The sequence below is a fragment of the Ornithodoros turicata genome, chromosome 2, assembly GCF_037126465.1.
Source record: "Ornithodoros turicata isolate Travis chromosome 2, ASM3712646v1, whole genome shotgun sequence".
NCBI classification, from domain to species: Eukaryota; Metazoa; Arthropoda; class Arachnida; order Ixodida; family Argasidae; genus Ornithodoros; species Ornithodoros turicata.
Genome location: NC_088202.1, coordinates 27,157,756 through 27,219,702, shown reverse-complemented (window position 1 = coordinate 27,219,702; position 61,947 = coordinate 27,157,756). Strand labels below are relative to the sequence as shown.

Genomic DNA, 61,947 nt, shown 5'->3' with positions numbered 1-61,947 from the left:
AGTCAGCAGCAGCAGTGCCGGATTTAGGGGAGGGCAGACGTGGCACTTGCCCCGGGGCCCCCACCAGTAAAGGTCTTGTCCAAGGGAAATCTGTTTTGCATGCCTGAAACGCATCCATGAAACGGAAACTTGGTAAAAATCTGTCCTCCGTCCACGCATATCGACCCCGAATAACACATTGGATAGGTATGAATAGAATATTAATTTCACTTGTCTACGAAATGTTCAAAATATGACAAAACCTGACTACTGAAAAATCTCGGACTAGTGTGCCACACGGCCGCCGTCCTTTAAAAACAAAACGATGTCATTTATAGACATATAATACACGAATACATAGAATACATAGAATAACACATAGAATGCTCGAGGGAGCCCCCACAGCACAGTGCCCCGGGGCCCTCATCACTGTAAATCCAGCACTGAGGAGCAGTCAACACGGCGTGGATGAATCCGTCCGCCGCAGCACAGCAGTACGCGACCAACGTGACGTAACGAACAGTAGTGACGCAAGCGCCACCTTCCGCAGAATTCTGGAGTTGATCACAAGGTAGTTACATGCTCCGCCACGATGTGGACACCGGAAATCTTGTATAGTTTCGGTTTGGTCTGAATATTTTGGAATGGCTTCGGAACGTAATAACCTGCGCTGTGCTCTTCCCATCATGCTGAAATTTTCAGCAATTGTTTTGCGCGTAATTGTCCATCCACTGCCACTTTTAGGCTTGTGTATTGACATTAGAACACCTCGAAACAGGAGGCCAAAGAAATGCATTTTTTCATGTTTTTCTGAAGGCGCTTTCGGATTATCGGCGTCATATACCAATAAGAGCGAGACGGTCCACCCTCGACGTATCATAGAACAACACAACGCAACAAATTGTGCGCCGCTATCTGCTCTCCCTTTTGCGCCAGATTCGTACAAAGACCACCCATAATCGGAGGTGTTGCGTGTTCAGGGCCTTATGGCGCCGCAACCGCATGCCTGGCCGAAAATCGGAAGACGGTCCCCCCAAGTCAAGAATCATAGCTTCCGAATGGCACCAGTTTCACTGGATAGAGAAGTGAGATGAGTTTATTAGCTTCATATGGAACCTTGGTCAGAACCGGGTTCTAGGTTAGTTTTCAGAGGTTTGGTTAGTTTAGGCTTGTTTTTGACAGTCCACCGTCCACAGTCCATCGCATCGTCCTCATCACATTATAACTGGATATTCCGAAATCCTAAGCTGTTAGTTGAAGAAAAGTAATTGATAACAGTACAAACGTGAGTAAGAAACATCATAACAGTATGTTCCGTACCACCAGTACAAAAGGTTGCTTCGATGCTCGTAAAGGGATTATCCCTTGAGTCTGTATAGTCGTGCCTGTATGATGTAAAGAGAAATTATATGGAGACCAACAACCTTCTTCTTTTCTCTCTCTCTCTCTCTGCGCACGGTGCGCGGTGAGACGAGTTTATTAGCTCCATGTGAGACTCCAATTTGCCTGATATTGCCGGTTCGAGTTTGTGCGGACTCAGTCAACTGTTTGAACTGTCTCATAACAACAACAATAAACGAAGAAGTGATGATGACATGGGATGTTTCCCCGTGGTAGCCACAGGACCCTACCCCACTTCAAAGTGGTTAGTATGAGAGGATGAATTATGGTGAAAGTGAAGCGACGACAGGTCGGAGTTCTGTTTAGGGCTCTTCGAGCTGTCTCATAATGCTAACAAGAATCTCTCGCATTTCCGGTTAGTACAAGCCGGGCTTTACAGTCATTCTTTGCAGTAACTTTCAACAGGACTCTGCTGTAATGTTCGTAATGCTGAAGAAATGCTAGAAATTCTACCGTCGCCTCCCATAATAATAATTCGACGTTTCCTTTTCATTTCGCTAAGAGTGCACGCCTCAGTCAGTTCCAAACTTCTGAAGTTTTCGGGAGGATTGCGGATCCCGGTTGCGAGATCCACGATTTAAAAAAAAGTCCCTGGTTGTGTGGACGGAAAAAGTGGTCCCACAGGCACCTGCGCTGCCAAAAATACAGGGGCGTAGTTGCAGATAGCCGATGGAGCACATAACAGCCGACCAAGTGTTACCATTCACTCTCCTGATTTGCAGGTGGCCGTAGAGACTCACCAATTTACACATAATTATCAGCACACGCACAAAGCCACAAGTTTTTTCACGTAAAGTCACTCATTTATTATTAGGAGCCCGAGTTGGTTGAGGATGAGGCCATGAACGAGGCTGAAGAAAGGGCTTCATAACCTGATCCATTCAGAGATGACGTGACATCCTACCGAGAGTAGGGCAGGGATGGCAATTACGGACTTCCACCAGAAATGATGACCCCCGAACAATGCTCCTTCGGCAGAGGAACATCATAGAACAGCTCATAGGAAGAGAAGAGTAACTTTAACCTTGGGCCTTCAGTACATGACTTGCGTTTGGGAAAAGCCTTCATGTGTTGTGACATACACTAGAGCATAGAGGCAACAGCAAACATGTTTGCAGACTCCGAGACCACCCGCACTACACTTACAGGCCCCCGAGCGGATTAGCGAGCGGATGTGACACTTATGCTGCTCATAATTGTCACAAAAAGGCGTACGCCTCCCGTTTTCAACAAATCAGGACTGATAACGATATCATTCGAGATGATGGTTCGCTAGTAGCGCGCTATGCGGTGAAGTTCATTTTTAAGAGTGTGGAACAAGCGTACAATGTAAATCATGTGCAAATTATGAACAAACCCACCGCATGCGAAAGCGAGTCAAGACAGATGCGAGTCGGTGCACCTCTATGTTTACGTTGGAGCAGCGCGGAAAGAACTACAAATATGGCGTCGATCAAATTCCCCCGTGTTGCGCGGGCATGGGCACAGAGGCTGGTGAAATCGGCTTGTTGATCACGGTTCACCCAGAAGGCCACAGACTCGCAGGAACTGAACAAGTGCCTTTGTCACTTCACTATGTTGTGTAGGATCTTGCAACGTAGCTGCTGTTTCAACTTTCAACGCAACGTTGAAACAGTGAGCAAGCGCATTACACACTGATAAATGTTCCTTAGGATAACGGTATTTAGAACTGCAGCTTGCTTTGTTCTTCTGTTTCTTTCTTTTATTGATAGATTTTTCTTCTTTTTTTTTTCGTCAACGCTCCACGAGAACCAATAAGAAAAACCTATCAAGCGACCGCTGCAGAATTATTTCCGCCCACGCAATGAGCAACTGTCTTTTCCGGAACCCAAATTAATGTCTGTGAAACAAGGAAAACAAACGACAATGCTCGATTGCTTCGTACGATGATATGACGTGGTTAAAAGTCCGACATCACTATTTACCACACAAACTCAACAAATATCGATGTCTGTCCAAGTCATTTTAGCGAACGAAATCCACATTTTTGTAGGCTTAGGCTTAGCGAGCGGACGCGAGGGAACAGCACGTTAGTTAGCTGATTATTGCGTTAGTAAAAGTTCGGTGTTTGCATTTTCATGTTCAGGTTATTCCAAGTGGGCTTTGGCAGTTTCCGCGCACAAATAGCCAGATAACATTTACTTATAGTAGTCTATTTTTCAGCGGGGACGTCGATCACTTTATTTTGAGATACGCCCAATGTTTCGATGCCGGTTCCCTGGATTTTCCATCTTTCGACACTTCTTGCCGGCTGCGCGTTGGATGACCCAAAACCTGTACCCGTCTATCTTTGAACCGCGAACAAAGGGAGGCCTTCTGACGAAGATAAGGAAAAGCTCTGGGTAACTGGGGATTCTCCGCTGAACTAGTGACTCTACGCTGAACGAAAGGTCTGGTGTAATGTGATGTACCCTGTGAAAACCAAGGAGTATTTAAAAATATAGTACTGAAGTTTCCGGGTAATAATCAGCGCATTATGAGACGGAATTTGTGCTCCGAGACCTCCTCGCGCGTCAAGTTCCTTTCATTTTATTTTGTTCATTTATACATAAAGACGGAGTTCAAGGTCTTTTAGGAGCTTCCTTCTTCTCCTTTTTTTTTCTTTTTTTCTTCGAATAGCTATTGCTAAATGCAATGCACTTATTTAGGCTGATTGAGTGTAAGTATTGAGCCTATCAAAAGGCCGAAAATCATAACACCGAACTATCAGAAGGCCGAAAGCCAAAAGACCGAAAAATCATAACGCCGAACTGTCAGAAGGCCGAAAATAAGAAGGCTGAAAATGGAAACGCCAAAGAGACACAGGGCGAGCATTCCAACAACAACAACAATAAATGAAAAAGTGATGATGACATGGGATGTTTCCCCGTGGTAGCCACAGGACACTACCCCACTTCACAGTGGTTAATATGAGAGGATGAATTATGGTGATATTGAAGCGACGACAGGTCCGAGTTCTGTTTAGAGCTCTTCGAGGAGTCCAGTGGCTTGCATGAAAGCAAAAAGGGAGCGAAGAGCCCGGCACTGATGCGCAGGGGAGCTCCATGGGCCAAGTACTTTGGACAGGCTGAATGGTCCATGGTCGAGGAGTTCAAGTTGGCGTCGAAGTACCCAGCGTTCACACGTGTACCGCTCACAGTCCTCGATGATATGGAGGATCGTAGCTGGGGTGCGGCAAGTTGCCCCATGACCGCCTTCTTAGATAAGTTTGAAGATGCGCTTTTAAAGTTAAATTTTGGGACAACTCCTATATTGATCATGGGTGATTTTAATATTGACTTATTGAAGTCCCCGCAATCAGAGTATGTGTCACTACTGCACTCTTTCGGACTTGTAAACAGGATAGAGACACCAACGAGGGTCACCGAGAGGACCAAAACGTTAATCGATCATGTTCTGACGCAGGCCTCCGGTACGTCTTCATATGGTGTCTTGGATGTCCCTATTAGTGATCATAGCCCTGTGTTTTGCCATCGTTGTGATGACTGTGTGGACTCAAATGTCCAGACTTATAGTCATGTAACTAGCACCCGAATTAACTACGCAAAGCTTCGTACATTTTTATATTCTTATGATTGGAGAGAAATTCGGGATGATGACGTTAACGTTGAATACAACAATTTTGTTTGTGTTCTAGAGTTTTTTGTGAAATGTGCCACTTTTTCTGTCACACGTCGTCGTTATGACGTACCTGTTTGCCCTTGGATGACTCATGAACTTTTAGGTGTTTTGAAGCAGAAATACTTTTGGTACAAGAAGTATAAGCGCAACCCCTCTATCGTATCTAATCAAACAAGATTTAAGTATTTTCGTAATTTAGCAACAAAGTTGTCCCGACATCTAAAAATGAAATATTATTCTGCTGCGATATCCCAGTGTAAACAAGATACGCGGAAGATATGGGCTGTTATCAACTCAGTCCTTGGCCGGGCGAAACCGAAAATTGTTCTTCCTGATACCCCGTCAGCAGAAGACCTCTGTGATAGCTTCACTCACTACTTTGCTTCTGTCGCGCAGTCACTTTCGTGTAGTTTGGTAAGTGGCTCCCTGCGTTCCCCAGAAAGTTATGTAAACATGAATGTTTCCAATTCATTCTTTATTTCACCAATAACCGCCCAGGACATTGTTACCGTAGTACGTGGTTTGAGGAACAACATAGCAGTTGGGCCTGACGGCTTCTCTGTAAGCGTCTTGAAGTCCTGTATAGATATTCTAGCCGTACCGCTTCATCGTGTCTATAATCACGCTTGTTCAGCAGGAGTGTATCCTGATAAGCTGAAAGTTGCTCGCATAGTTCCTATATATAAGGCGGGAGACAAGCAAAAAGTCGAAAACTACAGGCCGATTTCGGTGCTCAGTGTAATTAATACTGTGTTTGAAAAGTTGATATGCCGTCAGCTATCTTGCTTTTTAAAAAAATTTGGTGTCTTAAGTGAAGCGCAGCATGGTTTCCGGAGCGAAAAGTCCACTGCCACCGCCGTCCTTGCTGTGATGGAAAAAATCAACGAGTCCTTGGATAACTCCCTTTATTGTGTTGGGCTTTTCGTTGATGTGCGTAAAGCTTTTGATTCAGTTGATCACGCCATTTTGTTGAGGAAATTGTATTGCTATGGTATCCGCGGGATTACGTTAAAGTTTTTTGAAAGCTATCTTACTTGTCGAGTCATGTACACGCAGATTAATGGGGTCTGTTCTTCGTCTCTGCCTGTAACCATTGGTGTTCCACAAGGTTCAGTGCTGGGACCTATGCTCTTTGCTCTTTATGTCAATGATCTTCCCTGTGTTTCATCAAAATTGTCAACTTACATGTATGCTGACGACACGTGTTTCTTTTACAGTGCTAGAATGGCAGGTGATGTGGAGCGTACTTTGTGCTGTGAGGCTGAGGGGATAGCCCAGTGGTTTCGTGTAAATCGACTGTCGGTTAATATGACAAAAACTAAATTCGTCGTGTTTTGTAAACCTTCTTTGACGGCTAATGTTATCAGTTTGAGTATCTCTGGTCAGAAGATCGAGCAATCTGACCACATAAGTTATCTCGGTGTAATCCTGGATTGTACTTTGTCTTGGAGGTTACAAATCGACAGTGTGGCTCGAAAATTGAGAAAGTCCTGCCATGCGCTGTTTTTGGCAAGACAGTGCTTTCCCTTGTATATTCTGAGACAGTTATATTTTGCCCTTTTCCAGTCCCATTTACTATACTGTATTACGTCCTGGAGCAACACCTGGGTGACCTACCTTGATTGTTTATTCAAGTTACAGAAGCGGGTCTTGAGAATAATAACTTATTCTCACCTTCGGACACACTCTGCTGGGCTCTTCTCTCAGCTTAACATTGTGCCACTTCCGGACCTTGTGCGTGAACGACGCGCTCTTTTAATCCATTCAGTTATAACTAGGGCAACACCATTCCAAAATGATATGTTCCGTGTTTGCACTAGAAACAATAGAAGTGTGGCATTGCATCAATACACGCTATTTCGTCCAAATAATGTATACGGTACGAGATTAATTGCGTCTTTTGGTCCTAGGATTTGGAACCAACTGCCAACTGAGCTTAAAAATAGTAGTTTTTTTGTTAAAGACTTGAGACGTTATGTTGTTTCTACATCGTTGTATCTCGGTTGATATCAGGGCACCTGAATCCTCTGTTTTGTTCCTTAATTGCCGTTTCTTAGTACACCACTTATAATGGGTGTTCTTAACTAGCTATGCTATGGAACCCCTATTGTGGTGTCTGTTTTTTACTTCCATTTGTATTTTGAATTTGAATTTGAATAAACAACAACAACAACAACAACAAGCTAGGCACAGCGCCGTGTTACTGTAACCCAGCTTAACACGGAACACAGGGGTGAAGGCGACGTTGAGTCGTAGACGCCGCAGGAGTGTCGTAATGCTGCGAGGGAAGCCACCTGGCATCCTAAATGATAATGACGGGTCCACTGCATGGAGGAGCTACCATTGAGTGATGTCATGGAGCCATTGCTGGCGGGCCAAGGGTGACACCAACGCAGACAAGTAGGAGCGCCTATCTCCGTTGGAGAGGATAATGGGCACGGCTCTGGAGATACGGTGGGCCGCAGCAGCCGCCAAATCTGCCTCTTCGTTGCCCTGAATGCCGGTGTGGCCGGGGACCCACTGTAGGGTCACCCGGTGTCCCTGTTCGCCGAGAACCTTGAGCGCCGTCAGGATACTGACTATCATGGGGGCCAACGAGCCGCGGATGCCCATGGTTCCTACACATTGCAGGGCTGATTTTGAGTCAGTGTATATCACCCAGGAGCGGGGAGGGTATTTGGAGACAGACTTTAGAGATAACAAGATGGCATACAGCTCCGCAGAGGTCGACGAAGTGCGATGTGACAGGCGGAACCCACATGATAGTGACTCCTCCGGTATGACAAAGGCAGCGGAGGAGCCATCCGACGTAGACGAACCATCTGTGAACACAGCCGTGCGGCCTCTGTACTTTGTATCCATCGTTTCCAAAGTAGACTGCTTGAGAACCGAAACGGGGATCTGGCTCTTCGGCCCCAGGAGGCCAGGGAAGTGTGTCGAAAGGGATGGGCTCGACAGTGTCCATGGTGCCACTGAAGGGGCGGTCGGGGCAACAGTGAAGCCAGGGATGTTTCCAGATGTTGCTGTAACACATAGCGAGAGTTTACTGTTCTTCCGCCTACGTAGCTTTTGAACCAGGGGATGGCGCCGGTGGTGAGCGAGCAACCGTAGGTAGAGTCGGATGGTTTCTCTTCGGCGGAGGACATCGATGGGTGTTTCCCCTGCGTCGGCGATCACCATCCGTGTCTCAGCGCCGCGCGGGACACCAAGGCACGTCCGCAGGCTGCGTGCCAGTGTACACCAAAGCTTGTGTTCAGACGTGGCTGATATACCGTGCAATACGGGCAAGCTGTATAGCAGGGAGCCGCGAACCAGAGTTTTGTGGAGCACAAAAAGATCCCGCTCAGTGCAGCCCCAGCGCACGCCGGCAAAGTGGCGAATCACATTCCCCCAGCGCTGAGCCTTTGAGATGATGAAGTCAATGTGCCTTCTCCACGACACGTTGCGGTCCAGGATGACACACACAGGAACCTGTGAAACTGGACTTGTATGGGGGGCAATCACCAATCCGCAGTTGGAACCTCCGCATCTCTCTTCGAGTAAAAGGAAGGACAGCGCTTGTTTCGGTGGAGATATCCATCCCCGCGTTCAAGAAGAAGTTGTTGACGGCATCCAGTGCTCTTTGCAACCGATGTTGAATTGCCGGCCGGGACTTTCCGACAGTCCAGATACACATATCGTCCGCATATATGGAGAGATTTACTCTCCTCGGTAGACATTCCTTGAGGTCAACCATGAATATATTAAATAGTAACGGGCTTAGGACACTTCCTTGCGGGACACCCTGCGGAACAGCAGTCTTCTCTGTGTCACCCTCGCCTGTTCTGACAAAAATTTTCCTTTGGCTCAGGAAGTCGGAAAGCCATGCAAGCGCTTTCCCAGGCACTTGCGACCGGAGTAACGCATGAAGAACACCGGGGTGACTTACGGTGTCATACGCCCGCTTGACGTCCAGGAAGACAGCCATCACGATTTGCCTCCGGGCTTTCGGTTCCTCAACAGCAGCGACCAAATCCATCACCGAATCCATTGAACTACGATGCCTACGGAAGCCTGACATTTCCTGGGGGAAAACACATCTCCTCTCAAGCCACCACTCGAGCCTGTGCAGCACCATGCGCTCCAGGACTTTGCCTAGGCAGCTGGTAAGGCTGACAGGCCGAAAAGACGCCAGGTCCAAGGGGTGTTTTCCAGGTTTCAGTATCGGAACCACTAGGGCCTCCTTCCACTGAGCAGGGACGTGTCCATCCCTCCATGATTTATTGTGGATCTCTAAGAGGACAAGAAGGCAGGTGTCATTCAGGTTACGGAGCGCAGCATAGGTGACCAAGTCCGGACCAGGTGACGACTTTTTCCGAGAAAACGCCAGGGCCGCCTTGAGTTCTGCAATCGTGAAGTCTGCATCCATGTCGGGGTCCGATGATGGAGGAGGTTTGCTAATAGCGCGCTGCAGCTGCACAACATGTTCCTGAAAGCCTGAACATTTCGCTGCCTCGGGGCTCGCTGCTATGGTCTTGCAAAATTCGTATGCAACTTCCTTCTCGGGCTTGGAAATCGAGAGAGACAGAGATCGCAGGGGGTTCTTCGCCGGAGGAGCTTCCCGGAGACTTCGAGCAACGCGCATTACCTTCGCAGTACTGGTAAAAGGGGTCAGAGACGCATAGAACTGCCGCCATCTACGTACATCCACGGCCTTCAGGGCCTTTTGTACCATTACGTTCGCACGACGTGCATCCTGAACATCCGTGAGTTGGCCAGATCGCCGAGCCTTTCACTCCGCCCGTCTCCTATAAGCACGCAAACGCTCCACTACTGGATCCGTACCTGCATCACCAGCAGCGACCTTAGTAGCCGTGGTGGACGACGTTAGGCACCGCAAAATGAGATCAGTAATTTCCTCTGCTGTCATTCCCGCCTGCACATCTTTCTTGCTCAGGTTGCGAAAGGACTGCCAATTGGTCAACCGAGCGATCCTGTGGCCTACTCCTGGCGCGTACTTGGAATACGAGAGGAATATGGGGAGATGATCGCTGCCTCTGCCGTCGATATCCGTACTCCAAGTGACATGTGGAAAAAGATCCCTGGAACAGAGCGAAACGCCTAGTGCGTCCGTCGAGAAGTCTCGACGCAAGAATGTTGGAGACCCATCATTCAAGACACAGAGGTCAAGATCTTCAATGACGTCGCACCACAGAGACCCCTTGCCATCGCGCTTACGGCTTCCCCACATAGGATGGTGCGCATTTATGTCACCAACTACAAGCGAGGCAGCACCCAATCCACCAAGAGCCGACCGCAAGTCATGCATTGTCACCGGGACGGACGGCGGAGCATACATACTTAGAACAGACAATGTAGTTCTTCCAAGGTGAACTCTGCAATGCACAAGGTCGAGCGGCAGTGGCCCCGCCGGGTGTATCTGCGTTGCAGTCAAGTCATGCCGCACACAGAGCACTGTTCTCCACACTGACACGCCGGGTTGACCAAAAACATTGTAGCCACTAAGACGAAAGTTCGACTTCACATATGCTTCACTGATGGCCAGTAGGGGAGTCTGATATTTCGACAGAAACAACTTGAGGTCCGGTAGCTTCGTGCGCAGACCACTCGCATTCCATTGTAGAAGGGTAGCCCGCCTATACAGATGTTCCATGCCTCGCTGTTAGCAGCCTTTCGGTCGCAAGCAAGGCCTGCACCTCTGGTAGACCCACAGCACCCGGAAAAGCCGCCAAAAGTGCCTTTAGAACCGCTATGACCAAGGGAAGTAGCACCGCTACCGAGTCATCACGACTCGTTGCCATTCGACTTGGTTGCTGTCGCTGGGCCGGCGTCACTCGACTCCTATGTGTACTCATCTGGGGGACCGCGGCCAGCTCTGCGACAGCAGCATAGGACTCACGCAAAGGAGACGACGACGGGAGAGGAGTCCGGGCATCCAGCTCCAGCATGGGCTCTTGTTTGCGGTGTAGAGACCGCTGAGTACGACCTGGGCGAGGCTTTCTCTTACGGGGCTTTGCCGCAACAGTCGTTTGGTGTTTGCATGGCGCTGTTTCCACCGGGGCATCGTTGCTACTGCTGACCACAGGTCGGCCTACGCTGGGGAGTACATCCGTCTGGAAGCGCTGGATCGCCGATCTCTTCCGAGGCCACAGAGAATGTGAGGCCGCATGTGGTCCACCACAGTTTGAGCACTTTGGCTCACGCCGCGCAGTACAATCCTGAAGGGTGTGCGAGCCTGAGCAGATCTTGCATCGTGTGGGCCAGCGGCAGTTGCGCGCGAGATGGCCGAAACGCTGACAGTTATAACATTGGACTGGGCCATCCACGTACTCATAAACGTCATGTGTGCCAAATCCCAAGTGTACCTTGTCGGGAAGCTTCAGGGTGGGCTTAAACGTAAGGATAACGCTCCGAAGGGGAATGTAGCTGTCGGTACCGTCCTCGTGGTAAACATGACGGACTTGCCGGCGTGCAGAGATGACGCCTTCTCTCTCCAGGTATAAGGCAAGGTCTCCGTTGTCATAGTCCAGAGGGACATCATAGATCTTACCCATATTGGACACGTAGGAAGACGGTATTGAGACGGATACCGCAATCCCTGCTACAAACTGAAGCGCCAAGAGGTTGGATATAGCTCCCTCATGTAAGAAGCTTGTAATCTTAAGATAGTAGCAGTCTGTACTATCACGTATCACAAGCTAGCTCGTTATCAGCGTGTTACCCTCGCCACTTGTTTACCGGCTCCGCACAGGCGACTTCTTAAGCGCATGTCAGATTGGGCGACATTCATTCTTGTCAGTCGTTGTACTTCACTCCGGAATAAAGGCTGTTCTGGATTCACCTCGACTTGTTACATGGTGGCAGCGGTGCAAACTTCGACGAAACAGCAAAAGACCACAGAGAACGGAACCAAAGACTCCACTCCTGTGAGGGATATCAAGTAAGATGATGCCAAATGACGTCCACGGATAAGCAAGAATCAGGGGCACCGACTGCGCTCGAACAAGAGTCACAAGAACCGATGGCACGGCACAGCATGTCAAGCCTGCTACCGCCACCAAAAGCACTAGACACAACACAAGACCTCTGGAACTCGTGGAAGTTATGGCGAAGGGAGTTTGAACTTTTTTCTGTGGCTACGGGGTTGAAAGCTCAACCAAAGGAGGTACAGGCAGCAACTTTCTTGGTCATCATCGGTGAAGATGGAAGGAAGATCTATACTACGCTGCACTTTGATAGTGAAGAGGAACGTACAGATGTCGCAAAGCTGATAGAAAAATTCGAAGCACATTGCAAGCCCACAGTAAACCTCACCTATCAAGAATTCCTTTTCGGTTCGAGAAACCAGAAGGAAGGGGAGCGCTTCGACGAGTGGATAACAGAGCTTTGGGTGTTAGCAGCCACCTGTGAATTTGGCAGCCTTGAAACTCGCATGCTAAGAAGCCGCATTATTTTGGGCACACAAGACAAAGCCCTTCAGCAAAAACTTATCAATGAAAACCCACCTTACGAGAAGGTCGTTGAAATCTGCAGGCAGCGGGAACGCAGTCATCAACAACTACAAGAAATTCAAAGCGACAAGAAAGTAAAAGAAGAAAAGTCAGAAGTGAACGCCGTCCAGGACAATAGGAGTGGAAGGATACCGTGCTCCAAGTGTGGCTACAGTATGCACAGAGGGGGCCAATGTCCAGCGGTAGGGAAAGTCTGCAAGAAGTGCGGAAAGAAAAATCATTTTTCGTCAGTCTGAAGAACGAAGAATCCTGGGCGACCGCCGAGACAAAGAAGGCAACATCAGAAAGAATTAAGACATCTGGAATATGAAGATAAAGCCGACTATTTCCTTCAGTCGCTATCATCGAAAAGAATTGATGAGACCGAGATATGGTCCGCCAAGGTCACCATCGAGGGAACAAACGTGTCCTGCAGGTTGGATACCGGAGCGAACTGTTCTGTGATATCGTCAGCCCTGCTCAAGAAAATAACAGACAAGAAGGCATCCAAATGCAGCGTGCCGCTGAGCACGTTCTTCGGACACAGTGAAAAAGCTGAAGGCAGAATACAACTGCATATCTCATTTCAAGGAAAAGACCTTAGCACGGAGTTCTTCGTTGTGGATCGCCAGGTTCCTACAACATTGAGTGGAACGGTATCTGAACATCTGGGACTGGTGAGTAGAATGGTGCACTCCACCCGCGTTCATGAGGACAACCAGTTTGGATTGTACGAAGCTGCACGGCCTTATGAGGACGTTTTTAAGGGCCTAGGCAAGCTCAAAGGAATAGTCTACCACATGAGACTGAAACCAAACGTCAAAGGCGTTGTGAAGCCCGCGCGAAGAATACCCGTTGCATTAAAAGACAAAGTAAAAGACACGCTTGACCGTATGGAAGCAGACGGCGTGATATGCAAGGTCACTGAGCCTACAGAATGGACCAGTAACATGGTCGTCGTAGCAAAGAAGGAAAAGGTTCGAATTTGCCTGGATCCTGCGTACCTCAACCAAGCTCTGCTCAGGGAGCACTTTCCAATGGCAACGTTAGAAGACGTTGTCCCACGTTTGAGTGGGGCAAAGTATTTTTCGACGGTTGACGCCTCCTCTGGATTCTGGCAAATCCCTCTAGACAAGGACAGCTGATTTTTGTGCACCATGAGCACTCCATTCGGAAGATACAGATTTCTGCGGATGCCATTCGGAATTTGTACAGCGCCAGAGATCTTCCAGCGAGCCATGAGCAAGATACTCCAGGATCTAGAGGGCGTCGAGGTCGTCATGGACGATGTTCTGGTTTGGGGCAGAACAAGAGCTGAACACGACGAACGCTTGCGGAAACTTTTAGAACGTTGTCGAGATGTGAATCTGAAATTAAATTTGAAGAAGTGCCACTTCTGTCAGCAACAAGTCAAATACCTGGGACAAATTCTGACACCGGACGGACTATCATTGGATCCCCGGCGCGTGGAAGACATCCGGGCTGTGCCGCAGCCGAGCAACTTGAAAGAATTGCGAACCTTTCTTGGGATGATTAATTTCGTATCCAGGTTTATTCCAGACGCAGCGCACAGGACCGCACCTTTACGTGAGCTACTGAAGGCTAACGTAGCATGGGAATGGACCAACAGACAGGAAGAAAGCTTCCAATCACTGCGAGACGCACTGACAAAGGCCCCGGTATTAGCTTATTTTAAATCCGGCGAGCCACTGATCCTTTTGGTTGATGCCAGCCAGTACGGTGTTGGAGCGGTACTCCTCCAGAAGTAACGTCCTATTGCGCACTCGTCTCGTTCCCTAACCGAAGCGCAACAAAAGTACGCACACATCGAAAAGGAGATGTTGGCGATCGTGCATGGTTGTTCAAGATTCCACGATTACCTATTCGGGCAAGTGACCGTAACAGTCGAATCTGACCACAAACCACTAGAAGCCATATTTAGAAAGTCGCTGCATGAGTGTCCACTTCGTCTCCAGAGAATGAGATTGACGCTACAAAAATATCCAATTGAAGTCATCTACAAGCCTGGAGCACAGCTTTTTATAGCGGACGCGCTTTCCCGTTTCCCAGCACAAGAAGAGCTACAAGAGGAAGCACAAGATTTCCACGTCAATGTTTTGGAAAACATGTCCATATCGGAAGAGAAATTAACAAATATTCTTCGTGCTACAGAGCAAGATTCCCAACTGCAACAGCTACGGCGTTGCGCAGAATCGTCCTGGCCAGAGGAAAGAAAAGAAGTCGCCGAGGAACTACGAGAATACTGGCAGTACAAAGAAGAAATTCATGGTCAAGACGGCTTCCTGTTCAAGTCGAACAGGATAATCATTCCTCGATCCATGCGTCGCGAAGTTCTTCGCTTGCTACACGCAGCACATTGCGGAGAAGATAAGATAAAAGAACGCGCTCGTGACGTCATGTTTTGGCCGGGCATGTCAGCAGCTATCAGACAAGCCCAGAACTGTGGCAGCTGGAAAGAGCATAAGCCGCGCAACGCAAGACTTCCCATGATGAGTCACGAGATTCCTACCCTGCCTTGGGAAACGCTGGGAGCTGATCTTTTCTACCACGCCGGAAGTGAGTACATTGTCGTCGTTGATTATTACTCGTTCTACTTCGAGATACAGCAACTAAAGACAACGACAGCGAAATAAATTATCTCGTTTTTGACAGAAACCTTCAGCACGCACGGCATTCCTAGCAAGCTTATCACCGATAATGGGCCACCTTTCAGCAGCAACACGTTCAAGGATGGGATGAAGACGCTTCAAGTGACTCATGTAACGTCGAGCCCGCATTATCCCCGTGCCAACGGAATGGCTGAACGTGCCGTTGGGGAAGCAAAGAAGCTACTTAGAAACTACGCTTATAACAGTGTTGAGTTCAGATGCGCACTCCTGGAATGGAGAAACACGCCCAGGGACAGAATCCTTAAGTCTCCAGTGCAGAGACTGATGGGACGTCGGACAAGAAGCCTGCTGCCAGTTCACTCGGAACATCTGAAGCCCAACATTGTGCCACCACAAGAGGTTGTCAGTCGCCTCCGCGACATCCGGCGTCGCCAACGATGTTTCTACAACCATGGCACCAGGCAGCTACCAGACCTTCATCCAGATGACCCTGTATCGGTCTTCAACTATCAAAGTCGCACATGGGCACCAGCGATAGTCCTGGGAACTGCAGGTACACCAAGATCCTACCACGTGAGGACAGACGATGGTCGGGAGTACCGTCGTACTCGAGAACATCTTCGTGAGCAACCGCAGACAAGCAGAAGCGAACAAAGGCAAGAGCCGCAGCCCGTTCTAGCAGCACCCAGGAGAAGCTCCCGGAAGCGCCGGAGCCCGCAACGATACCCAAGACCTGAGAACTGAATTTAAGATTGCTTTATTGTTCATGGCTTGATTGACAAAGAAATTGTTTTCTGTAGTAGAAGGGGAGATGTAAGAAGCTTGTAATCTTAAGATAGTAGCAGTCTGTACTATCACGTATCACAAGCTAGCTCGTTATCAGCGTGTTACCCTCGCCACTTGTTTACCGGCTCCGCACAGGCGACTTCTTAAGCGCATGTCAGATTGGGCGACATTCATTCTTGTCAGTCGTTGTACTTCACTCCGGAATAAAGGCTGTTCTGGATTCACCTCGACTTGTTACAAAAACACACAAGCCACAATCCTTGTTTATGCGATGGTGGGGGATTGCCTCTTGCGCAGCAGTCCAGACGTCTCTAGCCACATCGTTTGGGTTTACTTTCCAGAAGGAACGGCTGACGTCGACGGGTTTGAACAGCACAGGTATTCCTTTTGGACGATTCTTTCTATATGTCACCAACATAAAGCGGTCCCCCGTCTCATCATTTTCAGCGTCCCCCCGGGGTTGTATGGGATCGTGGTGTCCGACCAGTCACAGTGCGAAAGCTCAGGATTATGAGAACCACTTGCCTCTGCCATCTGACAATCAGCACAACTTGCGCCGATCGAACTTGCAGCAGGTGGATTTTCAGCTGGTGAACTTGCAGCAGGTGAATTTGCAGCGGGTGGATTTGCAGCGGGTGGACTTGCAGCAGGTGGATTTGCACCAGTTGGATTTGCAGGGGGGTGACGCCCAACAGGCGATCGACTTCTGGATCTCCGTAAGACCCTTGCCTGCCTTGCCGTAGCTCGCGGAGTCTCTCGCCCGCCCTCCATAGGCAGGCTGGAGACCCCACAGGCCCAAGGGTGGAATGAAGGAAGACCTTAACGGTGCAGTAGAAGTATTTCAGAACTAAGCCTAGTTTACAGCTTGAGCGATAGAAAGCGATGTCCGTGCTTAGCGCGAGCTTCACGGACGAGCATTCCAGTGAATGACCACTGAATGGGATGGTGTAGATTACGAAAAAGTTTTGTGGCTATTGTATTAGAAATCAAATAACTGGAATGCATAGCATTTTGTGCTCGCGAATAGACTAGCCAGCGAAAATGAAAAAACGATAATCTAGAACATGTTCACTACGAAAAGAAAGTGTGTTGTGGGTAAAGTGCGGATAATTGTGCACTAAAAGCCCCTGAAATATAGGTGAAAGTAAGAACTGAAATCTAGATAGCCGATGAAGCACATTACAGCCGACCGAGTGTTATCGTTCGCTTTGCGGATTTGTTAAAATTGGGACACACAGGTGTAGTGTTCCTTTAACACCGATTACTGGGATCATTAATGATCCTCGTCGAGACCCCCAAGAAGTCTCCTTCATACCCGCCATATCATCGTGAAAGAATAAGTTTATTTTCCAAACACACAGAGGGCGCACTCACGCCTAAACAGTTACAATAACCACAACTAGGTGTCGCCACAGACACTACACTCTTCCCCCCTTTTTTTTTTAATCGCCTTACCCAACTAACACAAACTCAGCATGTCCAACTCCACCACCAAACTTCACACACTTGTGTGCAGTCCATGCATTCTCCAGGACTGTCTGATAGCTGTAGAATACACGATATAGTCTTGAAACCGTCGCGGTGGACAAACTTGTCGTCTCGGCCTACTCTCCTGACTTCCTCTTCTATCTTGCCTCTCCTCGATCCGTACTGGTTGCTCTACTGTGCGTGATGTATTCGCATTCCCATTAGCGTCATACGGTGCAAATAAATCCGTATCTTGGTCAGGATCGGAGACTATTCCACCTTCCTTGCTAACAAATTTCTTCACGTGAGTCACGTTTCTTTTCCGCACTGCACCTTCAGCATTTTGGACGATTACCAACGTTCCTCGTCTTTCAATCACTTTCCACTTTTTCGGTTCATACTCTGTGCTCAGCTTGTGTGGCTTTGACATCCGTCTAAGAAGCACCTCATCTCCAACTTCCACAACTTTCTCTCTAGCCCTTCTCCTCACGTCAGCGTACCTTTTCTCATATTGCTTCCTTTTGTTGTCGGATTCTCTGACATTCCTGCATCTCACCATTTTTCTAACATCTGGCAGCTTCGTTCGCATTGGTATCCCCAACATGATTTCGGCTGGCGCCACTCCTGTCACACAATGCGGCGTACTGCGGTATGCTTGAAGAAAATTTCCGAGCGCATCGTGAAGGCTCTGCTGTGCGACATGTCCAATCTTCATTGCCTTTAAAAAAGATTTATTTAACCTTTCCACTTCTCCATTGGCCTGTGGCCAAAATGGGGCAGTTCTTTTATGTTTGATGTTGCATTCGTTGAGATATTCACTGAATTCCCCTGAAACGAACTGCGGCCCATTGTCCGTCTTCAGAGACCGTGGGTAGCCAAACCTCGCAAAAATGTCTTTCAACCACTTGATGATTAAACTCGTAGTTGTCCCTCTTACCATGACCGCTTCAGGCCACCTCGAATAGTAATCCACCAAAACCATGACGTAGTCACCGGATGGCAAAGGGCCACAAATGTCTAATGCCAGTTCTTCCCATGGTCCTGTGGGTAACGGAGTTGGTATTAGGGGTGGTGGTCGATATTCTACAGTCACCAGCTGACAAGACAGGTAGTTCCGGATCATCTCTTCGACATCCTTACTCATGGTGGGCCACCACACTTTGGTTCTCATCATCTCCTTTGTTTTCACTATTCCTTGATGTGTTTCATGGGCGATGTCCAAAACTTTTCGATGCAATTGACTAGGGATAACAATCCTTGTTCCACGCAGCAACACACCATCTTTCTCGGTAAGTTCATACGCCACTCTCTTATACGTGTCGTCACCTTCAATTTTCTCCCAGTGGCCACGCTTTAAGTTTTCAATGACATGTTGTAGGTCTGCATCCTCTTTCGTTGCTTCCCGAATTTCTTCCACTGTCAACGCTTTTGGTGTGGCTTGTTTTAGAACAAAATTGACGTACTTTTCTGTCACACCTTTGTCCTTTTGTTGCTTTTCCTGCACCAGTCTCGACAAAGAATCTGCAATGTTCGTCCTACCTGGTTGGTAAACCACTTTGAAGGTAAATGGCATTAGTCTCAGAAGCCATCTTTCTATCCTTGCCGACGATATGGACTTTGGCCCGTAGATAATTTCCAGAGCCTTATGGTCAGTCACCAACTCGAAATCCACACCATACAGGTACAGCCTGCACCTTTCTATTGCCCATACCACTGCCAAGGCCTCTTTTTCTGTTTGGGAATACTTCTTTTCAGTTTCACTCAAAGCACGGCTCAAGTATATTACTGGCCTGAACTCTCCGGTTCGATTTGCCTGCAGGAGTACTGCTCCTAATCCTGTACCACTGGCGTCAACGACAAGCCTCGTCTTCACTTCTTTGTCATAAAAAACCAGTACTGTATCACTCGTTAGACAGTTCTTCAACTGCTCAAATTCTTTGTCATGGTCCCTCGACCACTGCCATATTGTTTCTTTCTTTATCAAGTCCCTCAACTTAGTCGTCTTCGTAGCTAGGTGAGGAATGTACCGAGCACAAAAATTGATAAGTCCCAGGAAGCTTCTTAACTCGGACACATTGTTCGGTGTCCTCGCTTCTCGGATTGCTTTAATCTTCTCCGTACTAGGGCTGATGCCGTCACCCGAAAGGGTGAGACCCATGAAATTGAGTTTGTTTAGCCCAAAATGACACTTACTGCGGTTCAATGTCAAGTTGTGCTCTTTAAATCTCTTCAACACCTTTTCCAAACGCTTGTCATGCTCCTCTTGAGTCCGGCCAAACCCAATAGTGTTATCTGAAATGTTCTTTACTCCTTGACAACCTTGTAGTACGTCCGAAATAAGGTTCTGGAACACCTATGGTGCACACGATATTCCATAAATAAGTATTTTGTATCCTGAAGATCCCAACATGAGTTGAGAATGTTGTTATCTCTCGTGAAGGTACATCCAATTCAATTTGGTGATACCCTTCTCCGTGGTCGAGTTCTGAAAGCACCGTCGCTCCATCTATCTCTTCGAGAACATCATCCACAGTTGGTATTTGGTACCTTTCTCTCTGTACAGCTTGGTTTGGTATTCGCATATCGACACAAAGTCGTATCTTCCCATTTGTCTTGGGCACTACTAGGATGGGTGATAACCAAGTGGTCGGTCCCATAACAGGTTCGATTATGTCTTCATTAAGCAATCTTTGTATTTCATCCTCCACTTTTCTTCGTAGTTGAAACGGTATTCGTCGGTGCGGTTGCGTTACAGGAACAAATGACTTGTCAACGTGAACCTTCAGCTGGTAGTTTTTCAATTTGCCCAGTCCTTCAAACACCTCGCTGTTGCTTCCTATGATGCAGTCCATTCGTGTTTTTCCCCAACGCTATTGAGCTATTGTTACCAATCCTAGGTCGATACATGTCTGTTTTCCCAATAGTGGCACAGGTGTCCCCTTCATGACGTGGAAGTCTGCCTCAACTTGTCTGCTTCCCTTTGATACTACTGCCCTAAACTTGCCAATGAGGGGTAACGGTTGTTCCGTGCCATATGGGTATATCTTTGTGCGTGACTCTGTTAGATGGATTCCATGCCTTTGGATCTTGGACCAGTTGACTTCGTTGACGATGTTCACGGATGCTCCCGTGTCCGCCACAGCTAAAATGTCAACGTCACCAAGCGTGATCAGAACTGTGTCATGTGACTGTGTCAACTGTGTACTGTTCAGCTTGAAAATTTCTTCATCTTCAGATTCCTCCTTTGCATTGCACTTCATTTCTTCTTTGACTGTACGGATCTGTTGTCCTTGCCTCTTCCTGGGAAACCTTGTTTTGCAGACTACTGCAAAATGGTCTTTAAATCCACAACGGGTACAGACCTTCCCTATTGCGCGTTGACACACATTCGATTTGTGTACGTTGAACGTTAAAACTTTCTCTGGCGTTTGTTGGGGTCCGTCCGTGGTGGTTGTTGCTTCCATGCTTCGCTTCGATTTCCGTGGCCTGCTGGTCACTTTGTTCCAAAATATTGCCCAACTGTACGGCCCGTTGCAAGGTTAACTTCTCCTCTTGAAGGAGGCGTCTGCGTAGGTTCTTGCTCTTACAGCCATGGATGAACTTGTCTCGAATGACATTCGACTTGTCAGTTCCGAACTCACAAATCTCAGCCGCAAGCTTTAGACGTTGAACAAAATGGTCGATGCTTTCCTCTGATCGCTGTTCTATTTGATGAAACATGTAGCGTTCGTACGCCACATTCTTCTTCCCCTTAAACTGTTCGTCAAGGGCGTCCATCGTTGTTTTGTAGCTCTTGGTGTCATCACTCAAAGTGCTGTAGAGTTCCTGTACCTTTTCACCAGCGAAATGAAGTAGTAATGCTCTCTTTCTTTTTTCTGGTAGGTCTGGTTGAGCGTCAATAAAGAATTCCCACCGTTGCTTCCATCTGCGCCATGCCTCGCTGGCGTTCCCAACGTCTGGGTCGAAATTCTCCAGGGTCCATAAAATATTGCTGCTTGCGGACTTGTTTCTTGATCTCCAGGCATTTTTAGACCTCGTCGCCAAACTGTAGTGTTCCTTTAACACCGATTACTGGGATCATTAATCATCCTCGTCGAGACCCCCAAGAAGTCTCCTTCATACCCGCCATATCATCGTGAAAGAATAAGTTTATTTTCCAAACACACAGAGGGCGCACTCACGCCTAAACAGTTACAATAACCACAACTAGGTGTCGCCACACACACTACACCAGGGTTCTATTTTTCTTTTTTTTTTCATGTGTTAATGAATACTTAAATCTACAGGGTGTCCCAGAAAACGTGTCATTGAATTATAATAAAAAAACTACGCCACCTAGAATCATGCGGTCAACGGCATTTGTTCTTATTAGGTTTTTGCCACCTTCTAATGGGAATGTCATGTACTCCAAGTTTAATTATGTAAATATTTGCGAACTGAACTCAGAAATTTGCCAAGTAAAGGTCACTTTTTTACCCCTCCAATATGAAGAGCGTGCCGAATCCACTCAAATTCATGATAATTCACAGTGATATTCACGAGCTATCCCATCGGAAAAAATAGCCGAATATCATGCTTTTCGGAGCACCGGACCATAGCGCGCGATGACTTTTTGAGCGCAATCGCTCTCAGTGCGACGAAAGGAGGTTCCGAAGCCAGCCCACAGAGTGATAGTAGAAAAAGTAACAGTTCCTAAAATTGGGAGAGGGAAAGCATTATCCCAGCGAAAGTCGGACGTGATAAGCCGTGTCCGTTTTATCTCTTTCTGCGATGTCGGGGAGGGCTGGGTTTCCAACCTCCTTTCGTCGGACTGACAAAGATTGCGCTGAAAAATTCATCGTGCGCTATTCTGTGCGACCTCCGTAGAGCATGATGTTCGGCTATTTTTTCCGATGGGATAGCTTCTGAATATCCCTGTCAATTATCATTAATTTGACTAAATTAGACACGCTCTTCACATTGGTGGGGTAAGAAAGTGACCTTTACTAGGCAAATTTCCGACTTAAGCTCGCAAAAATTTACATAATTAAACTTACGTTACACGACATTCACACGAGGAGGTGGCAAAAACCCAGTAAGAAGAAATGCCGTTGACCGCATGACTCTAGATGGTGTAGTTTTTTTATTATAATTCAATGACACGTTTTCTGGGACACCCTGTATATTCCATTCAACGCGCAACATAAAATGGATACAGTTCGCTGCATTAGTTCGCTAGCGATATCGTTCGCTGAATGCTAGTATTTCTCCACTGTCGGTCAGACACAGGTGTTACCCTGTATTCACACGAGTCAGTTTTCTGCCGGCTGACGCTCAGGCGGCAGGGAACGTCACCGCTCTCTGGTGCCACGTGACCGGCGCTCTTCGGCACGTCACCACTTTCTAATCTCCGGAGCGGCAGTCGGAGGCAGCCGGATATCTTGTCCTCCCGGCACAGATTCTGACGACCGACGGCGTCTGCTGCCGGCAGAGGGAGAAGGTGACGCAACGGATACTTATCGCGCTTGCTTTTTATTTCATCAGAATTGTTCTGTATGTGTCCCATACAACGGCAATCACTGTACTATGGCCAATTCTGAATTGGAACGCCAGCGATGTTTGGCTTTACCGCGAAAGTGGTCCAACGACACACCGGCGCAGCAGCTTTGGAACAATTATGCAATGCATAGATAGATGCCTACAATGTAGTGTTGCATAGGAAGCTTTTTCTCTACGTCAGACGAAACAGACACGGAATACAAAGCATGAATTTTATAAACGTGGATATTTCTTTCGCTGGACAGACGTTGACTACACATAATCGTTCGCTTGCACCTTTCCAATACATGTATAAAAACATAATAATTGGAAGCTACTCGTTCTACCGAAAGGAAAATAACAAAATGATTTGATTTAATTTAATTAATTATTGACTACCTGTAGCTCGATATCACAGCTTCATCGCCAGTACATCACTTGTCGGCACGCTGTATATAGCGCCCATATTGATGCTCAGCATCGAGATACGCTTCATTAGTGGAAAATAAAACCGAATGTGACAACGTCTATTATCAAAATACTCCGACAGGCGTTTGGGTCGTCCACGCGGAGATTTGGGTTAATACTGTTTTACATTCCATAGCGCTTCTTCGGAACTTATTCTTTGGCCCATATCTTGTCCCGTTTCTCACGTGAATGCACCAGTGATGGCCACTAACTACTTCTACAGTAGTTTAACTATAACTACTAACTACTTTGGGATTGAGTAGTTTAACTAGTAGTTCAACTACTTTTCAGGGGAGTAGTTAAAACTACTTTTTTAACTACTGCAATGTAGTTTAACTACATCTATAACTACTTAACGTTGTCCACCATCACCAATCCCTTGTAGTGTTCTTGGGCACCTAAATATGAATCACAAGCGATAATGAACTTTTGCTCAAGTCATTGCTACGATCGTCAAATACAAAGCTTGCGGTGGGATTCTGTCTATGCCTACGCGATAAACTAAGTTACAGAATTATTCCACAGCATATGATACTTCAGTCGCAAGCATTAAAAGTAGAGGTGTGCCAATAATCGAAATTTTGAATACGAATCGAATATTTGCGATATTCGATTCGTATTCGTATTTAAAAATTTAATATTCAAAGTTTTCGAATATTCGATTTCTTTTCGCATATCACAGCAGCTTATTCCGAAGCTGTTGCGGGCTGCGCACTGGAATTTGTACGTTGCGGCGACGAACATGCATAGTAGAACAGCTGCAAAGCTACGCGCGGAGTTTCCGAGGTACGCTCGTTCGCGAATGCGTTGCTATACGTTCGGTAACCGAAACCGAAACTAGTACGCAGTTGTGTGCGGCCGCCATTTTAGAGTCCGCCCCAGCGAAAATCGAGACCGCGGTACGTTTGATACATCGTCAGCACTGTCATGGCTTTAGTGGATTGCTAGCGAACTCTGAACATTCGTGTGAGGCCTACAGTTCGGTGAAATTACGGTTAAATATCGAAATTTTGTTGACGGTGAGCTGAACACCGCTGTTCAGCGTCCCATTGGATGCACAGCCAAAACCTGCGTCTCGAATGCGTCTTTTTCGGTTTCGATTTGTGGTTATCAGCGATATATGATAGAATCATGGTCGCGTTCGATGACGGCGATAATCGAGGAGTGCGACGTGTTGATATTTCGACATAGTTTCTCCAACTCCGGCGCTCTGCGACCGTATGAAAGCGCCAACTAGGATGACCGTAATGCTGCAGTCATTTGAAACTGCGCGAACTGTTGTTACAGATGATAGCAAGACGCATATATAGCCTAAAGCCCGACCTTCATAGATCGATTTTGCTCGCGACTCACGCGCGTCGCCGCCGGCGCGACAAAGTTTGAGGCCCACGCGCAGATTTCTGAGAGAAAGATTTCGCGAGAAAGATTTTTGAAATGAAAGTTTTTGCTTGCAGTTTTCAGCTTGCCTCATGAGAACAGCACACTGTTTCATTGTAAAAATAATTTTACTGTACATGTGCATATAAGCATGTATGCTCTATGCTAAGCCAATACATTAATACCTATTCCTCATTAGCACTTGGGACATTTTCCTATCATCAGCAGAACACAACTGTGACGACGCTTTTTTCCGGGGATTAATTAACTTAATTAACTCTTAGAAGTCGTTATCCTGTGACGTGATATTCGATATTCGAAGGACAATTTTGTCGATATTCGTATTCGATTCGTATTCAAAAATTTCAATATTCGCACACCTCTAATTAAAAGCGAAGATTAGTACACATGCCCCACATAGTTGCTCTGCACCTCCGTTCTCAACAAACGAGTAGCTCAAGGCAAAAGTCGGAAGCACAATCGTGCCGTCAAGCTTGCGGCAAAATCGGAAGTAGTTGACGCCTTCAGTAACTTAACTACTGTAGTTAACTACTTAAAATAGTAGTTTAACTAGTAGTTGCCACTACATTTCTGCAAGTAGTTGATAACTACTTTTTAACTACAATCAGGTAGTTTAACTAGTAGTTTAACTACATGTAGTTAACTACTGGCCATCACTGGAATGCACTGTGAACCATCCACAAGGAGCCCAAGCGCAAGAAGTTTTTCTTTCATTGGTCCATCCTACGCTAGACATGAAATTCAAGCGCGAATACAGAAGGGATCGGAAAACTGACAGCCGCCGGGAAAATGACTCGTGTGAATGCTAGATAACGAGCGTGCGTCTTCAGAGAGACGCGTAGTGACCTCGTTTATCTCGGATATCCTCTCACTCCTTCCTGACTTGCTGCCGGCAGAAAACTGACTTTGTGAATACAGGGTTACCCAAGCAGCACAATGTACCGAAAATAGAGTGCAATAGGGGTGGACGGTATGTGTGTTATCAATGTTCTTTAGTTTCACGAGTCTGTTCAAGGCCTTCCACCTACCCGTCCACCCCTATTGCACTCGACTTTCAGTACATTGTGCTGCTTGGGTACAGTTGTCCTTACATCTTTTTCTGGGCCGATGTTTATGGGTTATAGAAGCTCTACACCCACTAATTCAGTTGTTTCATTGCCCTTACAACTCCACTTCTGCTGAAAATACGGTTCATCAGCATAGAAAGTATTAGAGAACAACTACAACATCATTGTCCCGGTTGAGTTGGGAACTACGTCCGACTATCCGACGATACCCACGTTCAGCGAGCGTGAAGTCAGAGCCTCAGGATAGTGGGCATATGCGTTTCATTTCATTGGTACGAATACAGAAGGTAATGTGTCATTGCGCTCAGTATACTCCTCTTTATAAAAGAACGCGGCTACCATTTTTCCAACATATCGCAAGAAATACGTAGAATGTACCTTGGACCTTGGAAAATCACCAGTGATGAATCACCTCGTGTCATAGTCAAGATTTATTTGTTGTTGGAGAATCGCTTCCTCATCTTGCCGCGTTATCTGTGTTCAGCAAACTTTGCGAGAGAAGAACAGAAAGAACAGATGTAATCGGCACAATGCAAGCGGTGCAGCGGGTGTAACCGCATTTATTTTTCTTGTTCAATGGTTTTACTATGCATTAGCATGAATGTTAATTTAAAAAATCCCGTCTCCCAATTTAAACAAATAACGAGGTAGCACTTGATCGGCTATGATCCGTTCCCTCAGCTGTTCACAACGGCGCTCCTGTAATTTCCGGGATACGAAAAAATCGTCCCCGGATAAATCGTCCCGGGTGGGAACCTGGGTTAGAACCGGGTCCTAGGTTAGTTTTCAGGGGTTAGGTTAGTTTAGGCTTGTTTTTGAGAGTCCTCAGTCCATCGCATCGTCCTCATCACATTATAACTGGATATTCCGAAATCCTAAGCTGTTATTTGAAGAAAAGTAATTGATAACAGTACAAACATGAGTAAGAAACATCTACCCTGTGTCCTTTTATTTTTTGTCGAATCGTTCCTCTTGGCATCCAGAAAGAAAAAAGTCTATGTTTGGAATATCGCGACTCCCGCTGCGAGGCCTCGCCACCCGACCTTTCGGTATCTTCCTTGGTTGGTTTGCTGTGTGTCGACCCGAAGCCTTTATCGCCCTTCACCTTTGTACGGTTTTGCAGGCAAGCACACCAAGGCGAGAAGAAAGGGAATCCCCTGTCACTGGGGATTGTCGACTGACATCATTTCTCTGAGCCGATGTAATGTGAAAGAAAAAGAAGGGGGAACATGGGGGGAAAGGAGTCTTTCAAATATCTTACGGAAGTTTCCGGGTAATAATAAGAAGTCTATTCTGCAACGAAAATTTTGAAAAGTATTTTGCACCAACGCCTTGTAAATGAATTCAAATATTTGATAATGCTTACTTACCAGAAATATATATACCAATATGTCATTTTTGCATGAATAATAGAGTTATTATCAAGGTAAATTGCATGTACGCGAGTGCAGCATAAAAAAAAAACAGAAAGAGAAGAGGGAATACTGTTTCGAGCACTAGATTTTCCTAACTGGCATTGTAAGCGCCGTGTGTTTATAGCCTAATTTACAGTCGCTGGTACATCCAGTTGAGAGTCTCCGAGATACCGACATCTCCGGCGAGCTTTGATAGCATATGAAGCTACCTTTTCGTGGCCATTTCCTGATTTCTTAATTGGCAATCGCCTTGTGCTCAGACTCACTGCTGGCAACATTCGTTTATATTACCATCTGTGTGTGTACTGCCCATATCGCCATTCGTACTATCCGATCACACTTGTACGTCGGCATACTGTAAGTATGCACTAGTAAAGCAATACGAAGAGCAATTAAAAATTCCATAATCAGTCAGCACAGACGCCAGTGACTCGTGGAAACAATAATTGTAGCATAAATATATAACAACAAAATAAAAATAACAAAGTACTCATATAACAATAGGAGACAAGCAAAAAGACGTGAATGTCTCGAATCGAACTACGGACCTTTCGTGACAAGGGCCGACACTTTACCTCTCGACAAACAGCACAGAGGGTGCGGGCCGCCTTAAACTCGCGACGCCAACCATTCACAATGGGGATTATTTCGGAGACGGAGGCGAACGGCGTGATAAGGACGGCGACCGTGGCGCCATCTAGAATCGGAAAATCGTGAATCGGAGTTGCTCCCCGACTGGTATGGCTGGTCGACTGCGCGGCGTGCCTTTGTGTTGATTGCGATACCTTTGCGTTGATTGTTACTCTGCCTTTACGAAATAAAGTTCACGCACAGAGAGCACGACGTTGCAGTTGCTGCGCCGTGACTCGAAGGCATACAACTCGCCATGACGTCTGTGTGTTTCTATACTTACGTCATCCCGCGAATATGATATTGGCGACGAGGATTAACCACTTTGAATCTTTGCTGTTCGAGTAGACCTGCATCTACAGAGCACTCACCGTCATGCCAGCTTACGGCAATATTGAGCAGTTCGACGGCGACACTTCTGCGTGGACTGACTACCGGGAAAGGATTCAGCAGTACTTCGAATCTAACAACGATGCTCAGGACAAGCAACGCACTGTCTTTTTGACATGCTGTGGAAAACAGATATATACGTTACTGCGGAGCCTGCTTGCGCCTGCTGCACCGTCCGCAACAGCACTTTCCGCCATCCTGGAGGCGTTGGATAGTCATTACTCTCCAAAGCCGTCACAAGTGGTCGCTCGCTACAAGTTCAGCACAAGGGTTCGTCAGGAAGGCGAAGCCGTAAGTCATTTCATTGCTGCGTTGAACAGACTGTCGGATGATTGCGAATTCGGCACATTTCGGGACAGTATGCTACGTGATCGAATTGTGTGTGACATTAATGACGCCCAAATGCAGCCATGTCTACTCGAAGTGCCAGACCTTGCCCTAGTCTTTGCAAAGAAGACTGTTGTCGTAATTGAAGCTGCACGAAACGATTCCAAAACGCTATCCACACAATCCGAGGGCACAGCTGCGAATTTTGCGAAGAATAAGTAAACAGGAGTATGTATTACCGCTGCGGTAAGAAGCATTTGGCGACACAGTGCCGACATCGTAACGCAGTTTGTCATAGCTGCGGGAAGAAAAGTCACCTGGCGAAAGTTTGCCAAGGAAAAGCAAACAAGAAGAAAGAGCAGGTGAAAGACAAGAAAAAGTCTGACAAAAAGAAACCAGTATATGCCGTTGAAGATACATCTGAAGACGAAGAAGAAGCTACTTCTGTGTCTCAAGTGTTCGATCTCAATAAAGCGTCGAATCGAAGCGATCCGTTTCGCGCACACGTCGTCCCTGATGGTGTTCCGTTGGAAATGGAACTCGATACAGGTGCTGGAGTATCTATCGTTGGCGAAAATGTTCTGCGCAAGGTTCTTCCCCATGCAAAGCTTGAGACTTCCAACATACTGTTGCGAAGCTATTCTGGTGAACTAACTCGTGTGAGAGGATCAGAGTTCGAGGTAACTCGTTAGAAGTAACTCGTTACTGTAACTAAGTTCCTTTTTTGGTAAGTGCTAACTTAACTCGGTACTTTTGCGCCGTGGTAACTTTCAGGGGAACTCGTTCCTTTTTCGGGTAGCTTTGCCAGAGTAAGTTAAGTTCAAACTTACTTTCAACTCGCTTTTCACTCACGTCCACATATTTTCTTGCTTTCTCTCCGGTTCCTTCATGGCATTCTTTGCCATAAAACGTGATATTCAATCAATGACTGTATTTTATTCAGGAAGTAAGAACCGCTGCCATTGAAATGAAGCTGAACCATTGTGCGCACACAGGGAGTAAGATGCAAAGCGTTCGAAGAGACCTGTATCAGAGAAACGTCATCATGACTTGGTAGACAAACTAAAACCGAAACAAACCGGGAGGAGAGGGCTGGGTTCCACGAACGGGCACTTGTTCGCTGCCTCCCATTGAAAGAAAAGCAGGACCGAGGGTTGTGTCCCCTTAAGGGACCATATCGTAATCACCTCAAGACCGTGGCTTTCGGGCGCGACCTTGTTCCCCTCTAGCTTCGAACGTAGTTCAATTCTACCAAATCTGTGGCGTTGTCGAACACTATGACGTCATTTGTTTAAACAGGGAGAGGTCTATTGTTGGACATAAACGAAAACAACCTAAGCGTGTTGCACTCCTCCGCAGGCAACTCAAGGTCTAACTCAACTGCTGACGTCGGTTGCACCTGCGTAATGCTATTTTGCGTCCGAAGTAACTTGGAAGTAACTCGGTCTTTTTTTTAAGTAACTCAGTAGCTGCGAGTTACAGTTCAGGCTGAAGAAGTTCGTTATTAACTTAGTTACATTTTTCATACGATAACTTAACTTGTAACGAGTTCTTTTTGCCGGATAACTTCTCAATCTATGGAGAGGATGCGTGAACGTTGAAGTGAAGTTCCGTGACAAGCAGGAGTGCTTACCATTCTACGTGGAGCCGGTATTTTGTCCAAATCTTTTCGACCGCACTTGGATGAAAGCTTTTGGCATGGCTCTGACAGTAGAGGACACACAAGTTTGCGTGGTCTCAACTGTTGAGGACATTATTGCTGGGCATCAAGACGTTTTTTTTCAGATACTTTGGGTACCCTGAAGGGTGTGACAGCGAAACTACACATTCAGGATGGCGCACGCCCAAGATTCTTTAAAGCGCGTGCAGTGCCGTTTGCTCTTCAAGACCGAGTCGCCGAGGAGCTACAACGTATGCAGCGTGAAGGCATTATCGAACCAGTAAAGACGTCTGAATGGGCAGCGCCCATTGTTCCTGTCGTCAAACGCGATGGACATGTAAGAATTTGTGGTGACTTCAAGATTACCGTAAATCCCGTTGCCGTACCTGAGAAGTATCCGATTCCAAGGGTTGAGGAACTGTTCGCTAAGCTGTCAGGAGGAAATAAATTCAGTAAGCTTGACATCAAGGATGCTTACCAACAAATACTGCTGGACGAAGAGTCCAAGAACCTGGTGACCATCAACACCCAGAAAGGGTTGTATCGGTACGTAAGGCTACCGTTCGGCGTTTCTACGGCACCAGCGTTATTTCTACGAATAATGGAAAACCTCCTGCAAGATCTGCGTGGCGTCGTGGTTTACTTCGACGATATCCTTGTCACTGGAAAGGATGACGACGATCACAAGAAGAACTTGGATATTGTACTGCGAAGGCTTGAAGAAGCTGGACTACGATTGAAACATGAAAAGTGTATTTTTATGGCCTCTAGGGTGCACTATTTAGGTCACGTAATCACGGAAGCGGGGTTACATCCTGATCCAAAGAAGGTAGAAGCTGTGACGAAGGCGCCACCGCCAACGAATGTGAAAACGTTGCAGAGCTACCTGGGGCTAGTGAACTATTACAGGAAGTTCTTGCCTGATTTGTCGACAGTACTGCATCCTCTAAACAAGTTACTGGGAGCAAATGCGCCCTGGACTTGGGGCACCGAGCAGCGGCTCGCTTTCCAAAAAAGTAAAGACCTCCTAACGTCTGCTAGGGTCCTAGCTCACTTTGACCCCAAGAAACCTTTGGTTTTGGTATGTGATGCATCGCCTTACGGCGTGGGTGCTGTACTTGCGTACCGTGAACTGTCAGGTGAAGAGCTTCCTGTTGCATATGCGTCAAGGAGCTTAATGCCAGCAGAATGTAATTACAGCCAACTCGATAAAGAGGCTCTGGCCGTAATTTTCGGCGTTTTGAGGTTTCATCAATACCTCTGGGGTCATTCATTCGAAATAGTGACCGACCACAAGCCACACTCTTAAAAATAAACTTCACCGCATAGCACGCTCCTAGCCAACCATAATCTCGAATGATATCGTTATCTGCCCTGATTTGTTGAAAACGGGAGGCGTACGCCTCTTTGTGACACTTATGCTGTTCATAATTGTCACAAAAAAGGCGTACGCCTACCGTTTTCAACAAATCAGGGCAGATAACGATATCATTCGAGATTATGGTTGGCTAGGAGCGTGCTATGCGGTGAAGTTCATTTTTAACAGTGCACTGTTGGGACTTTTAGCGCACGATAAGCCTGTACCTAACAACTGTTCACCCAGGCTTCTTCGCTGGGCCCTGACGTTATCATCTTACCGATACGAGTTGGTCTATCGACAGGGAAGCCGCATCGCACATGCCGATGGACTGAGCAGATTGCCACTATCTACTGAAGCTCTTCCCGTGAAACGACCGGCAGAGGTGTTCCTGTTGGAAGGAGTCTACCCAACTGATTTATCCGCAAAGGTAGTCGCTCAATCCACGTCAAGAGACGTCATTGCATCCAACGTTCGCCACATACTGTTGTCAGGCGGCAAATTACCTGACGTCACTGACTACAGGCCTTACCAAAGGCGTTTTGATCAACTCAGCGTGCAGGATGACTGTATACTTCTCGCAAATCGTGTTGTCATTCCTCAAGAGCTACGTGCAAAGGTTCTCGACTTGCTTCATGAGAGCCACCCTGGTGTCACAAAAATGAAGGCTGTGGCCAGCAGTCACGTCTGATGGGACACACTGGACGAAGATATTGCTGCAAGGGTACAGAGATGCATGACATGCCAAGAACAACAACGTGAGTCCAGACGTGTTCCTATGACGCCTTGGCCTTTTCCAGAAAGAGCATGGTCGTGCTTGCATGTGGATTTTGCAGGCCCTCTTAAGGGTCATTACATCTTCATCCTTGTGGACGCATTTTCCAAGTGCGTAGAAGCCGAAGTTGTTCCATCACCATCCGCGGAAGCTACTATTTCTTGTCTACGTTCTATCTTTACGAGAGAAGGACTGCCCGATCTCGTAGTTTCGGATAATGGACCAGCATTTGTATCAGCAAAGTACACATAATTTCTGAAGTGGAATGGAGTAAGAAAAGCCCTAATTCCTCCATATCACCCAGCATCGAATGGGGCTGCTGAAAGGGTTGTTGATTTCAAGACGCAGCTGTCTCGCGCACTATTCAGCTATCGAACAACGCCGCACGAGATAACCGGTGCATCTCCAGCAGAACTCTTGTGCGGAAGAAAGCTCAAGACTGCTCTGTATAAGTATAATCTCCATCCGGACATGCGCACCACAGTACTCCGTAAGCAACTGCGCAGCAAACTTTTGCGCTCGTTTCCACAGCGTCTATCGTCCTGGGGATTCCGTGTTCGCAAGAAATTTTTGACCTGGACCAACTTGGGTCCCTGCTATTCTCACAAAGGCACAAGGACAATCGTCAGCTGTTGTGCAGCAACCTGGAGGGGTTATTTCTACCAGGTACCAAGATCATCTACGAAGGGATACACAACGATCAGAACCATCATCAGACAGCAACGCTGGAGCTGAACAGTCGCAGTTGTCACCGAGTGTACCACCAGCTGATTTTCAACCTGATACCGTGGATAATCATGGGTCATGTCCAGACGGCAACAACACTTCAAGTGATAGTGCGGTGACATCGTCACCTAGACGGTCTACACGAACCAATTAAGCGTCCTGTGGACAGATACTGCCCATAGTTGGTGCTGATGACATTTTTGTCTTTCTGGCTTTATTTTCCTATATAACGAGTGCTGTAATGCTTATACGTAAGTCAGGTGTTCTGCTTTCTTTTCGGAGGGGGGGGGGTGATATGCAGTGTCAATTACGTCAGCACCGCTGCAAGGCTTTTGGCTTATCCAATACCACTGCGCCGCTATTCTCTTGATATACTACCTGGTGTTTAAGTTCTCGACAGCGCGGCGTACCTTTGTGTTGATCGCTTTTCACTCTTCCTTTACGAAATAAAGTTCACGCACAGAGAGCACGACGTTGCAGTTGCTACGCCGTGACTCGAAGGCATACAACTCGCCATAATGTCTGTGTGTTTCTATACTTACGCCATCCAGCGACTATGATAATTGTATGATATCATACAATTATCATAGTCGCTGGATGGCGTAAGTATAGAAACACACATTTCTGTACGGAAACTAGCTGCTGCGTAGCCAATATTATGCGCTATGTTATACAATCCTGTGTGTGTTTCGCAAATGTGAGCTATAAGTTAGAAAATGCACAGAATAACACAACTTATATTCCTTACTATTCAATTGCGCTTAGTTTATAAAAGTCAGCAAATTCCTGGAATGTAGAAATTTTTCTGTCTTTTTCTTTTTTGTTGTTCCCTCTCTGTTTTCACGTGACCATTTCGTATGTTATATATAGATGTAAGCTCTTTATTACTTTTGTACCTGACGAAATGCAGACGACGGCAAGGCAAGAAAGCTTGTACGTTAATAAAGAGTAGTTTCAATGTGTGTATCACTTAGAAAAGTTACTGAAATTGAGGAAGATCGTCACATCAGTCTGCCTGATTAACGAGTAACTAGAAGGAATGACAAGAAAAAATTCTGCTTCATCGTTATCTCGCTTTTTTCCCTATGCGTTCCACGTCTTCCCGATTATGAAAGTAGCGGTAGCGGAGGAGGGGTCCGCCGGAGGATGGGTATTTGTAGCGGGAATACTGTATTAGTTACCAGTTTAAAATGTAGCGCGATCGCTACTCAGCTACTGAAACAAGTAGCGAATACGGCCATACAATACAATAGCCATGTACAACACTGCTCAGGAGAAACGTCGTCCAAGTACTGTAGGAAGTACTTTTTAGATGTGGAAGCCCATCGTACTTAAGAAGGATGGATCGTACTTCCTGGTAAATTGGACAGTGGGGTACGAGGTGCTGTTCTTTGCTGACCTTTATTGACCTGGTCGACCTGGACGACTACAATTAACCTGCACATGGATCGAGGTAAAAAGGGGTGGGTTGTTCATCCTTCGCCAAGTGGCGTAGCCAGAGAAATACTTCGGGAAGGGTTCTACGGGAACTTTACGTGAACAGGGAATTTCACCCTCATTTTCCTCCTCCTAAAGTCAACACCAAATCTACGATTTCAGGAGACAGGGGTCAGAAGGGAGCCTGAAGAAAATACCCTTGCATAGGACTTAGAAATCAGTTGTGTGATGCGCTAATTTCTAACGTATAAATCAACGCATGATTAACTTACACCTAACTGTAACTGTTGCCGACAGGTTTATCTAACCCTTGAGCATACAACGTCAGGACAACCATAACAACGGCAACATAACATCCCAGGTAGTTCAGCCGAGAACAACTCCTGAAGCATATCTCGTGCAAATACGGCGCGGGAGCAGGACTAACCGCCTTACATGCATCCTAACTCCGTAGCTGGACGCGGAATAGGGCCGCCATGTGCATGACTTCCTGTTTCCTATTGGCGTTTTACCACCGTACAGTGGCGACATCGCCGCAGTGGTTTTTGAAGTCAAGTGTGGTTGCCGAATTGTCACGTATGGGCGGTATCCAGCGAGTTACCCTACACACCCATGTACGCAATTCAGTACAGACTCAATCACAAAAACTGTAATACATCATTTTCATCGTACGACTGAAACTTCGCAGCAGATATTTACTATTCAAGGAAAGGAAGATCAATTATTACATAATTGTTATAAAAATACACTATGTGTTACCAGAGTAAACAATGTACATACTGCTGTCTCGCTCTTTCCCTCTCTCTCTCAATTAGACTTGAGATGTAGCGCAAGTGACATTTCCTAATGTTTCGAACCAATAAAGCGACGAAGTAAGAGTGTCATACACATTCATGCATTTGGCACAGTACATGGGTCAGGCAACACGCTTGGTCACATGTCTGGGAAGTCACAATTCCACTCTCTGATAGTTTGCATGCCAGGAGGCCTCCTTCGGTTTTGCACGAGCAACACTGAAACCTTGTCATCTCATCGCCATCATCTATTGTTGTTGTTGTTGTACAATGCAAAAAAGAGCATTGTCGCCAAGTACCACGAAGCAGCGGCGTAGCGTGGGCTCCCAGCGCCCGGAGTGAAACGAGTATCGCGCCCCCAAGCAATACACATAAGAGAAATGGGGGGGGGGGGCATACATTTACTAGAAGGAAAGGAAGGAAGAAGATAACAGAAATGCATCAAAATCTTGCCCCCAAGTAGAAAGCGCTTCATGGATCTTGCACTTCGGTTGTTTCACTTTGAGAACAGGCGCTGCTGTGTCAACGCGCACAATCTGCTGCACAAGCACACAATTTTAGACCTTATACATGACCAATTTTAGATTATTGGTATATCGAACCTGGCTTCAATCGCTTCCGTATTTGATGCGCCCAGAGCCCAGAAGATCGTTCCAACAGCGCTAAATGTAAAAAAAAAAAGAAAAAAAAATCGAGATCTATCAAGTAATAAAAGAGTTCACTCTTTTTATTTCGAACTTTTCTTTCTGTCGATAATTTGGGCCCCAAAAAGTTTTTGCGCCCGGGTCGACTGCCTCTACGGCCCCCGTCACGCTACGCCACTGCCACGAAGCAATTTCCTGTCACTGACACAGCGTGCCAGAGAGTACGGAAGCCACGAACAATTATGAACCATTCACATTCCTTGCCACTCACGAGTCAGACAGGAATAAGACGTGAAAGTCCTTACAGAATGCGTGGCCCTTCCAACATAAATTTGTGGCGATATGACGGATAATGAAGTAGTAAAATCTGTCTTCATCAGTGCTGCAAGCTTGGAACACACACACACATACATTGGATGGTGATGGGGTGGGCGATTCACCGCAAGCTTGGAACAGTCGTTCTGTGCTGCGGAGTTCCTCCAATTTCAAACATGCACCAACAGCTGCAACATATGCGTCTATAGCGTCAGGCTGCTTTAACGGAACATGAACAGTTCCACAGAGTCTTCTTACACTAACAAGTGGTCGAAATGGTCGAAGACCTCTCCATATTTGTCTCCCCCAAACCAGAAGTGGTGAGAGGAGAAAGAAATGTTGTGGGTGATCGATGTTAGTGATGGGGGTGATTGATCTGTGACTGCAACCTGGATTTTTAGGCGTGAAAAAAAATGAAGTTTAGGTCAGTAGTGAAGCTTGCTATATTGAGGGAGCTAAAAGCCCATAATACTTACACACTCCTTTTGCCGTTTTGTTTCGCCTCCGTGGTCCGCAGTCTTTCCAAGATTTGTGGATAGGACGTCCTACTGTAGCAGTTCCGTGTCGCGGCTCCAAATTCGTCTTGGAGACGCATCCGTGTCTGTTGTCTCCAAGGACGAAATGCTTCGAGCTCACGATTTCCTTCGAAGGTTTGGGACGCAAACTGCACGCCAATTTACTGCTTCACAACACTGCGTCGCACCAGTGCGTCAATTGACAGCTTGGGGTACGATACCCTCGAATTTCCCGACGAGTTCCTACAGATGTGGGCGCACAACCGTCGCGTTCTAGGCAACTTTGATACGGCACGATATTAATGCATTGGCATTAGGAGTGTCAAAATGGAAAAAGCTGTATGCATGTATGTGTGTGAGATGGTGAAGCCTCACAAAGACAGCGGCATAAGTGGGCATGCAAAGGGGATATATAAGAGTGTAAATGTAAATGGAGGCAAATGATTTGAAATTGAAGTAGTCGAAGGTAATTAAGAGTAAGAGGTAAGAGTAATTGAAGGTAATTATAGATAATTAAAGCCAATTAAAACGAGAAAGTTGAGTTTAAAGGTAATGAATGTAAGATATGTGTAATTATGAGAAAGACTAAATAAAACTAAAAAAATACCGAAGGTAAACGCAGGTTATACCGGAGGTAATTAAATGTAATTAAAGCTAATTAACGTCAATTACAGGGAAATTGGGAGTAATTAAGGCAAGTAAACGTAATTAAAGGTAATTAGGGGTATTCAAGAATACCTCGTGTAACCTGCGGTTACCTAAGATAATTAAAGGGTAATTACAGGGTAATTGAAAGTAATTGAGGCTGAGTAAAGGTTAATTAAACGGACATACATACAGTAATTGAAACCGGAAATCAAGCATTGACCGGAGCTGGACAACCGGAAGTCAGGTTAGACCGGAAGTTGGAAGCGGAAGTCGAGTTGGACCGGAAATGCATACCGGGAGTCAAGTATAGACGGGATGTCGACAACCGGAACAACATGTCGACAACCGGTTTAGACTCGAAGTGGACAACGGGAACTTAGGTTTAAACCGGAAGTGGGTAACCGGAAGTCATGTACGAACCGGAGAAGCATTTCTCTCGCATTTACCGCTAAATCGCCAGTGCATTTTTTTCTTTCCGGAACCCCAACGCGACATCCAAACAGGAGTCGGTTGATGAAGGTGAGATCCATTTCCGATTAAGCATTAAGCCGTCTTTCCTGCATTGTCTATTATAATAAATGTCTCAACAAAAGAAGTCAATCCAAGGCACTTGCGCCAAGCCTCACAAAGCAAAGGTCTTCAATCATGCAGCTGTGACGAACATCTTCGTCTGCACAGTGTCCGCCTATTGTACTTAGTCTTAGAGGGCGAGTTGGTGAAACTAGAAAATACAAAGTACGACCACACACACAAAAAAGTGCGAGCGATTTGATTTAAATGTTTCGCACATAGATTAAATGTTCACTACTGTAGACACACTGCGAGTGTCGCATCAATAACATAAGACACTCCATAACCACGAACATCTGTACGGTCTGACTTTCACTGTCACATTGTCTTTATTGCTTTCCCTACGAATTTCCATAGCTGAGCTTAAGAGGTACTGCCATGGAGAAGCGGGTTCCGGATTGGTAGGATCACCATCCAAATCCCAGCATTCGAGCGAAACGCTGCTTGAGTGATTAGTGGCAAGCACGCTTAATAAGGAAGTCTGTTCACCCACATCACCACCTCCACCAAAGTGACACGAAACAGTTGCAGATCATAGCTAAGTGAGCATAGCTACCTGCGTTCGTACAGTTCCACGTATTAACGCTTTTTGTCTATCACGAATGAGTTCACGTAGCTGCATACCCGTCATGGCCATGTGACTGCACGTCTCACTGTGATCCTTCAACTTGAAACCCAGCGCTTTGTAGTGTCCTCCCTTCTTTGTAATATTTCTCATACCAACCTCGGCTTCAACGCAAAGATCGTGATATTTCTCTCGCAACGTCCTCAGTTCTCTTACTTCCTGAGCCATTTTATGCTCGCCAAAAATTCTCACTTTTTCATCGAGAACTGCAGAAAAATGTTCGTACAATTTCAGGTCAACATGATTTAGTCTTTTCAGTCTTTCTCTGACATGTTGCGTCATTGGAACTTTGTAAGCATCCATCCGGGCATTGACTTTAAACGCCACTATGTCTTCAGTCGTCCAGCACGTCAAGTGCTTGAAAAGGATCAGCGATTCATCTAAGCGATCAGCAATCATCACTAGGTGAAACGTCTCACCCACGAATTTGACGAATTCATCAACAGCAGTAGCGTTGTCCCAGTCGCTCTCTCCCAATCCAAGATCAAACGACATCTGGTTGAAACCAAATCTGTTAGAGTACAACCTATGTTGCTTAACGCTTGTGATCAAGCTCTCGTCACTTACAAAGTCCTCGAGATCCTTCCCTAATCTGCTCTTAAAATCACAGACGGAAAACAATGACTCAAATGCTTCTTCTGGTTTTCTGAGCGTCGTAACATAAAGCGAGTCCTCGGGCATTACTCGCGCTACTTCCGGTTTGCTGAAGCGCATGTGGTCAGTTATGATATTGTTTGACAGGTTGTAGTCCCGCATGTCTATGACGAAGGACGGTCGAAAGTACGCCGGATGACCCATATATATGTCATAATTCCTTGACATAACCATATTTAGCCGATGCTTGAGGATGTACCGCTGAAGGATATTGTACAAAGTGGAGCTGGCGCACTTGTGGGTTTTTAGATATACGATGTTTCTTGCGGGCTGGCATCGGATGAAGGGCATATTGGACATCCAGTTTTGACAGTAGCATATTATGGTGGACCTGCGTGTATGAAAGGGACATGACGGGATCATTAGTGTCATGTATCGTTTGGGGGAAGCCTTACTTCTTACAGTGCCATTGGGGCAGCGTAAGAAAATAATAGATTGCTCTAGTCCTCTGAAGTGTTTCTCAATACTATATACGGGCTGCCTTTTGCGAAATGAATTTGAGCTCCAGGTGAACGTGCACTTTGCTTTCTCTCAGTTGTGTCCCTTTTATTTCTTATTATGATTTGTTTTAGCCTACATAGCTGGCTGGAACCAGTGACAAACATCCACTGCATGTATCTTTAACATTTTTTTCAATCAGTACCTCTCCTCGCGATTCCTACGAAAGGAGGACGTTGTCGAGCACGCGCACCAGCAGTACGCGCACTGGGGATGATACAGTTCACTTCTGGTTGCTGTGACCGTGCATTTACAGGAGCAACATTCCCCAGAATGCTACAGCGGAAGATGCGAAAAACATCATAGCTTTCTGCTGTCACGTGATCGCAAGCGCTCAACGTCGTGTCCTCACGTACACTACTAACCATAGGGAATAGCGTGGGACACAGCCACAAGATATTCCGTAGCAGACGAGAGGAAAAGTCGCTTACGGTGTCATCTGCTAAGTGTCGTCTGCTAAATGCCAAGGACACTATGAAAACTGATCTCCATCACGTAGCACGCTTCTAACCAACCCCCATTCCGAATGATATCATTCTGTGTCCTGATTTGTTCAATCAGGGGCAGGCGCCTACTTGGGACATGCATGCACCCTCACCGCATCTCTAACCTTCATCCTCCTCTATCCTCCATCCGTTCGTCCTTCTTTTTTTTGTTTTGTGTTCTTTCTTTTTTGTTGTTGTTGCTATAGTCGTGACGACGCCCACTTCTGTGTGGCCAACAACGGCGAGCCTATCCTGCCATTACCCCCTCCACCCCCTGGCACATGCATAATGTGTCCCAGGTAGGTGGCTACTCCCACTTTCAACAAATCAGGACACAGAATATCAGGCGGAATGATGATTGGCTAGCAGCGTGCTCTGTTGTGAAGTTCTGTTTTAACAGTGTACGCCACTTCCGACATTGCGGCACCTGTGAATGCTTAGCCTAACACGGGACGGAACTTCTGCTGCGTGGGTAGTGTCTCCGCACTTTCTTCCACTAGAATATTCCGTGAGGATGTCCCTCGTGTGAATACGCGGTGACTGACACGCTTCTTCTTTTCTTTTTTGAAGGCACAAACGCTTATCTGTCACGGAGGAGCGCATGCAGATTGAGGGTTAGAGACTCCAAATATATCCTCTGCTTTTTTTTGGCTATAGTGTTCTCGTATTCGAACCAAACAGGTCACTGTTCTGAGGTGGGTTCACTGATGTTCAGTTAGTTTAGTTTTTATGCATGAAGGCGGGTCGTTCATTTTTAACAGCTAAATATCGATATAGCGGCTAAACATATGCATAATATCGCGATTGTTTGGCAATTTGTTGATTTCCAACCTGAAATCCTGGCTTCAATCGTCACGTGACAGAAATTTTCTTGTTATGCGGGTTTATATTCCTTTGTCCTGCATTAATATCGTAGATCCAAAACCAATAAATGAAGGAGAAGTGATGATGACATCGGATGTTTCCCCGTGGCAGCCACTGTACCCTACACCGCTTACCATAGATGATACCAGTGATGGCCACTAACTACTTCTACAGTAGTTTCACTATAACTACTAACTACTTTGTGATTGAGTAGTTTAACAAGTAGTTCAACTACTTTTCAGGGGAGTAGTGAAAACTACTTTTTTAACTACTGCAATGTAGTTTAACTACATCTATAACTACACTCTTAGAAATGAACTTCACCACATAGCACGCTCCTAGCCAACCATCATCCCGAATGACAACGTTCTCGCCCCTGATTTGCTGAAAACGGGAGGAGGAGCCTATTTTGTTCCCATTATGCACGGCACAAAATAGGCTCCTCCTCCCGTTTTCAACAAATCTAGAGCGAGAACGCTGTCATTCGGGGTGATGGTTGGCTAGGAGCGTGCTATGTGGTGAAGTTCATTTTTAAGAGTGTACTTAACGTTGTCCACCAACACCAATCCCTTGTAGTGTTCTTGGACACCTAAATATGAATGACAAGCAATAATAAGCTTTGGCTCAACCCATTGCGACGATCGTCAACTAGACGAGCTAGACGAGCATTAAAAGCAGAGGTGTGCGAATATTCGAATACGAATCGAATATTTGCGATATTCGATTCGTATCGTATTCGAAACAAATTTGATATTCGAAGGTTTCGAATATTCGTAAAAGTTCGAATATTCGATTTTTTTTTCGCATATCACAGCAGCTTATTCCGAAGCTGGTTCGGGCTGCGCACTGGAATTTATGCGTTGCGGCGACGAACATGCATAGTAGAACAGCTGCAAAGCGACGCGCGGAGCTTCCGAGGTACGCTCGTTTGCGAATGCGTCGCTGTACGTTCGGTAACCGAAACCGAAACTAGTATGCAGTTGTGTGCAGTCGCCATTTTAGAGTCCGCCCCAGCGAAACCCGAGACCGCGGTACGTTTCATACATCGTCAGCACTGTCGCGGCTTTAGTGGATTGCTAGTGAACGCTGAACATTCGTATGGGGCCTACAGTTCGGTGAAATTACGGTTAAATATCGAAATTTTTTTGACGTTGAGCTGGACACCGCTGTTCAGCGTCCAATTGCATGCACAGCCAAAGCCTGCGTTTCGAATGCGTCTTCTTCGGTTTCGATTTGTGGTTGTCAGCGATACATGACAGAATCATGGTCGCGTGCGATGACGGCGATAATCGAGGAGTGGGACGTGTTGATATTTCGACATAGTTTCTCCAACTCCGGCGCTCTACGACCGTATGAAAGCGCCAGCTAGGACGACAGTAACGCTGCAGTCATTTGAAACTGCGCTAACTGTTGTTACAGATGATAGCAAAATGCATATATAGCCTTAAGCCCGACCTTCATGGAGCGATTTTGCTCGCGACTCCTCAAGCGTGTCGCCGTCGGCGCGACAAAGTTTGAGGCCCGCGCGCAGGTTTCCGCCGTGAAATGAAAGGAGCGCTGAACACGAACGTCGCAGAAACAATTACGCGTGATACAGCCATACAACATCGTCGAGGATCGCAGTTTTACTGCGCTATAATGCATGAGGTCGTTCCAAACTATGCATTACCATCAGTAACGATGGTCTCACGCGTGACGTCACGCGTGAGGGCAGTGAAACCGTGCAGTTTCTCGCCTTCACGACAAATGCAAGAAGAGACCACTTGCCGCCATCATTTTTCTTCTCAGGTGCTCATCACTAAATCATCCCACACTCTGAACATGTCATTGCTCTTTACTTCCATTCTGTCTGTTTCACCAGCACTTTACAATGCCAACACAGGTGCTCAGAGTTCATGAAAGATTTTTGAAAGGAACATTTTTTCTTGCGGTTTTCAGCTTGCCTCATGAGAACAGCACACTGTTTCATTGTAAAAAATTATTTTAATAATAATCATAATAATAATAATAATAATAATTTTTATTAGTGCCCAAGAACGGCCGCTAAGGCCATGGTGTTGGCGCACACAATACAATTTTACTGTACATGCGCATATATATATTAATGCCAATATATTAATACATATTCCTCATTAGCACTTGGGACATTTTTCTAAGGATCAGCAGAACACAACTGTGACGATGCTTGTTTTCGGGGCTTGATTAACTTAATTAACTCTTAGAAGCCGTTATCCTATGACGTGATATTCGGAGGACAATTTTGTAGATATTCGTATTCGAAAATTTCAATATTGGCACACCTCTAATTAAAAGTGAAGATTTAGTACACATGTACGACACAATTGCCCTGCACCTCCGTTCTCATCAAACAAGTAGCTCAAGACAAAAGTGGGAAGCACAATCGTGCCGTAAAGCTTGCGGCAAAATCGGTAGTAGTTGGCGCCTTCAGTAACCTAACTACTGTAGTTAACTACTTAAAATAGTAGTTTAACTAGTAGTTGCCACTACATTTCTGCAAGTAGTTGATAACTACTTTTTAACTACAATCAGGTAGTTTAACTAGTAGTTTAACTACATGTAGTTAACTACTGGCCATCACTGGATGATACAACCTTTTCATCGTCTAAAAAATCTAGATGATGCTTTTGTACGGTAAAAAGTTGCCGAATATCGTAATTGCCTGACGAAACGCACATAATTATTACAAGTTCACGGAAGATTGGTAAAGTGCATGGAAACTACCTACAATACGGAAACATTAAATATGCTACAATTGTATTCCTTATCTAGATGCAACTTAGAATTGCTGCGATTTTTTTATAAAGACTTACCAGCTTATAAACCAGGCCCAAATCAGTGTCACGAGAATAGAGAAAACGGTAATTAGAAGACGTGTCCTCCTTGCAGCATATAACACGCTACGAGAAGGAAATATGGATACATTGCACACAGTCATGACTGCACCTGCACTGCCGCTATACAGCAGCGGGACTCAGGTACGAAACGTATGAGGACACATGTTTCGTGCATCGCACCTGTTGGCCTAAAAAACTGTTCTGTGCACAAGCTTGAAAAACCCACGTCCGAAACACCGTAGATGGAGTCTGATTCACGCAAGCCTCGTATGACAAAATTTCTTGAACGCGTCGTGCGAGGAACTTTCGACAAAGTCGGGGATCCACGAAGCATCGGAAGATCTTTGTATCCTAAGACAGAATCCTCTGAGAGCTATAAAGATGTCTCAAAGGAGCATTAAAGTGGTATCCGACTTTTCCAAAAGTTGCTGCCACCTTGTAAAGCAGTGAATGAAAAGCAATCTCTTAAAATATTTCTGTCCAAAGTTTTTTTCACTGCGACGCGATTTCATTTACAGAATCGCTGCCGCGGACAGAGGTTCGAGCGCTCGAACTCTAGACCACACCTCTCTAGTGTGACATCTGTGACCGAGAGCACTCGTATTCGTTACCAGTAGAAAATATGATCTGCTACTAGCGGCTACGAGCATGGCGAGCTATTCCTTGCTGACTGCTGTTCATTATATCACATTTTCTGAAAAACAAAGTATATAATGAAGCCCAACAATATAGTATTACGACCACTAGAGTAATTTTCGTGGCTTCTGTGCAATTGTCGTTGCTTTTCTCCAACTGGGGAGCGACGTACGTGCAGGGGCGGATTTAAGGGTCTGTCATGAGGGGGGGGGGGGGCGGTCTTCAGGAAATTTCGTTCTTTGCGGCGCAGCATCATCCAGGAGATTGGGTTTTTACATAGGGAACACGGCTGTATGGGGGGGGCGGTCGCCTCCCCCCCTTAAATCCGCCCCTGCGTACGTGTCACTCAAGTGATGTGGCATTCAAAGCGAGTATACTTCAGAATCGTTTGCTGTGGTGCGTCTCTCCGTCGTATTCGCTAATTTCCCGTCACGGCAAAGTATTTGATCAGTCGTGTCTCTAAATCAGCTAAGTATGTGGTCGTGCAGCTCACCGGTGATGCAGCGCGGAGTTCGGGGTTGCGTGAGTGAGAAGCGCAACAATCCTTCATTTCGAACATCACGTAAACGAAGATCGTCTAGCGTCTCGGAAGCGGTAGCAGACACTCCGGCCTGAGCGGTGCTTCTGACCGATGGTGGCCTACGTGACCTCGATCGTGTGATCCCAGATCGAATGAGGAGCATCCCTTCCCCGCACGTCACATTGTGACGCGCTTCCCGGCGCTCAGCAGGTGTCTGTCGTGTAGGCGAAGGATGGTGGTTCGCGCACGGGAGATTCGTGGGGCTGTTGTAGGCGTTGCAAATTCGCTACCGTTGTACTAATTGTGGGAAAACGGTTTTCGGTCGACTAACATTCCATACTGACCAAAAACAGAAACAAAGTTATGTGCCTCTAGACTACCCCTTTAAGTCCCCCTAAGAGCATCATAGCTATCTGCAGTGAAGTTCAAAGCGTGCATTCAAGCTACGGACAGCTCTTAGGGGCACCTCCGAGGTTCATACTATGCGTTATCACAGACTTCCAAGCATGTGGGCCTGCAACTTATGCGATAAGTTAGATCTGTGCGAGTGGATCTGCAGACAGGTGTATCGATAATGTGTGTCTAATAGGTGTCTCGTACCGGCATGAACGTGCCTCAAGAAGCAGAAAAGTAATGTGGATGTCCCCCATTTGCTCATTGCAATTCAGCATATCATAGCTGTATCTGTTAAAGACGGGGACAACGACTTCCTTTCGTTACGACTGAGGAGTGTTTGCTGGTATGACCAGAGCACGCAGGTCATTCATCACAGCAGGTTGATGATGATGATGATAGGATGAAAAACAAAAACCGGAGATGTGAGCCCGCTCACTGCGGGACAAGCTACTCCCGGTCTAGTAAAGATAAAGCCCATAACGCGAGGCAATTTCCAAAAGAGCATGACGCGTTGCGTGACTTTTTGCTTACGCAGCGGTGTTACTTCTGCCCAACGTGTGTACAAAGTGCCTACACACCTCTCCTTTTTGCCCTCCCTTTTTCATAATAAACATCTATACCCCCCCCCCCACACACACACACAACGCACAATGCGTACCGATGTCCACACGCCGGCGGCACACAAACACACATTAATGGGATGCTGATGTGGTGGGTCATTCTCCGACGTTATGGCGGCACACTGCCTCATTGCGCTTGTGGAAGGGATGAGAAAGTGATGATGGTGGAAAGGTGCCCTACTAGAGTTCGTCCATTAATCCAGTGCTGGAGAGGAACTCAGCAACAGCTCGTAGGCCTTGCATCAGATGTGAGGGGTCCGACCATGACCCGAGAATTTTGGCTGGCGTCGAAGTCGAACTGGCGTTGATCGGCGCGTTGGAGAGCAGTTTCCATGAGGGCGCGCTCGCGCTCGTACTGTCCGCAGACCAGGAGGATGTGATGGAGGTCACCGCGCACACCACATGTGGAACAGAGGCTGGACGCACCGACACCGAGGAAGTGTTTGAAAGCCAGTGTAAAAGCCACATTAAGTCTCATGCGGTGGAATACTGTGGTAAAGGAACGCGGCATTCGGCGGGGGAGAGGAAGGGACAATGTGGCGTCAACGGAGTAAAGCAGAGAGTGGGTGGTGATGTCACGTTGCCATTGAGACTGCGTCATGGGGCCTGTTTCTTCCTGTCATGGGGCCAGTGAGGCTTGAGACGATGTAACGGCGATCCCCCCGAGACAAGACGATGGGGACACGGCTGGTGTACTGGTGCGCGCCTGCGGCTGTTCGATCTGCGTCCTCGTTTCCGCTGATGCCCGACGGCGAATCTAATGACCCTATGCAATTCACGCACACTACCTCAAATGGTGGTCTCGGCCTAGTCAACTGTGTAATTGGTACTTTATATTTAACGCCAGGTGGTAAAGTGCTGGACAAAAGTTTACGGAAGACGACCTTCCTTCCTCTGAGTGACACGCTTGCAGCGGGACGGGGGCACCGGGCAGTAGGACCGTACGGACTTACAGACATGTGCCTAGGAAACCCAATCGCATGTTTGCAAGTCCGTACAGTACCATTCACTGCTAGCGTGTCACACTGAAGAAGGAATGCGCCGGAGCGTGTTTCGTAAACTTCTGTCCAGCACGTACGTGTGACATGTGACACGATCTTCGCCGGTGACACTACTTTTTAAAGGATTAATGAGGTGACATTTAACGTGGCCCGAAACTCTGTCTTATTCGTCAACCTATCCATCAGAAGTCACCATTCAAAATATTTTCTCAGTGCGGTTCTCACTGCGCAATCAAATTTTGAGGGGCGATAATCTTTGTCTTTGGCGCTCATTTTTTCAAAATCTTTTTTTTTTGTGCCTTTTTGTTACTTTGGCGCACTGCCGAACGCGTACGAAATGCGATAGCATTGCAGCTGCACTCTTAAAAATGAACTTCACAGCATAGCACGCTCCTAGCCAACCATTATCTCGAATGATATCGTTATCTGCCCTGATTTGTTGAAAACGGGAGGCGTACGCCTTTTTTTGTGACAATTATGAACGGCATAAGTGTACAAAAAAAAATAACACTTGAACATCGCCGCGCGTGTTCCCACTCGACTCGCTCCTCCGGGTCAAACGAGGAGGAGAATGACAAAAAAAAAAACGTCATTGGTGACGTAATAAAAGTTGAAAGCGCTGACCGCGCTTCTATCCGGGTCAGTCCTCACTGGTTTTCTTTTCTTTCTTTCCATTTCCTTTCCCGATGCTTTCTTCCTGTCAAGGCATTAATAAGGGAGGATCTCGATATTCCTGGTCGTGGAACCCCCGTTCTCGAAATTCATGTTCTGGAAACAAGGAAAACCAGGGGAAATGCTGCTTCGTAAGATGATATGCCGCGATTAAGAACATAACATCAACCACTCGAATTCAGGGGTTTTCTATATGTGTCCAAGTCGTCTTAGCGAACGAAAGACACATTTTAGCAGCCATTTGGCTTAGCAGGGCGGCATGTTTGTTAGTTAGTTGTGTGCTTGCAATATTATGGCTGGGTTAGTCACAGTTTGCCGTTGGCAGTTCCGCGCGCGACATGTGCATTTTATAGTCAGCCAAAATTTACGCTAGTCACGTGTTGTTTCAGTGCACGCTCATATGTTGGCGTACGGAAACTTAACCGGCGTTGTCGGTCACTATATGGTGCATAAAACGGATGCACATATGGTGACAAAACAAATGGCGCCGAGCACGGGGGAACTTAAACTTGCGTGTCTGCGTCGTCCACATTTGTAGTCTGCAATTCTCGTTTAGCTCGATGATTGGTAAGATGACCATAAATTGTGGTGGTCTTATGACACTGCTTGGTGTGTAACTCAGGCAATAAATGTTCAACCCCCGATGCCACGATGTGCTGGCGACGGCATATTGCGATAGATTTCACTGGATTGTATCTGACAACGTATGGGCAAGAACACTCCCCCAGCTGAATAAGGAATTAACTGAATGGCTAACAAAGTTGCTAGTCGAAGTGACGGGCACTAGTGACCATAGCAAATTAGTGATATAGCGAATATTGATATAGTGACATAGCGAACGGAATTAGTGATCATAGCGATGCAGCGATCATTTTGAGGCGTAAACAGAAGCAGCGCTTAGTGCTGCACTGTGTTTATACATATTGCCACCAACAACACAACAACAAACAGTCGGTATGCGGACGTTACGGTACAGGACCTTTCGGTACATGGACATTTCGGTGCACGGACACTTCGGTACACGGATATTTCGGTACACGGACATTTCGGTGCACGGACATTTCGGTACACGGACATTTCGGTGCACGGACATTTCGGTACACGGACATTTCGGTGCACGGACATTTCGGTACAAGGACGTTTCGCTAGGGCTGTCTACACGTTGTCACGTCGCTTCCGTGGTAGTGATAAATTGATGAGATGCTATCGCCTCTTCGGACGCTTCGGTACAAGTGGCCGGCAACATTCAGACCTACTACGCTTGTCGATGTTTTTGTACCACTGTTACAGTTCGCGTTTTCTTGGAGGAATCGCTGCATGCTGCGGTGACGGACTGGCGAAAGTGTGCTGGTTCATGAGGGCAGATAGTTCAATGACATAAAGAAAAGAAAAAGAGAAGGTGGAAATATCAGCCACTACAAACGGCTTGCTGTTCCGAAGAAAAGGAAAGAAACGAGAAGAAAATGTAGCAAAAGAGAAAAAATAAGCAGAAAGAAATGCAGCAAGACAGACGAGTTTATTGAATCAATACACCGCACTTTTTCTGTCATTACACAGCAATTTACTTTGCGAGAACATTCATCCGCAAAATGTTTTAGTGTGAGAACTCCGAGACAAAGAAAAATCAACAGGTAAATATACGTGTAATGTGCCACCATTCTACCCAGGCAGACAGCTCGTGACCCAACGTAGCAGACAATTCATGAACAATGGACATTCAAGTGGACAATCTCATTATTTATCTTCCGCGCTATATCACATGGTTTTAACAAATCGGATTCGAAAACAACGTGAGCTGGGCCACGGTAAAAAAATTGGGAGATGAATAATTTAAACCTCACGCCGGCGTTGAAGATTTCGAGGAAAGGGTGTGGACATAAAAAAAAGGGTCGCCTGCTTTCTGAAATTTTATTTGTTTTGTCATCAAAAGCTTTGATAAAGAAATCGACTGATAAATTATAATCAATTAGTATTCGAATTAGAACACAAAAAAAAAACTCGTGGGGGGAATATGTTTATTAAGAAAAAGAAAGGAAACGTCAGCCAGACGGAGGTCGGCTTGCTATTCCAAAAAATGGAAAATGGGGGAAGAAAAAGAAGAGAACAAAAGCGGAGGACAAAGAAGAAGAAAAACGAAAAGGAAAAGAAGAAAAGAAAAGGGGAAGACAAAGAACAGAAAAGGAAAGGAAGAACACAAAACAAACTGGAAAGTCACACACACGGTCACACAATCACAAGGCGTGGGATTTCCGCCAGGGCATGCGAGAACCGCATCCAAGTACGGCTCGCGTAGCTTTATCATTAATTCTGTACCGCTTGAAAAAAACACCCTCTTATAGTGGTGTCATCACACAGATGCTGCTCACGATGATATACCAATGCATTATTCATCAGTATCCCACTAACTGGCAATATTGTTGAGTATATATATAAAATATAGGCTTCGAAGAGGCGATAGCATCTTATCAATTTATCACTACCACGGTAGCGACGTGACAACGTGTGGACAGCCCTAGCGAAACGTCCTTGTACCGAAATGTCCGTGCACCGAAATGTCCGTGTACCGAAATGCCCGTGCACCGAAATGTCCGTGCACCGAAATGTCCGTGTACCGAAATGTCCGTGCACCGAAATGTGCGTGTACCGAAATGTCCGTACCGAAACGTCCTGTACCGGAACGTCCTGTACCGAAATGTCCTAGAGCCCAAACAGTCACCACGATAACGAACAGCATACAAAACACAGACACGGACAGAACAGTGTTCAACTGGCACCTGAAGTTTATCTTCATAATACGCCTACTCCGGAAGGTCGCTTTAGGGAAAGCAAGGTCAAGCGGGGAGAGGTTGACCGATTTTCGGTTGACTTTGCTCGGGGAGTTCAATGAGGATGGCCTCTACAATCTCACGGCCTAACCTTGAACAGTGTCTGTAGACCAATCTTCGTTTACTGTATCTGATAACCCAAAGAAAAGCATGAAGAAACTTCTTCCGCCGTTGCAGCGGGGTTCCGAGTGAAAAATAGCAGACGTTCCAGAACGAAAGAAAATCCAGACGTTCTACGAAATCAATCAGCGGCTCCACTTTACCGATGTCAAAATGACGGAAGCGTCTCGACGGATCCTTCCGGGCATTGCCACCGTTGCGCACGGTCGCGCTTTTCAAAGTCGAATTCTGCGATATTTGTGCACCTGTTGATAGAATTACTTCGCATGGTGCGTTTTAATGAGCTTACGAACCGGTTGGTTAAAAAAAAATATAGTGTTTAAAGTGCTTTCCGAGCTCCTTTAAGGGACCATATCGTAGTCCCCTTAAGAACGTGGCTTTCGCGCGCGCGACCTTGTTCACCTCTAGCTTTGACCGTAGTTCAATTCTACCAAATTTGTGGCGCTGTCGAACACTATGACATCATTTGTTTACAAACAGGGAGAGGTCTATTGTTGGACATAAACGAAAACGATCTAAGCGTGTTGCACTCCTCCGCAGGCAACTCAAGGTCTATCTCAACTGCTCACGCTCGCTGCACCTGCGTAATGCTATTTTGTGTCCGAAGTAACTTGGAAGTAACTCGTTCTTTTTTTTTAAGTAACTCAGTAACTGCGAGTTACATTTCCGGCTGAAGAACTTCGTTAGTAACTCAGTTACATTTTTCACATGGTAACTTAACTTGTAACGAGTTCTTTTTGACGGGTAACTTCTATGCATCTACTTAACGGGTGTGCTGCTTGTTGGTCTACTCTGGAAACTGAACGATACCCTATAACTGAAACTGACTCAATCTTTGGTGTAGCGTAACGTGTGCAGCTGGTGTGGCGTGACGTGTGCAGCTTTGGTTCCATAGTGAGTGTATCATGCATATCAGTCAAACTAAATGCATACGATTAACGTGTAAATCATTGTGTTCTCCCAATATAGCAATTAGGAACTGGTGCCATATTGGACCAATATACGGTCTGATATACGGATAAGGATATACACGCTTAAATTTAGAGGTGAATTTCAAACATCACATAAATGGGATGACTAACCAAAAGCTCACTTAGAAAGGCATTTCCTTTCTAAGAGTAAAACGTATATTATATACATTGACTGTCTTGCGAGCGTCTGCAAATTCGAGAGCCCTGCTCGCATTCCAGTCAAAACCAAGGGTGAGATGTCTAAGTTTAATTTGATTATGCACACAAAAAAGCACTGAATTGAGGAACTGTTTGGTGTATCAACTCACCACCAAGATAACGTTTGTGTTTCTTACTTGTTTTGGTATGAGGGAAAAATTAAGACTCAATGTACACGCCATTCATATTCCATGACAATGTTCAACATTTTACAATAAGGCAAAACACCCTTAAACCATTGCACCCTTATTACGCCCTTGCTACACCCTTAACACACTAAGGTAGGTGTGCACCCAATTCACACCCATCTATGCAGGGCCGGCGCTAGGGGTGTGCGGGGCCTGAGGCAAAGGCACATCGCGGGGCCGTTTCACACGATTAAGTGCATACTTGATATTTAAAAAAAAAGTAATCCCTGGTTGAGGGTTTCGTGGGCGGGGCCTTGCAAGCGCAGGGTTTAAGGCGGTCGCCTTACTCGCCCCCCCCCCCCCCCGCTATCGCCAGCCCTGCATCTATGAGAGGATCAGTATGGAAGGGGTGTAATATGAGTGTGATCTGGGTGTATATTGCAAAATACACCCCTCTTACACTAACATAGGTGTAAAAAAGTTCAGTGTGCGCACTGTGACCGAACATTATTTGCGTGTGGCGCTACGGCAAACCCGACTGCGGCAGGCTCCAAAACACATTCAAAAGGCTGTTCAGCGACCCCACCAGAAACTCATACGGGACTGTTGGCGTATGGCTTTGCATTGCCCCGCACACAACTGCCTCGGATTTGGGGTGTAGGAGCCCTCCATCGCCGTCTAATGCAGCTTGGGTGCAACACAATGTCGTGGCCAACTTGGTTCGGTCCCTCGACCTACCCAGTGGGCCGTCATCACAGCCCTGCTACGCTTCCTGAAAGTCTCCGGCCTTGCGTCTGCCCTCTGACTGGGCTTTCTTGTTCCATTTCGTGCCTGTACTCCACTAACTGTCTGTCTTTTTCTTTGTTTCTTGTTTATTTTGAATTTCTTTCTTTTTTGGAATACGTCGGAAAGGGGGAAAAAAGAGAGAAACACTGTCAAGGAGACCGCGATGAGGGAATCACACACGTAACGTGAAAAACGGTCTGTTGCTCCTTATCACCTTTTGAGAGCCCTGCTCGGATATGGAGAGTCGCAAGAAGTTTAAAGGAGAACCCTCCAGTTCGGAACCCACTTGGAGCTCTTGCGCTCCTAACATCTACGTCTGAGAAAGAGGTGGCCAGGGAATTCTGCCGTTTCATTACGAAGGGAGTCAATGTAACCAGCACAGAGGAGTACCTAACCCATACAGCCCATGTGACATCTATTCTCGAGCATGCCAACCCAGCAGCTGTCCCTGCCTTGGATATGGACTTCTCCGTGGCAGAACTTTCGTCAGCCATTTCATCTGCGTGCAATAAGTCGTCTCCAGGCCCGGACGCCATTACATACACAGTGATTCGAAACCTTGACCCTACTTCCCTTCAGGCCCTGCTGAACATCTGCAATCACTCGTGGAGGCATGGACAGGTTCCTAGGCAGTGGAAAGTCGGCCAAGTGGTACCGTTGCTAAAACCAGGAAAACACCCATCCCAATTGGCATCATTTCGCCCGGTAACTCTGACCAGCTGCTTGGGGAAAATTATGGAAAGAATGGTCTTGCGTAGAATTGAGTGGTGGCTCGAAAGCCGTGCCTTCTTCCCTCAAGAGCAAGCTGGGTTTCGACGGCACCGCAGTTCGATAGACTCTGTCCTCGACTTGGTCACGTTGGTGGAAGAGGCACGACGAGGCAGGAAGATCTCGGCGGCGGTATTTCTTGATGTTAAGAGAGCATACAACACCGTTAGCCATCCATCAATCTTACATGCTCTATACAGCGCTGCGCTCTCACGTACAACGTTGCTTTGGATAGACGATTTCCTCAGTCAACGAGGTATTTTCGTCCGGACAAGACAAGGTACCACAAGGAAGCGTCCTAAGTCCGCTCCTCTTTAATGCCGTTATGGCGGGCATTGGAACCTGCATTCAGCGGAAAGTCAACTTGTCCGTGTATGCCGATGACATCTGTGTTTGGACTACAGGCACTTCCCGTCCAGCACTCCGTCAGCGTCTTCAGCGCACGTTAGATGCCACTTGCCTCTACTTACTCAAGGTAGGAATGGAGATATCCGTAGAGAAAAGCGCAGTTCTAGCCTTCACGCGCAAAGACATGTATAGATATCGCCTGTATATTGGTGGAAGCACACTGGAGCAGGTGACACATCACAAGTTCCTCGGCGTGACTCTATGATGGAATTTGTCGTGGAAGTGCCACATAGACGTCATTGAACAGAAAGTCCAACGCTGGGTCAACGTGATTCGTCACTTCGCAGGTATGAGATGGGGGCGAGACGAGAGGGATCTCGTCATGCTGCGCAATGCCCTGGTTCGTGGCTCAGTGATGTACAGCCTTCCCGTCCTGCACGGACTTCCTCAGGCACTGATTCAAAGGATTCGAGCCATGCTAGCGCGCAGTCTTCGGGTATGTCTCGGGGTCCCGCGAGGCGGTGGAACCCGTCTAGTAGTGGCTGAGGCCAGGGACATCCCCATTGAGGTTCTCATTACTCGGGAAACTGCACGCCACTATCTGCGTCTACGTGCCCATCATAACCGTCACACTCTGATTCGCAAGCCTCACGCTAGACGGAACGCGATGGTTCAGCCTTTGCCATTCCATCAGAGTCTGTTACACGTGGGTATCGTCTATCTCACCGTACCTCATCGACATCCGCCGAACTTTATGCTATCTTGTTATTGTTGACATATGCGGAAGACTGTGAACCGCGGCACTGGGTAATTTACAGAGACTCCAAAGGAGCTCTCCTGTGCATTAAAAAACATGGGCATCCACGGTTCCCTTGCCTCAGTGGTGATAGACATCCTGTGCGCCCTGAAGTCCCTACAAGATCACTCCCACTACGTTGCGTTTCAGTGGGTTCCAGGGCATTGCGGAATAACTGGGAACCACGAGGCCGACGCTGCCGCTGCCGCTGCACACCAACAACGACCTTCTATGCCCATTATACTCTCGAGAGGAGACAGAAGATCACTCCTCAGGCATTTGTCCGATTCCTAGTCTACCCTACAGTGGCAGCACGACATTCCAACTATGTCCTCTTTGGGAAGTATAGACCCAACGCTGTCATACCGGCTGCCTGCAAAGCTTCCTCGTCCTCTGAAGTCACTCATCCACAGGCTACGCCTGAATGTGGCCTTCACTCCGTCCTATCGATACCAGCTAGGCTGTGAGGCTAGCCCTATGTGCAACGAGTGTGGTGTACTTGCCAACGTTGAGCACATACTCCTCCGCTGCCGGACCTATGTCAACGAGAGGCGTACATTGGCAGTCACAGCTTGCCACCCTTGGCTGCCGCCCCTTCAACTTGTTGACCATCCTCGGCCCTTGGGACACCGCGGCCGACTCCAGGGCGGCCTTACGTCACGTGGTTGACTTCTTTGAGGCGACAGGCCTAAACGACTCATTATGTCTCCAGCAGCGCCCTCGGGCATTCCCACCATCACGATCACGTCGAGCATCGTTATCGCCACTTCGATCATTCCCGTCATCTCTCATCGTCATCACTCATCATTGTCACCACTCATGTTAGACCCCTAGCTATGGTGTAGCGTTCCACTCCTAGAGTGGAAAACCTCTCCACTTCATCATCACAATATATATGTTGTTTTTAATTGAACAAGAACTTTCGTGCAAGAGACTGCACTTCTTCAGGTTACACAACTAAATGCGACACAAGTATATATAACCCAAGGCCCTCCTTGGCCCTGTGCAGTGAGCTAACCAGTGGAGAGTCACAAAAGCGGTGCTCCGCTTTCTGCGTGACACGGGCCTCCTGGGCTCCCTGTGAGCCGAGTGTCTTTTTCAATTTTCCTTGTTTTCATTTATTTATTTATCTTTTTGTTATTTCCTTTCTCTTGTTTATATTTTTCCTTTCTTTTTTTAGGGAATAACAAGCCGGCGTGCTGCATGTCTGACCTTTCCCCTTTCTTTTCTTATTTTTTTCTGCCAATAAATCCCCCCGGAGGAGGAGGAGGAGGAGTGTCGTTGGGAGGAACCGAGAGGTCTGCCTGCCTGATTAGGCGGCATGTTTCTCGGGAAGGGAAGGGTGGTGGAGAGGAGGAGAGGAAAGGGTGAAGTGGAAGACCGAGCGGAATCCGCTCGGGGGGAGGATAGCTGCGTCCATGGGCCGACTTCAGGGGAACTGTGCCGGCATACGCCTATTACACATCTGAGGGAAACCCAGGAAAAACCCCAGACGGCACAGCCGGCCCGCGGATTCGAACCGCGGACCTCCCAGTCTCCAAGCGCACGCGTTACCGCTGCGCCACCGGAGCTGGTAATAAATCCCCCCCCTCCAAGAGAACAGATACAATAAAACAGGTTTCCAGAACCAAGTAAACAGAAAACAACCAGACAGTAATACAATACATCACGTGAGCAACCGTCACATAAGAATCAGGAGAGAGAAAGTGTACGGGTAAATGAGTCATTCGGAAAATTGGGGTTCAAAAGCTTTGGAGGTGAAAAATTGGGGCACAGGTGCATGTCTAGCCGCGTACGTGGAGAGCACAGCGTTCGTTGAACTGCGTGGGAAGGTCCGAGAGACCTTATGGGCTGAAGGGAAAATGGAGCTAAGAATACTATGAACGGTGCCTGTAAGAACAAAATGCCTGCCATTAAACTCAAAGTTATTATACTTTAGGACCAATTCAAGTAGTGGGATGACCGCAGAAGTGTGGAGGATATCAGAGGGAAAAGAAAAGAGAAAGGATTCCACTGCGTTCAGGCCCTCATCGTGGTGGATGTTAGTATACAATGATTTTACGTCCATGGTTACCAGTGTCATATTGGTCAGATCTGAGAACTGGTTGTTGATATAATTAAGTTTAAGGAGAAAATCATTTGTGTCTTTGACGTATGAAGGAAGTAGCGGGGGTACATGTTTTATACAATGGTCTATCAGAAGGGAATAGCGAGCCGGCATTAGCCGGCTTGCTATTGCTTTGCTATTGCTATTGCTTAGCCGTCTTTTCATTCTATTAAACATACCCCCCCCCCCGCGCTATCGGTTGCCATAAGCCCCGTACAGATACACGTCGCCTGCAAACGCGGTCACTTCCTGTTAATGTCACTGTACTCTTTCGGGCGTATTTCGGAACATCTGGGGAGTGAAATGGCGACACGCTTTGTCGCACGCCGCTTCCTGGCATTATCGGACGCACTCGTACGTCCCTCATGGTCGGTCATCTCGTCCGCATCCCCCGCAGCAATGGCGGAGCTCTACACCTGCGCCAATGCTTCGCAGCTCGCCGCCTACGCTGTAACACCACGGCGTCCATGGTGCCGGACGACAACATGCAAAACGCGTTGTGCAGACACTAGAGGAGGTTTAACACATCATAAGCGCTCTACAAAAATTATACAATAAAGTGAGATGTCAAATAAAAGATGGGCAACGTGATGTCAGCCGCTTCAAACGAATCAGGTGTTTAGCTTATCATGTTTTGGAAACCGTTATCGTAAATACTTCCCCATCTGCTAAGTCTCTTTTAATCCTTCCAATCCTTCTAAATCTCCCTACTGAACTGGCACCGCGATCACGAAACAAACGAGGTGGAGCAGCGTGACGCGACGCGGACACTGAGGCCCCCAAAGTGCGTTAAAGCAATGCTATCGCATAAAAAAAAAGAAGGGAAACCATCCGGGAGATCATCCTACCTGTGTTTTGAAAAGGTTGTTAGCAGGACTGAAACTCGAAGCGGACACGAGTTGACCGACCGGTTCAGGTACAGAATATAGCCCATGGGCGCGTGGGACGGTCTCGTACACCCTGGCCCATCCACAAAGCGTACCATTCGATTCCTCATTGCTGAAAACGTAATACTGTGAATTCGCTCGTCCAGAATCTTCACGGTTATTAAAAAAAACGAATTAAGTTGATAAGAACAGCGCCAGCACATCGCGGTTTCTGTTGGCAACAGCGATATCCGCTACGATGGCAGACCGCTTATTGGATGAACAAATCGTCTGCTCTCGCGCCTTTTTGCAGCGGTGAGAGCAGACGACTTCCAAAAGGTGCTCGAGGATCACGGCGACGGCAATAAATTTGCTGCATGTGGTCTGGTCAAACGAAAGACGCGTATTGTAAAATGTGGCCGAACAACAATGTCAATACGTCTCCCATCTTCGTTTCGAGCGGGAGTTTACATGGATGACTCCACCTAATAACGGCAGTTGACGCTTATTTACTAACTTGTCTCGTATCGTTCGGTATTTTGAGCACTTCTAGTTCGTCTTACCTGTGAAAAGAATATTCCGTATGGAAGTATAGTGGAAACGTAACCCGGGTGTGTAACAACTCTTTTGTCGACGATAATGTGACGAAAGTGGATATAGAAAAACACCTGTTGGGAGTCACCAACAAAAGGTCTGGTTGTCACATGCGTGCGTGTACTCCGCACGTTTCGTTCACGATGCGTATGAGGTAAGAGACGTTCTGCGAGCACGATATATATACGGGACGGTGCCGGACCCAGCTTAAACTAAAAGCTCTCGACCGCCACGCAGTCAACTGTTAGCGGCAACGGTGTCCAAAGAACTGGATATGCAGTATTGAAAGGTAGGTATTACTTTGTTGATAACAGCCAAAAGTGATGTGTACAGAAATTTTCAGTACCGCACGAAACGGCAGTCCCGCGTACCTCGGTAGTATTGCGAGAAGGAAGTGCTTGATCCAGCAGGCTACATCAGTTTGCTTTGCATAACTCTTGCAGCCTCTCTACGGTATTATCCCTACCGGAACGGTATATCGCCAAACTATGCTCAATAATGTTGTCTTGTACCCCTTCAGTAGCTGACACTAACGATGAGAGTGGCACTCCTTCCTGTGCCAGAATCAATACCTATTAATGGGCAGATATAACAACTCAAATTCGCAGGCTTCAGAGCTCTATTTAATTTTTCCCTGCACATTGCTGATGTGAGAAAAGTATTGCATAATATAAATATGTAAGTTATATCCACAAATCAGTGTTGTGATTATATGATGTTCAAGCAGCAAAAGACAAGACAACCTTGTTGACATGACAGGACGACAGGTTGCTCAGAGCTTGCTGCTTGAACATCATTATGACTACCCGATATCAACAACCCAATTTTAACACAATTGGTCAGTGCTGTGGACGTACATTACAATAAGGGACAATAAAAGATGACTACATAAACACTCAACTTCCGCAACCTTTATAATCAACGTGCTGAAATATGTTAGCTTGCAACCGCTGATATTGAATCAAAATGTGAGCCAGTATGGGCTCATGAACACACCGGTGTAACATGAGCACAAATAAGACCGACGACACGTCGACAAGTTGCAAACCGTTGTTCCATCTTGCACATTTGTCATGCACATCTAGGTATTTTTGATAAATTATAAACATTTCCACATCTTTCATATTCCACGTGCTGGACATGTTAGTGTGCAACCCCTGATATCCAATCAAAATCTGAGCCAATATATGGGCTCATGAACACACCGGTGTAACACGAGTAACAATAAAAGGCAGACAACATGAAGCTGCAAACCGCTATTCCGTCTTACAAATTTGTCATGGACGTCTAGGTAGTTTTGATATTTTTGAAGATTTTTAAACATTTCCAAATCTTTTATAGTCAACGTGCTGGACATCTTCGTATGCAACCCCTGACACAATCAAAATCTGAGCCAGTATTGGGCTCATGAACACACCGCCATAACATTAGCAAAAATAAGGCTGTTCCATCTTGCACATTCGTAATGCACGTCTAGGTATTTTTTATATGGAATATTATAATGATCAATGATGATAAGGGATTATTCGATGCAGAAGCATGGTGATTGATGCAGACATGTGGGATGGTCCTGAAAAGGGCTTTTTTTTTTCATAGGCCAGGGGTAATTGAAGACGTTGACGTAGATCAGCTTATCCTTTTTGTCATTTGCTCCAGGTGTAAGGACATGAATAAAAAAGCCTTCACTTATCACGTTGACAACCTCCTGCCGCTTGCGGGAATGGATAGAGAGAGCAGCTTCCTTCAGAAGACTATCCAAGTTGTGATACATATGACGAAATGCCCAAGTCTGAAATTTTGCACAACGTACCATGAAACACGCATTTTTGTATGCAAATAAAAAGCTGCACAACAAAAACAAACCTCACAACACCTTTCAGGAGAATGCAACACCATGTGTACGTGACGGATCGAAACAGGTTCCGGATTGTGCGAACAACACATCAATCAACCGATTCCGGATCACCCACTACTTCCACTGGCTAACTATGTTGTTGTGGCAAAGGGTCAGCAGCTAAAGGTTCATCGATGTCCCCGCGTTATTCAATCGGTCGGCGCCGATGAGCTCATCTTCACCGCTTAGTGACAGGGACCCATCACTATCGCTAAATTTGCTGTCAGACATTACGACGTCGCGCGTAACAACTTACAAGCGCAAAGCGCCTACACCTCCGACTGTATTGTGCATTGTGCTTCGGCCGCCCAATGGGTGACCTGCCGCCATAAATCCCATAACCACGTCACATGTGACGTTGCATGAGAGGGAGTTGAATCCAGCTGCAGCTTCCGTCGTCTGCTGACACGGCATATTTCTTCAAATTTCTCGAAAACCACTTCGTTGTTCTGGTTGAAACTTCGCGACTGTGTTTCTGTAGCACTCTTGAATACAATTTCAGCTAAGTTTCAGAATCGCTCGATGTGCACGAGACCGTCCCTTGTCTATGCAGAACGCCCTCCGCCTACTTTCTCTCTCTCGCTCTGGAGCCTCTGCTAAGTGCATTTTTAAGCCAAGAGAGGGTTCCGTGCGCACGTGATGTGTGCACGTTGCATGTGCAAAGCGCCTCCAGGCCTGCGGCAATCTTTTCGCTTATGGAAGCAGTGCAGTGTGCACTCCAAACGATTTTTTTCGCAATAATTACTTTACGGCACATAAGCAGTTAGCAACCACTTTAGTGTAAAATTACGGATTTTCTTACAGTATAGAAATCATATATGTGTTTATTGTATGAGCAATCACATGAGCTTGTATGAGCGTGTACGAGCTTCATGAGCTATATGGGCATTCTCATAGAAGAAGCCTATTCATGTTGATGAATGCGCATAAATCGTGTGAGCAAAATTGCAATAGGTGTGATTAAGCTAAAATGACAACACGTTATTACAAAATACCGGTTTATTCAGGTACTGGCACGACGTAGGTTTTCAGAGAGCTTGCTAAATGCTTGTTGATTAACTTTGCCCGTTTCTGCACAGGGACCTCTGACGTCGATGTTTTAGCGTCAGCATATTCGACGAAGGCATCTATTGAAAAAGAAAAGAAAAAAAAAGAAGAAAGAAATAGAACTGTGCTATACTTCTGTGTATAAAGGTGTTCCCACAACTTACACAACCTTGTTGTTTCATGCTGAAATGAACATGATATTAGGGCTTGTTTCACATCCTAACGCATCATACCTTCAAAGCATTAAGCACTATTTAGTCAGTCTGAATGACGTACCAGGTGATTTTGCCGACCAGTTGAAGTTGAGTGTAACCTTTCTCCAATGCTGGTAACATCTAACGAACACAGTTCTCAAACATTTCAGTATGTACGGTGACGCACAACAGAGAAGCTTCCAAAACTGTGTGCATACTTGTTCACCCGCCACTACAGCAATAGGTTGACCACACTCCGCGTTTGTTACTTGCTTCACTTTGGAACACCCTGATGTACACTTTTGAAGCACATTGGAGCATGCAAACGTGTAATTTAGGAGAGCTCCGGAGCCACAAATTTTGGGTGCCAAAATTTTGGTACCCATACACACGAATACAATAAAATTTTGGGTACCACACACACAAACAAA

The 61,947-nt window shown here is 46.5% G+C and overlaps 3 protein-coding genes and 1 pseudogene across 3 annotated transcripts; 3 read left to right on the top strand and 1 right to left on the bottom strand.

The window, feature by feature from the left end:
* Positions 1–11,977: 11,977 nt before the first annotated feature.
* LOC135384442 (uncharacterized) lies at positions 11,978–13,657 on the top strand. Its single transcript, XM_064613643.1, has 2 exons — positions 11,978–12,715; positions 12,869–13,657. Exons 1-2 carry the CDS (start codon positions 11,978–11,980, stop codon positions 13,655–13,657), a joined length of 1,527 nt encoding a protein of 508 aa, XP_064469713.1.
* A 12-nt stretch (positions 13,658–13,669) lies between these two features.
* LOC135383257 (uncharacterized) lies at positions 13,670–16,153 on the top strand (annotated as a pseudogene).
* A 12,112-nt stretch (positions 16,154–28,265) lies between these two features.
* LOC135384441 (uncharacterized) lies at positions 28,266–33,244 on the top strand. The gene is made up of 7 exons (XM_064613642.1): positions 28,266–28,571; positions 28,689–28,825; positions 28,906–29,156; positions 30,393–31,406; positions 32,461–32,641; positions 32,768–32,889; positions 32,931–33,244. Exons 1-7 carry the CDS (start codon positions 28,266–28,268, stop codon positions 33,242–33,244), a joined length of 2,325 nt encoding a protein of 774 aa, XP_064469712.1.
* Positions 33,245–38,586: 5,342 nt separating this feature from the next.
* On the bottom strand, positions 38,587–39,618 carry LOC135384440 (galactosylceramide sulfotransferase-like). The gene has a single exon (XM_064613641.1). It carries the CDS (start codon positions 39,616–39,618, stop codon positions 38,587–38,589), a length of 1,032 nt encoding a protein of 343 aa, XP_064469711.1.
* Between the last annotated feature and the right edge of the window lie 22,329 nt (positions 39,619–61,947).

Excerpts from the sequence above, each read along its gene's own strand:
- LOC135384442 (XM_064613643.1), top strand. The coding sequence starts at position 11,978 with ATGACGTCCACGGATAAGCAAGAATCAGGGGCACCGACTGCGCTCGAA. Across the intron at positions 12,716-12,868 it reads GAGGGGGCCAATGTCCAGCG|TCGCTATCATCGAAAAGAAT; the intron begins GTAGGGAAAGTC and ends TATTTCCTTCAG.
- LOC135384441 (XM_064613642.1), top strand. The coding sequence starts at position 28,266 with ATGCCAGCTTACGGCAATATTGAGCAGTTCGACGGCGACACTTCTGCG. Across the intron at positions 28,572-28,688 it reads TTCGTCAGGAAGGCGAAGCC|CCATGTCTACTCGAAGTGCC; the intron begins GTAAGTCATTTC and ends GCCCAAATGCAG. Across the intron at positions 28,826-28,905 it reads GCGAATTTTGCGAAGAATAA|CTGCGGGAAGAAAAGTCACC; the intron begins GTAAACAGGAGT and ends AGTTTGTCATAG.
- LOC135384440 (XM_064613641.1), bottom strand. The coding sequence starts at position 39,618 with ATGCCCTTCATCCGATGCCAGCCCGCAAGAAACATCGTATATCTAAAA.